The sequence below is a fragment of the Lissotriton vulgaris genome, chromosome 1_1 (assembly GCF_964263255.1).
Source record: "Lissotriton vulgaris chromosome 1_1, aLisVul1.2, whole genome shotgun sequence".
Taxonomy (NCBI): domain Eukaryota; kingdom Metazoa; phylum Chordata; class Amphibia; order Caudata; family Salamandridae; genus Lissotriton; species Lissotriton vulgaris.
In genome coordinates this window covers 1,933,630,758-1,933,702,846 of record NC_141685.1, presented here as the reverse complement: position 1 = coordinate 1,933,702,846, position 72,089 = coordinate 1,933,630,758, and the positions used below count along the sequence as shown (strand labels likewise).

The following is a 72,089-nucleotide window of genomic DNA, read 5'->3' as shown; positions in this document are numbered from 1 at the left end:
TCCGTGACCAACGTCATCATCACGCAAGCCCTTGCATCCACAAACTACATCCACCTCGGAGATCTGAGCTTCCACCTCGAGAACGCCAACGACAGCAACTCCACCACCCTCATCAACCTTGCCAACCTCATACTCAAACTGCACATCACAACACCCACCCACTCCACCAGACACACACTCGACCACATCTTTTCCGCCAGCAACCACGTCACCTTCAGCCACACCACCGAACTCCACTGGACCGACCACCGCTACATTCAATTCACCTTCGAGAAACTCACCACGCACCACCATCCCCAACGGATCCCCCACCGCAACTGGAACAAGGTCACGAAGACCAGCTATTCACCACCCACGCCCGAGACCAAGTAAGCGACCCCACCAACACCGACACAGCCGCCCGCAACCTCAGGCAATGGATCGACGACTGCGCCAACACTCTTGCATAGATCAAGAAACCCTCAAACAGACAGCAAGTAGCTCTTCAACATTGTGAAGGTACTCTCCAACCCTAGCTCTCATGACATCCCGCCATCACAATACCTCTGCGACTTCATAGCCTCCTTCTTTCACAGCAAGATCGCAGACATCCATGACAGCTTCAACACCCAGAACCCCCCCAACATCGGCTGACACCTCAGACCCACCATCCCTCAGCCACACCAACCTCCTGCTCTCCTGGACCCTCATCAATGACGAGGACACTATCTAAATCATGAACACCATCCACTCCGGCTCACCATCCGACCCCTGCCCTCACCACATCTTCAACAAAGCGAGCTCCATCATCGCACCCCAACTCCGGAAAATCCTCAACAGCTCCTTCGAGACCGCCATCTTCCAGGAGAGCTGGAAGCACGCCGAAATCAATGCCCTATTCAAGAAACCCAAGGCGGACCCAAAGGACCTCAAGAACTTCTGACCCATTTCACTGCTCCTGTTCCTGGTGAAAGTCATAGAGAAGATTGGCAACAGGTAACTGACCCGCTTCCTCGAGGAGAACATCATCCTGGAATCGTCCCCATCCAGATTAAGCAGCAATCCCAGCACCAAAACCGCCCTCATCGCCACCACCGATGACATCAGTACCCTGCTGGACAACGGCAAAACCACAGCCCTCATCCTCCTGGACCTCTCGGCCGCCTTCGACACCGTCTGCCACCACACCCTATGCACACCCCTCCATGATGCAGGGATCCGGGAGAAAGCCCTGGACTGGATCACATAGGTCCTCACCGGCAGAACCCAGAGATTCCGCTTCCCTCCATTCCAATCCGAAGCCACCAAGATCATCTGCGGCATACCCCAAGGATCATACCTCGACACGACTCTTTTTAACGTCTACATGGCACTGCTCGCCAACATTGTCTGATCACACGACCTCAACAACGTCTCATACACCGATGACACCCAGCTCATCCTCTCCCTCACCAATGACCCTGCCACTGCAAAAACCAACCTCCACAAAGGAATGAAGGCCGCCGCCGAATGGATGAAGAACAGTCGCCTGAAACTGAACTCTGACAAGATGGAGGTCCTCATCCATGGGCTCCACCACCTCCCCCTGGGACGACTCCTGGTGGCCGGCCATGCTGGGAACTGCACTGACACGCACAGATCACACACACACAACCTGTAGTTCATCCTGGACTCATCACTATCAATGACCCAGCAAGTCAACGCCGTCTCCTCCTCCTGCTTCAACACCCTCTGCATGCTTCACAGGATCTACAGATGGATCCCCACCAGAACCAGGATGGTCACCCATGCCCTCGTCAGCAGCAGACTGGACTCCAGCAACGCCCTCTACGCGGGAACCACTGCCAAACTCCAGAAAAGACTACAAGGCATACAGAACGCCTCCGCACGCCTCATCCTTGACATCCCCCGCCACATCGCAGCCCACATGAGAGGCCTGCACTGCCTCCCCGTCAACAAGAGGATCACCTTCAAGCTCCTCACCCACGCTCACAAAGCACTTCACAACGTCCCACCAGTATACCTCAACAAACGACTCACCTTCTACACCCCAAACTGCCTGCTTCACTCCGCTGACCTCTCCCTCTCCACCGTTCCACGCATCCACAAAATGACCACCGGCAGCAGATCATTCTCCCACCTTGCCACCAAGACATGGAACACCCTCCCCATCCACCTGCGACAGACCCAAGACCTGTTGACCTTCAGGGGACTTCTCAAGACCTGGCTGTTCGAGTAGCATCACCCCCCCCCCCCCCCCCCCCCCAGCGCCTTGAGACCTTCACGGGTGAGTAGTACGCTCTACAAATGAATGATTGATTGATCCCGATTGAGGTCCTGAACGGTGAAACACTTGATCTGACTGTTTGGTCCGAAGAGTCAGCAGTGAAGAACATGTTTATTTGTATCTCTGATATCAGGTGAGTCTGTTTCGGGTCTATTTGAATGCGGTACCACTGCGATTTGATTTTGTCTCAAGGGGCGTTTTGATGAAAGGGAAAATAACGATTTTGTTTTCTTTTCCTTTGTGATGCCTGGTTTTAGTAAGATTTGGAGTTTGTGTTGTCGTTGTTGTTCTACAGATGCACAGTTGGAAGGATCGCAGCCTGCATCTCCTGAGGGCAGTCCTAATTTTGATATGTATGTAAAACATAGCCTGGGCCCTATTATGTTTAGTACATTATGGCACAAATATACAAGGGACAATGCGGAGTTAGAGTGGCCTTTGATGGCTCTTTTGAAGAATAGAAGATCGAATTTCTTCAGGAACAGTTGTTTAAAAGACATAGTAGACAACCTATATTTGACTCCCTTCTGACTTGACAGTAAGAGGCCAAAGGCGGATAAAAATGGGGAGAGCTGCTAGAAAAGAAAAGATGTAAACGCTTAAACAAAAAGCTGTGCCTTATGATAAAGATAAGCAAGAGACAGGAATAGAACATGAAGCTAGGAGATTTCAGTTGCAAATGGATAAATCTTATACGGGTCAGGAAGATGGTGACACTTTTATGGAGGCCTTGTTAGATACCCGACCCCCGCCATCATATGTCCCAGAGAGGATATATTCCATTGTACCTCATCCGTCACAACAACCTGCCCAGGGTGCCCCTGTCTCTAGGGCTGTAACAGCTACTGCACCAGTTAATGTACCCCCTACTCTTTCTCCTCCGCTACAATCTCAGACTACAGTAAAATCTGATACTCCCGCTCCAGTTATTCATCCTTCATTGTTAACGATTACTGACACACCAGTATTGTGGTTCAGAAGATAGAGATTTGAGTCAATTTAGGGAACGATTAGGTCCTTTAATGCGATCTGGGGTGGGTGAGGAAGAGATGAAAGTAATAGCGGATCAGGTAATACGGTGGGCTCGTAATATAATATATAGTCTTGAGGATATATTGCAGATCATGCGAGATTTTAGACATTTCATACAACAGCATCCCCTTAAGTATATGTCTGCTGCACTGATTGACCTTTGACATACACACATCGAAATGGGGGCCCCCAAATATTATTTGATATTAGAGACTGCCTTTATGTAACAGACATTGCGCCGGACTAAGTGTTCAGCAATATCTCCACTTTGCTTTCTTCCGGAGGTAGACTACATGATAGGAGTCTCACTCAAATAACTCAGTTCCCAATGCGTGAAGTTTACCCAATTTACCACCCGGAAATTCTTGCAGTGACGGACCAGCACAGAGTGGGTACCAGACCAGCCGTGGCTGCCCATTTTCAGGAACAATGGGGTTATACTCTGTGGAAAAGGAGTGAAGTATTGGCCCTTAAGGCTACTTTGCCTGATCCTAGGAAAATCCTACAGCTGACTATAAAGTGTTGACAGAGGCTGCCTCTTAAACTGTAATGACTCTTGCTGATATTGAAATGTTTTTTGGGCTGTTAGTTCTGGTTGATATTTGACGGCAAGTGCATACCCAAGACCGTGCCGCTGAGTTGGGCGGTGCCTGAGATGCAATTAAGGGTTGGGATCGGGATACGAAGCCGGGAGATAAACCACTTGCTGAGTTACTTGCCTTGCCTGGTTGTATAACAAGCATACATGCGTACCCTTATCCCACCTAAGAAAGTTAGTTGGGATAGATGGACTACCTGTCATGTCACCAGAAGAAAGATGAAAGTGTGTCTGATTTCTTCACCAGGTTTGAAGAAACGTTTCTGGATTACAGTGGACAAGATATGTCTACAGAAGGGGGAGTTTGTTTGTTGACAGGTTTGTCACTTATCTTCTTTCCGAAGTAATGTAAAAACTTCAGGCATCTGAAAGCACGTGGTCCAAGTCGTCTCCCTCTGTTATCTTAAATATGGCCCAATATTATGAGCATCGAGAAAATAAAGAAAAAGATAAGAACGACAAAAAACCATAAGGATTTGAAGACAAAGGTATTACTGCAACAGGCATATGGAGGTAACATTAGAGGACGGAGACCCCAACGTCAACTTCCTCGTACTAGACAACCCCCAACTACACCATCGGGCCAGAATCAGTGTGCTTATTGTAAGGAAGAATGTCACTGACGTAGTCAGTGCCATGTAGTTTTGCAAAACGTTTCATCCACTCGAGGAAGAGGTTCTGGATATAGGGGTCGTGAGACCGATAGACAGCAAAATAATACGACCTCTGTGGGCCGTTCTGATAATTATTTTGAGGATACTAGGGACGGACAGTATTATAATGATGATTATGATTTTGATGATGCAACAGGCATGTCTCATAGGTAGGACAGGCAGAGACAGGGTAAGGGACCATTTGACATACCTGTAGATCAGCGCAGTCCTTATGTCAGGGCAGATTTGCAAGGATCGACTGAGGAATTTTTGGTGGACACAGGTGCTACAAAGAGTTCGGTCTCCTGACATATGGTCCCTGCGGCGGCCCTGACTGGCCATAATAATGTTTTGTGGATTTTTCAGGAGTACCAGTTGTAAGCCCCATCTCGCACTCCCTTGCCTTTGCCATTGGTCCCTTAACTGTGGACTCTCCATTTCTTTTGACTTCTAATTGTAGTGAAAATTTTATGGACTGGGACATAAAGAAGTTGCACACTACTATTTACTGTTCCTCTGACGGTGTTTATATTACTATGGGCCGGATGAGAGTACTAGGCAGTGTTTATCCCAAGATGTCCCCCTTCCACCTGAATTTGATGAAATACCGCTTATTTTATGGGCCACAGGTGACACCGATGTAGGCTTATTGCATATACCCCTTTCTATACAGGTCAAGGATAATAATGTATTGCCCCACATTCCTAAGTATAAAATGCTAAAGGGCTGGTGAATGAGCCTTAGAATCTAATATGAAAGGGAGTTTTCGAAGAAACTACATGCAACGTGTGTAATAGTCCTATTCTTCCAGTTCTAAAAGGGCACCCTCGGATTCTTTTGATAAAGCGGATGATGTATATCGTTTTGTAATGATTTACGAGAGGTTAATAAAATAGTAGTTCTGCAATTCCCGTGGTTCCTGATATCACTACACTTTTAACTATGATTCCATTTACCGCTACGTTTTTCTGCCTTTGATTTGAAAAATGCTTTCTTCAGTATTCCTATACATCCATATAGTAGGTATTTGTTTGGATTTACACTAGGCGGCAGAAGTTTCCGATTCTGTCGCGCTCCTCAAGGCTATACTGAAAGTCCTAGTATTTATAATCAAGTATTAAAAGGTCAGTTGGATTCACTTTCGCTTTCTCCAGGTAATGTATTGACACAGTATGTTCATGATTTGTTAATTCCTTCTGATACGGGACAAGGTTGTAGGGATAGTACGGTGAAATTCTTGTTACATTTGGCACATCATTGACATAAGGTCTCCCTTTCGAAATTCCAGTACTGTGGACAGGAGGTTACCTATTTAGGTCACCTACTGTCGAAGAGGAGTAGAAGGTTAACACCAGAGCGCATTAGCACGAATAATAAATGCCCCTTCTCCAAACATAAAAGGATGTGCATGCTTTATAGGCATTACTTCCTAATGTCAACAGTGAATTCCTAATTATTCCCTACAATTTAAACCTGTGCTTGCTTTAACAACGAAAGCAGTGCATGAGCCTTTGCCTTGGAAGCCAGATTGTCAACAATCTTTTGAACAATTAAAAGCTGGGCTTTGCTCTGCTCCAGTCCTAGGCACACCTAATGATAGGAAACCGTTTGTGCTATACATCCACGAGATGTCTGGTTGTGCGCTTTCTGTCAACTCAAATATTTGGTGATAGACAACGACCTTGTGCTTATTTTGTGTGCCTGCTGTGCTCGATCCTGTTGCAAGGGCCCTCACAAGCTGTATGTGAGCGGTGGCGGCTGTGGCCACTTCAGTCAGACAATCTTTTGGACTCATACTCAATACTACTCTCACAATCATGGTACCCCCATGCTGTGGACACACTTTTGAATAAGACAAGGACACAATACCTCACCAGTGCACGTCTTACCAGCTATGAATTGACATTTTTTGCTAAGAATATTACAATCAAAAGATGTGCCTCTCTGAATCCAGCCACATTACTACCCCTCCCTTCTGTGAGTGATGCAGACGACAAACATGACTGGATTTTCCGAACAGAGGAGATGAAAGGACGGGTAGACTTCACTGATGTTTCCTTATATGACTGGGCAGAGTGAACGCATTCGCAGTTCAGACAGCTAAGGAAACTGCTCAGAGCAAGATGAACAGAATGTTTGTTGCAGGTCCAGTCAGATGGGTCTCCGAGAACGGCATGTTTGAAAATACGGTTGAGCGTGTGAAAGAAATACAAAGTGAGGCCGCAATGGAAGAATTAGCACTATGGCAGGAAAGTCCAGCACAGTTAAACGAAGGATGGTGGATTGATATGTCTGGAGAGCAGAAATGGATGTTACCTGATGCGTATGTGCTTCCTGTGGTTACTATGGCTCATGGTCTGGCTCAAAATAATGCAAAAGGCATTTGTAAACTATTGGCCCCGGTTTGGTGTAAAGATAACATTTCCAAAACTGCTGCGGATTTTGTGAAAAATTATATGATTTACGTGAAGCACAATCCAGGAAAGGGTACCCCTACACCATCCGGTAACTTTGCACTACCTACCTTCCCATTCAAAGTCCTTCAAATGGACTTTATTGAGCTGGAATGTTGTAACAATCTCAAGTATGTCTTAGAGGCTATATGCACGTTCAGTAAATGGGTTGAGGCTTACCCCACTAAAGACAATATGGCCACCACAACTGCGAAAGTACTCCTTAAAAAGTAGTTTCCTCGCTTCAGAATGCCTCTAATCATCTGGAGTGACAACAGATGTCATTTTAATGGGAAAGTAATTAGGTTAATCTGTGAAGGTTTACACATTAAACAGAAATTTCATGCTGCCAATCACTCACAGTCAGCGGGTCTCGTTAGGAAGTACAATGGTATGCTCAAATTGAAATTAGCAAACATTCAGGAAACAGGGTTAAAATGGCCAGATATTCTTCCATTAGCTCTTTTGTCAACTAGAACCAATGCTCATTCTAGAACTGGGTTATCCCCATTTGAGGTTGTTTTTGGAAGCCCAGCGAATGTCCGGGGTGTCCAGAGGCCTAAGAAATTTTCAGATATTGAATATCCTGTATTGCTTGATTACCTTGGACAGTTAACAGAAAGTTTGCATTCTATTCACCAACAGGTGTGAGACTCCTTACCAATTAAACCAGAGGGGCCTGGCCACAATATCCAGCCTGGGGATTATGGGCTAGTGAAAAACTTCCAGAGGAAGAAACGTTTGGAGTCCAGATGGAACGGTCCTGAGCAGGTTTTGTTACACAGACGCCTGTAAAGGTTGCTGGTCAGAAGAACTGGGTTCATGCAACACACTGCAAAAGAATACCTTTGCCGTTGCCTTATGACCAGTGGGTCAAGGAGGGAATAGGAGAAGTTGAATGTGAGCAAGTGCCCAGATTTGTGCCTTTTAGCGATGGACAACTAATCTGGACGCAAACAGACAAGGAGAACGAAGATGTTCTGAACGAGGCTGTACCACCAGAAATACGAGCTATCCACCAGCCTCTGTTCAGTGATCACGCAGTGTCTGGGGCTGCCAGGTACAATTTATGTCCTCAGACGAGGACCACTGAGCCCAAGGAAAAAAAAAAGTTAGGGATGGACTGTACAAGGTAGGAAAGTACTGAGTAGCAGTACCAACGAGGGATCGAAACAAGTGAAAATACTGCATCTGCTTTTGTTATTTGAACATTAGTTAGGGAAGTATACTCTGAGAGTATACCACCTTAATCAGCATGAGATAGATCAGGACAGAGCAAACTCCACTGCATCAAGAGCGCCAACTAATCGATGGACACTGTGAACATTCACATTTCCTTTGTCAGGAAAGTTAATGAGGAGGAACAGCCAATTGTCACTATACAACGCAGCAGGACTTGGTCAATTTGGAACAAAATTGCATGTGTCGTTTTTTTGATAATAGTATGTGGGGTATCGTGGTTTTTGGAAAATACGCATATTTTACCTACACGTTCTGCGGGTGAAGGCACATCTCCTAGGTGCAATAAAAGGTCTGTCCAAAGTAATGTGTCTGTGGAAACCTATTAAATAATTTTTGGGAAAGGGGCTGCTTGCTACCCCACTCGATCTGTTACTAGTCTTTGGACTGCATACCCACTATCACTTGTGAATTACACATACACTCTGCCACTTCAGTTTGCAAAAGTAAAGGGAATATTTGGATTTGGTTATTTGGCCAGGTCTGTATTATAAAAAGCCCCAGGGAGAGGGTTATCTGGGTTGTGACAACAATACATATTGTGGTAATTTCTATATGGAAGCACAGAATGTAATGCTGGTGAGTTGGCATTACAAGGAATTGATTGTACCTCGAGAGGCTGGTTACTATCCTGTTTGTTGTCCCATAGTGAACAGTTCTGATATCTTTTTTGTATATTAATTTTTCAGGGACGATACTACATAAATAAATCTTTCCTCTAGTCAATAAAAAGAATCCACCCTTTAGGAATGAATTCCAAATATGCTGCAGTGAATTATGAGGGGCCAATATATGCACAACCAGGGTTTTTCTTTCTGTCTAATTGGACTTATTCCAACATCCATAATGGTACTGATGACCTGGCTCTTGGGATGGTACTGCCTTTGGGTGTGCCATGTAAATATGCTCGACCCAAAACAAAAGGGGTAGAAATGACATTAACGAAAGAATTCTGTAAAGGAGTAACAGATTTGGAAGTAATTCGCTATGGTAATGGGATTACATTTGGATACATCCTCTCCACTATTCTCACAGTGGGTGGTACTGCCATGGTCAGGGGTGAGAAAGCTAGAGAATATTTTGGATGTAATCTGCTAATTCTCTCCAATACCACAGTGATGGTTTGCTCGACATAACTACTCAGAAAGCATGCGAGTGTATTCGGAACAGACTAGATGTGCAGTGGATTTTGGCAAAGAGTAGTGGTATATGCACAGTGGTTGGTGACCAGTGTGTGGTTGGTATTAAAAATCTGGAAAAGAATACAACGCAACACATTATGGATATCATTGACAATGTTAAAGGGTTGGAAAGCGGGAATTGGTATTGGCCCCTTTTTCGGCAGCTGGGGCTGGATTCTCAAGGAAATTATTTATCTTATAGTGGTGTTTGGTGCTCTGTTGCATCCTCATTCTATGTCTTTCTCTCTGTTGTTCCTATTTGGCCTCTGTTTTTACACCCATACAGAAAATATCAGCCCAGGTTACAAATGCCGCTATGAGGCTCCAGGAGGATATTGATGATCTTATGAATATTGATGAGGGAATTTGAGGATTCCTCCCTCCTTGCTGTTCCCCTTTCTAAAACTGATTGTAAGGAGTGCTCATAGTTTCACACTAACACTTCTCGATTGTAATGCTTTGTTAACTTCTGATTTATTGATGCTGTTATACGACCTATGTATCACTCTTTTCCAGTTCATATTAGAAAATGTTTTTTGTTCATGCTAAAAGGTGGGGCTGTTAGATTAGACCGGTTGATGCTCATGCAGTGCCATGTTTTAGTTAGCATTCGCTGCAACATTTTCTTCTCAGACTCCTTTTTGTGTGCTGATCGAAACTAATTTCTTTTAGTTCTGAAAAATGCCCTTTGCTAAGTTTTGTTTCTGCAATAAAGAACTGTTAGTGCCAGCGCATAGCTTTCTCACTAGATACAGCCCTCTCCCACCTGTCTGGTAGGGTGAAACGTCCTTGGACTGTACCGAGTTGTGCAAGATATAAGAGCAAAAACCTTTTTTTGTGTTTTTCACTGTCCAGTTACATCTGCCTGGAAAATTCCACTGTGGGTGTGTTCTTACCGAACCATGAAATGTACATAATGTATCTCTACGCTTGCTGTTGTTAGTTCCCTCTGTAGCACTCTATTGAGACTGTGCAGACAGGGCCTCAATCTGAGCGTATATGAATAAACAGTTATTGATCTATATATTCTCCACGGTCTCCTCGACTCCTCATTTGGGACGGAAGGCTGAGAGGTGGTCAGTGGTGACCCGAGTAGCCCTTTGCGGGTCACTTCCTTCACGAAGTTGTTGCCAAAAATTGGCCTGCACCAATGTATGTAAATTAAATGATTTTATACATTTTACATCAATACACGTCTATGGAGTGTAAACATGGGACAAAAACTTTCAGGGAAACGTATTTAATGAACAGGTGACAGGAGATCTCTGGAAGAAAATGTGAGATGTCCTTAAAACTAACATATAATACGTGACACATTGCTCACTTCATTAATTTCTTAAAATCACGCTTCAGGTTGTCAATATCGAAAGCAACCCTTTCCTAGGAGATGCAGGAAATGATCAAATGTACAACCACAAATAAAATGTTTTTCAAGCCAACTAGAGTAATGACAATAAGCAAGCTTATTGAGGCTAAAGGATACTTCAAATAAGAAAATATCCAAATACAATATATCCGCATGTGTACTACAGAGTACAGGGAAACATTAACATTAAAGCAATAGGAATACAAGACTATATTTTCACACAACATGCAACAGTATGAAACTATAACTGATAGGAACATGATCAATTTATGACAGGATTAAGGGCCATATGCATGAACACATTTTCCCATAGACACAGAATGGGCAAAACCCTTTGATGCATCTGGCCCTATGTTCTGAATTTTAACCGTCTCTTCAACTTGCCAAAAGAAAAAAAGTGTTTCCTTTTCCTGATTTCATTTCGTAGGTATGCCACAAATTCAAAAGAAATGACCTTTCAAGCCACAATATATGTACAAGCCCATCTTTCTTTGATCTCTTTTTTCTTCAGACAAGAACCTCAGGTTATGCCAAGTTTCATTGGTTCTGCATCAGATGGTTTTACAGATGTAAAGGCGTTTTAGTGAGGATTTGAGTTTTTCTCTATTCCAGTGTTTTTCCTTGAATTCGACTGCTGATCTTGGATCTGGAAACTCGTGCTAATATTTATCTTAATTAATATTTTAATCCTTTTAAAAGAAAGGTAAATCATGTAGAATCGTTTTACTTGTCTAAGGACTTGATCTTGGTGATACAGGACTTTATAAATCTAATAAGCTCTGATGCAACCCAAGTACATTTTATTGCAGCATATATTTTTGGTCTTTTCCCTTAAACATCTTCTTAAAACCCTCAGGAAATAAATAGTAATCAGCCAGTAAAGGAATTGCATCTGTCACCAGAGGACAAAAACTATTTTCCCCAAGTAATCGAAAATGACACCAAAGATTAAAAAAGAAGTAATAAGAAAATATTATTTCCCAAAGTAATTCCTGGCAGGGGATGGCTTTCTACATCCGTTCAGGATTCAAAGTTATCTGCTAGAGTAGACTAAGACCACAGGAAACAGTTAGGCAGGCCACCAAGCAATGTTTCCATGGAGCTAATACAGGACTCTTAATTACTCCAGCCAGCACCCAGTTGCGTCCAGTAAAACAAAGAGCAGATCCTTGGCACCTCAGACTGCAAAGTCTGCAACTCTCCAGGGCTGACCAAGCCTGTGGACTCACCTGCACCAGCATCTATGGACATCATGCCAAGTATTCTGGGAGACTGCGGCGTCCTAGACCAATGATCCAAGTGACTAGTCAGACCACCACACCATCACAAAATTCAAAATTTCTAATTTATTTTATTATGATAACGGAACTCAAAAGAGATCCACATAAGAATTCATGAAGTCATACAACAATTTCCATAAAAAATACAAAAGAAATATACATAGTATTAAGTAATCAATATAATGTTAAAAAGCATTTGAAGAAATAAAATAATTTAAAACAAAACATTTCATCAGGGGGGTTAAGCATTGCTTCAATGAAATCAAAGGCAGTAAGAATACCCAGTTGGAGGCACATAGGTCTTAGCCATTTACGTCTAAATGCCATAAGGGCCGGACAAACGAAGACAACATGGTACATATCCTGGGTATTAAGATTGCAATGATTACAGATATCTGAACTACCAAACCATTTGGACAAAAGGCAATTTAACGGGAGCAAATTATACCTTAACAGCAGCATAAATCGCCTAATTCCATGAGGAAGATTCCAGCATATGTATGGTTGGGGAGTTTTTATTTTACAAAATTTGCCAATGGGGAACATTCCTCTCACCGCTTTACTTGTCCCACTATCAACTCTAAAGCTCAGCTCCCAAGAAGCAGATTTTAAAGATAACTTCAGTTGGGTGTCAGATAATGTAAAGAGACTTTGTTCGTCTAGCTGTAGTAGCGTAACAGCCTGTCGGAAATTCCTCACAATGGAGGAATGAGCATTAAAGGAACCCAACAGCTCACTTTTTATTAGATATCTCAATGTGCCAGGCATTCCTCTTGCAATGTTATAAACCCAACGCACCACACTCGCAGATGCCTGAGCCCGAGAGCTACGCAATCCAAATTCTCGTCTTAAAGAGGACGTAGAATTTGCGGTATTGACAGAGGCTAAATTGCGTAATATTTTTCCTTCAGTAGAATCCAAAAAATTCCAGCATGCCATATCCACTATTTCTAATCCGTAGATTAGGGATGCAGGGATTTTTGCTCGGAAAACCTCGAGCAATATGGAAAAATGCCTTCTGCCAGTCGCTTTGTAAAGGGAAATAAGACTCTTCCCTTGAACGAAGGCTTTTCTGCTGTTATTCTCAGTGTGGGCTTTTTCACTAAGATTGCTCATGACAATCTTTCCAAGGAAGGGATAAGATTTCACTACTTCTAATCTTTAACCAATGGACCAATAATAATTTTCATATTTGGGATTTCTCTTTCTCTGAAAGCACATTATTTTACTCTTTGAGATATTTATTTTTTAAAAGTGAGCCTTAGCGTAGGAGGACAGGGCTTGTAAGCGGTTATTCAAACCTTTTGGGGTGAGGTCCAAGATTAAAATATCATCTGCGTACATTAAGCACGCTATTGGAGCTCTCCCCAAAAGTGGAGCAATACCATTACTGGTTGATAGGATAGCTTTAGGGAGGTCGGCGATATATAGGGAAAACAACAGGGGGGCCAATAGACAGCCCTGTTTCAGACCATTATCTGTGGGTATAACCCTAGATAGTCCTCGCTCGCCACCCATTAAAACTCTGCACCAAGTATCTGTGTGTAGTGCGATAACTAATTTTAATAAACTAGACGGTATCTCTAATTTGATTAACTTACTCCACAGCAGGGGCATGTCCACTTTATCAAAAGCCGTAGAGAAGTCGATGAAAGCCCCAAATACACCCCCTCTACGAACTGTAACATATTTTTTCACCAGGATTTGAAGAGCAGTAAGATTATCCAAAGTACCATGCTGTTTCCTAAATCCAGTCTGTTCCAACGGGAGTATTACAGATTTCGTTACCCAGTCATTTAAACTATTCAATAAACATTTGGCAAAAACTTTGCCTATGGCATCTAAGAGGGCTATTTGTCTATAGTTTTGAGGTAAGTCTCTAGCCCCCTTTTTGTAGAGCGGGATTAGTAAACTCCCCTTCCAAGAATGAGGAACAGTGCCATTAATAAAACAGAATTTAACCACTTCAGTGCTAAGGCACCTTTAAGATTTACATTAGTTTTCCATTTAAATGAATGGAAAGTTCATGACGAGTTACCCTTGTCATTAGCAGCCAAGAGGTTTTAAAGACTGGGTATAAAATGTTTCCCCATAACGTGCTATAGGATTTTAGCACGGAAATTGGGATTTCATCTGGGCCTAATGCGCCAGATGAGCGTAAAGCTTTGATTGCTGCAACTATTTCTAATTCAGATGGAGGGTCATATGGAAATGAATCCTCCTGCAGTTTATCAGAACAGAACTTCTCACCATTGCTGTTATATAGTTGTTGTATAAAATCAACCCATATCTGCTCATTAATGGATATCTGAGAGGGTCTGGATCGCACCCCACATCCTTTTCCAATTAATGACCAGAAGGACTTTACCTGCACATTCTTAGATGCCTCATAAAGTTTAATCCAGAGAGCATCTTCTTTCTCCCGTTTTAATCTAACCTTTAACCTGTTTCTTCTTCTTCTCAGGAGAGAAATTCTCTGCCTACGTTCAGGAATAAAGGAAAGATATTGGGCCCTGACTAATTTATTTATTTCTTTATTTAGGTAACGAAGGTCAGAAGGGATTTTAGGAATTGGCTTTCTTGATTGTGGCTTTCGAACTTTAGCTTTTAAAGTTTGTAAAAAAGACACAAAATAGAGTAGCTCTCTACCTTCCCATAAAATTAAATTCTCAGCTGTGTGTTCCAATATATTAGACAAACTTCTAATGGACCCTAAATTCCAATAACATTTCCCTTTATTATTAATGTTCAATAGATCATTTCCAATTTTCCATGAATCCCTTTGAGATGATGTTGTATTTAGTGTTAAAAGTAAAACATTATGATCACTAAGATCAGTAACTAGAACAGAAAAATCCTCTAAGGAACAAAAGAAGGTACTATCAACTATCATATAGTCGAGAATAGAACCACCATTTCCTAGTTTATGAGTGAAATGGGCGGGAATATCCGAAGGGAACCTTCCATTAATTATAATGCAGTCTACTTCGGATAAACTCTCTAATATTAGTTTCCCTCTTTTATTTATTTTAATGCTCTCCGGGAAGATAGCTTTAGGTATCATAAATGTTTCCTCTCTTATCTTATTCCTAAATATCTCAAGGGCATAATTAGATATTTTACCATTTAGATCTCCTAGTAGTAAAATGTGGGGGGGGGGAAAGGGGATTCCTGTAAATTTAATATAAAAGAACTAATCATCTTAATACTGGAATTATACTTTACTTCTGGAGGCAAGTAAGCATTTATTATTACAAATGATTTCTGAGAGGCATCCTTGGCGGAATTTATTATAGTTATTGCCTGAAATAATTTATTTGGATCCAGGTAGTGAGTATAATTCCACTTAACCTTGTTGGACAAAAGACAGGCTAACCCTCCCTTTGCTCGGCCTCTCATAGAGGGAATTGCACTACTCTCCAAAACGTAATAATCTTTTACAACCGGAAAATTCCCTGCCAACCACGTTTCCTGCAAACAGATAATATCTGCGTCAAGAGACTGCAAAAATAACAACTTTTCTGAACTCTGGTTTAATCCAGCAATGTTCCACGATATTATTTTTAAGTTATCGTTAAAACTCTGAATTCATTCTGGATGCAAAACCCGATTTATCTGATAGGACACACCATCACCTTTCCAATACCTGACTGCCGCATGAAAAGACCTGGGCAAACGGTGACACCGAAACATTGGCTCAGAGATACTAAGAACCTTCACCTCAAGAAGCGGACTGCTCGCTGCGAGAAGAACCTACACCCCCCCAATCTATCTAAGGTCAACGACCTCACAGAGCACTACAACTCTACTATGATCTGACCCTGCTAAAGCTCAAAAGCTTCAAAGGCAGAATCCCCGGTTCAGCGGACCCCTCAATAGCGAAAGGAGAGTTCTCCGGCTCAAAGAAAGAAACTGGAGATAGCACCCCTCAGCCCCCAACTCAAACTTCTACGCCAGGTCATCTAATGACATTTTAATCAAGGATAGACTTTGATTTGCATCAATTCCTTTTCTTGGGTTGGTCTTTTCGACTTTACGATGAATCTAAGCTCTAACGGGGATGAGTTCTGGAATCTGGATTTCTTGTTTTGAATACTTCCTTGCTGGTGTAGGGAACTGTAGTTTACAGGGTATTTGTTATTGCCTTTGGCCCTTCTAGTTCATATTCTCATTTCACCTTTTAGGAGTCATGTATTACTGTGATCTTCTGACACAGTGTTATTCAGCTGCCCTTTGGGCATTGTTTCTTACGTGCCAGTAAGGTTGTTTTAATTCATATTGCCTGTGGTCCGTGACAGTTTTTATAAGGAGCTCATGCTTTTTTTCATCTAATTCCAACGTATGTCTGGTCTATTGTTAACTTCGACCAGCTGGTCCTCTCTCAGAACGTTTGCCAGAATAGTTCCTAGTGAACAAGTTACTTACCTTCAACAACGCATTATCGGTTAGAGACATAGGTGTCCATTAGGATGACGGGCGCCATCCTGTCGTAGTACGGGACCGCCCGCCCTAAGGGCAGGGGTTCCGTGGGCAGCATTAGGATGCGCCCGCCACAGTGGCTGGCGCATCCTGCATTCATACCATTGTGGTGGGCGGTGCACTCAGCACCACCCACCAAAATTGCAGGAAGGCATGCTGTGCACTTCCATGCACAGCATGTCAGGCACCACACGGTGCTTGCCATGCTGTGCATGGAACTGCTGGGGGTAGGTACCCCCCCATGTGCACCCCCTACCGCCCCCCCTGCCCAGAGACCCTAGGGGTCCGCAACAGCCCCCGCAGGGATTCTCTGCATGCCTTTCCGTAGCGGCCGGAAAGGCATTCAGAGAAGCCCATCATAATATGGCTGGCAGTGTCTGATAAGACACCACCACCATATTATACCTTTTCTGTTCCGGTCGCAAGGCGACCAGGGCGGAAAAGCGTCAGACGGTCTTGCCGTCCGCCACGGTCCCCCCGCCATCCTAATTTGGCAGGGGGTCGTTTAGGCGTGGATGGCGGGCGGCTTGGCCCCGCCAGGCCGGCGGTGGTTACCACCAGCCTGGCAGGGGCAATCCGCCCGCCATCCTAATGGGCCCCATAGTCTAGTCACAGATTCCTTAATGGACTACCCATCCTCCCCACTCTGCGAACGATTTGTACCCTGGTTTATACACCGGTGATCAATGTTTCAAGAGGCTATGTGCTTCGTCAAACCATTTGTTCTTTCATTATGGACGTTGTCTAGGTGTAAGGGTTTTACCCTTTTTCAGCACTGGCTTTATACAGCAGTGATCACTGGTCTAGTTGTGTGATTCAACAAACTATTTGGTCTTGCCCTGTCGATCTTGACTTGGCATTCCCATACCATTCATTTCTGTTTTCTAGTTACTATTTCAAAGATACATTGATCTTTTTGGCACACTGTTTCCACAGACAGTTTCTGCAGTAGCTCCGCCTTGTTGCGCAGAAGGTTTCACAAAAGAAACTTGTGTCCACACACCAGAGGGGACTTTTATGACTCCACTGACAACACAACCGGAGTCCACATCATCATGGAGCCGTACAACACAGTCCCCCGGTGTACAGAGGTACTGATGAAAAATTTAAAGATCTAGTTTGACGCCTGGGGAGAATTCAATAGTTAAGGAATCTGCCCCTAGACTGTCACTACCAGATAATGCATTACCGAAGGCAAGTAACTTGTTCTTCTAAGGCTTAGATAGGAGCCTTTGAAAGGCACCACCGTGGGATTACCACTGCAAGACCGCCTGACCTGTAACCCAATCGGAATACAGGGGGCGGCCAGGCTGCAGGTTTGGCGGTCTTGGAGCAGCCTGCTCAAAGACTGCCAAACTTATAACCAGGCCCATAGTCTTTTGCCATCAAGTGCCACTTCTTGTGAAAAGGGAAAAAACAAGAAAGAGAATTATTATACAGAGGCAGGTGAATGGTTGATACTGACAGAAAGTCAAAACACAAGTAAGGAAGTACAATGTGGGTGCTGAAAGTAGTGTGTGAATAACGTGTGTGTGATCAATCTTACCGAGGGATGTTGGATTATGGAGGATTAACATTGGTATGGTTTCTTTACAAAGACCACCAGTAGTGATCGCCCTAATTCCAATAGCCAATGAGTTAATTTCCAATCACCTCCTGTCGCTGCTCAACACAGATTCAACTGATTGTAATTGTAAGAACTTCACAAGTGGAAAGAAGCCTCAGTGACCAAATCATTTTTTTTCATAGGTTCTATTCCCCGGCATCCCGAACCCCTTTCCACTTTACTTGTCAGTTCTCTGCTAATCCATTTGTGTCTGCAAGAAACAAGTTGTGAGTGGGGAGGGGTTACATTCTGCTTCTGAGTAAGTATCTGGGTTTGACAAACTGGCTAGCCCACATCTCTTTGTATGCCTGAACAGAATAGAGGCACTTCTGGAATCCATGACTTCTACTGGAAAAACATTAGAAAATGTTCAGGAGGAATTAGCTGCATCAGGTGGGTGGTTGGATTAAAAGAATCCTTACGGTTTCACATTTACTTCTTGCAAAGCACTAGTATTACGTAACTCACAGAACCGAAAAAGGGTCATTCAGCAGCTAGGAGGAGAAATGCATCAGTCTTTTAACCCACGAGTGCATTTCTTGTGAAAAGGAAGAAAACAAGAAAGAGAACTGTTAGAGACAAGCGATTGATTCAGGCTGATGCAAAGTGAAACAGCAAGTAGGGAAGTTAAATTTGGATGCTGACCGTAATCAGCAAATAATGTGTGTCTGCTTGCTGTTGCCTTTGTAACTTGATTTATAAAGGAGTAACATTGGTGGGGTTTCTTGAATTTGTCTCCAGTAGTGGCACTCCCAATGCCAATATTCAGGTGATCCCATTTCCAGCCACTTTCTGACACTGCTCAATATAGATCACATCTAACGTAGTATGAACGTTTATAAGAACATGTGGAAATAATCTACAGTGAGCAAAAAATCTTTGAGGATCTATTCCCGGTTTCCTCCAACCCTAAACCCCCCTCATCTAGTTGCCATAGTTCGCCACTGATTCCTTGCAGCTGCTAGACCAAGTTGTGGATCGGAGACTGACAAGTAAGGCCACAGTAATATGGTGCAAAAGGCACCAGTGTCAGAAAGGTCAGGGACAGCAGTGTGCTTTTACATCACCCAGATCCGAGTTTAAAAGCTTCAATTCACGACTGCCAGTGCAAGCCTGAAAAGCTGCAGGCGGCACACAACAAAGTAAACTGTATTTAATATATGGAAAGGATACTCTTGACATAAATAAACCACAGTGTGCAAAGTGAGGCAATCAAACCATGGAATGTGCGTGCCTCTTCAGTTACTAGAATCAAAGGGCTATCTTACTGTGTATGCTTTAATAGCCCTTCAAGATTGTAATACCTATTTAAGATTCAAAGTCATATTTTCCATACCATGGCTTACTGACGTGCATCAGTGTAACATTTATCAAAAATCCAATGCCTTAACCAACATAAATATGCCACAAAGACCGATTATAAAAATGCTGTTCAGGTTTGCCCTTGCATGGGCACACCAAACTGGTTCACACAAGTTCCCTCCCTTCTAGTGGAAGTCAATAACTTCCAATCTCAGTTTCCATTAAAACACTTAGTTAAGCATTGAAATAACATTTCCACCCTATCCTTCACCGAGAAAGGACTAACACAAACAAAAACCTTAACTTTCACAATGCTCTCATCTTCAGACTTATTGTGGGATTATACTAAATTAATCATAACATGCATAACATTCATTTCAGATACAGGAACATCACCTAAAAACCTTAAAATTAAATTTGATACTTATTTTTGAAAAGTCTGCGCAGTCGTTAAGACATTCACTATGCTAAAGATGTAAAAAGGAAAGTCTTGCTACCAGTGCAGAGCTCTTCTTAAGACCTTGAAATAATGGTCATATACTTCCAGAGCAGAACAGACAAAAGTGGCATGAGAAAGAACCAAAATGCCCTTACTTTTCCTCCATTTCTACTTGCGGTAGCATACTATTTCCTCTCCTTTCTCTTGTGTTTGCTCTTATCGGTGTACCGAGGCCTAAGTACTGTTTACATTTGCGGATTTTTTAAAAATATTTAGCAGAGTTCCACTCTTCCTTGTTCTTATTCACTTTTACTTTGGCCAGTGTCCCTAGTGCAGCAGAGCTATATCGCTCACCAATTGCTTTCTGTGCAGTATGTTAAACGGGACATTATTGTATCCTGCCCACCCCTGACTAAAACTTCTGTCAGCCCCTGGCTGCACGTGTTTGAAGCGTGCTTGTCAGCAATCGATGCCTAACTTTCTTAATTCTAGCAACAACTGTTTTCCTAAGCTACGCCACCTTGCAACAGTAGGTATGGAATGGGCTCTGAATGAGGCAGAGTGCTGCGGAAATGTTGGGTTGCTCACCATAGCTTACATTCTTCTCCCCGAATATAAAGGGTAGAATATTTATAGACCTTTACATGATATAAGAGTGTTGAGCCAGAGAGCCAATCATACATAAAGGCAGTGGAGCCTGGAAAGGGAGACTACAATTCCATAACAAATGCTTGTTTATTTAAAAATTTAAATCAGTCTACTGCCTACATGGTCACATTATGCAATGCCCGGAGATTTCTGGTGGTGGAGAGCAGGTAAGACAACGTGAACTTTGGCAACTTAAACGCAGAACCTGCAAGTTAAAGTCACTTTTAAAGCACACTCTGCAGGTACTCCTCAACCATCATCCTCTTGCTTTGGGCTTTTGTAAGCCAATTAAAAATGATGATGCTCCCTAAACCCATGCACACCACACTCAGAACTTTGTCGAATAAATACTGAGACTGCACCCCACCTGCTTGCCAGCATGCCTAGGATGTCCAGGCATGATGCAAAAGAGCACTGTTAACAGATCGTGACTTTTGGTAGAAGGAGCCATGTACCTCTACAGATTAAGCATGCTCAATCCTGCTCCTCTTACACATGGCCTGCTTGTGGCGCAGTGTTCGGTTGCTCCTCTCGCGGAGTTTGCTTCCCTTTCTTTTGGAATACGCATGGTTTAAATAATGTTAAGATGTCCTTAAAATGCTGGGTTAAATCTGCGTTATTTTTGAAGGTTGAAGAAATATTGGGATTTAATGAAAGGTTTACACGCCCGCATATCACGGAGTTTGCTTATACTTTATTTGCAATGTTTTTTACATTCAAAGAGCATTCTTTATCTGCATTAGGTTTGCAGGCTCTCTTTGGGGAGGCTTTATTCAATCACACATTTTAACAGTGAGCCTTTTTACTGCAGTTTTTCAAAACAAAATAAATTACATTTGTAGTCAATTTTTTTCTAAATATACTGAAAAAGCTATTAATTCTCTTCCTGTCGGTTCTTCGCCTTGGGGGTTTTCAACTTGCATGGCACTTAAATTAGAAAGAGTGGAAACTGAGAAAAGTTGATTGTGGGAGGTGTTTTTAATTGGCTATTATAGTTTATGCCATACTGCAGTTAATTGTGCAAGCTCAGTTTTCTTCCAAATAACTTCACTTGCACTGAAGGAGTCAGTGCAAAATTATGTATTTTAACCAGGATTTCGAAAAAGTTTCTGCATTGGTGAAAAATGTTATCATGGCAGTTTTCCTACAGATCCAGTTATGAGTCTTACCCAACAATAGCTATGCAAAATGGTCAATGTAGGTGCATGCTTGTTATGAGAGATGCAAGACAGTGCGTTAGTGGATAAGAGAAGCACTCCTGTTTTTGCAACTATGTAACTATAAATATTATTTACTATAATTATTAAACTAAGCGTGCTACAGAGGTGGCACGTTTATCCTCACTATGCCTTAACGTTAGACACCTATCTTAAGTGTGTGACTCACTTAACCTCTGAGCACTGTTGCTAATGTGTTTCTGACTAAAGAACACAACGTTTTTCAAATTTTTTCTATATAACAAGATAACCAATACACTTCAATTCAACAGATTTCATTCATATTTACTCAATGAACTTCACAATATTATCTCATGTGTAGAATTATCATCAAAAACAATTCAAACCATTATTGTATTCAATCACAATAAATCTGGTACATATTAACGTAATCCAAATTAAATTCAAATCATCCGAGACGACTCTTCTTTGTGCCCAATGCATTTCAAGCTCAACGAGCTCTTCATCAGGGGCCTGTGGACTGAATATAATGTTCAATTACTCAACTTTTCAATTAACTGGATATCAAAGATTCACAAGGTACAAGGCAAATAGTGCGAAGAACAAAAGGTTTAGAGAAAGAAAGAACCCTATTGCCCACCACTGTGTGCTAAAAGTAAATGGCTTTACTCACTGATCTTGTATTCGTGGACTTTCAACAATCCTAAATCATGAAAACGAAAAATCAGAATAACGAAAGCGTGAACCACCTTCACCTCCTTACAAAAATCCGAGCCTAGGCGGCCGTCTTACCTTGACAAACGTGTTCTCTAAAAGGAATCTTCTCTCGAGTGTCACCCAGCTATCAACAACACTGGCTGTTCAGTTATCTGAAAACATGGGAATAACATACTCATTACGAATTTGGGTAATCTCTCACAAGTTCAATGCAACCATTGGTTAATGATTTGTTACTAAACCCTTACCTCCATGATAAACAGCCTCTAATTAAACAACTCGCCCTCGCGTTTCAAAAAAGCTCCACTGTTCGGCACCATGCCTCGTTCAATAACTGTCCGTGATTCCTCTCATTATCAACGATGATCCACAACTGAAAAGGGACTACTCAAAGCTGCAGGGTGATCGCAAGCGCCATTATAGAATGGGTTCTTTATGATCTTACCTCCGTTTTAAACGATCTCAGTGAAACAACTCTACTTGGCATTTCAAAAAACTCCTCTATTCGACTGCCTAATCACAATTCAATATCCGTACATGACTTCGCTCGATGTAAACATAGTTCAAACACTGAAAAAGGACTACTCAAGACTGAAAAATGGTCGCGGGCGCCATCTTTGAAAGGTATATCGATGTCTGATGCAAGCACTAGGTCTAATGAAGGAAAAAGTGAAAGAAAGGGAATGAAAGAAAAGCTCAATTCATGTGAACGAGTTTAACACTGTATACAACATACAAACAATTGTAATACCAGTTTACAAAATACAGGCATCAACCTTTAGCAGTTTGAGTGAAATATTCATAAAAAACACATTAGGTTAGATCAACCCCCTCGTGTGTTTTCACTATCTCCAGTATGGAAAACCTGATCTGGGATATGTTATGGTTGTTGTCATTCCAATGTTTTGCCAAATTACTTTTGAAATTTTTGTTCCTTATGGTACTTTTATGTTCAGATATTCTAGTTTTCAATTTCCTCTCGGTTTTCCCTGCGTATATTTTTCCACAGGGACACTATGTAATAGATTACATTTTTTGAATTACAATCATAGTGTAAAGTCATTTCTTTTCCTGTTCGTGGATGGTGCAGCAATTTGCCTTCTATTACATTGGAACAGTGCACGCAATTATGGCATTTCTTCATTCCTTTGTGACTCACTTCTGCTTGTCTTATGGGTGTCATCAATAGCTCTTTCACATTTTTGGATCTCGTGAAAGCAAAGATGGGCTTGCTGGTGACAATACCATTAAAGTCAGTTTCATTTTGCAATAGTTCCCAATGTCTATTGATGATCTTCAATTTTTGTGATGAAGTAGAAAATTTTGAAACAAAAACATCTTTTACTCAATTTCTTGGGATTCCGCTTCAGAACGCTTTCTCTGCTGTAAGTCTGAATCCTCATCCTGGCTTTCTCCAGCACATCATCCAGATATCCTCTTTTCTTATATCTTTGGTGTTGTAATGTCAAATTGTTCTCTAAATCCTCATTTTTCGAACAAATTCTCTTAAATCTCATGTACTGCGACACAGGTAAGTTGTGCTTCAGATTTTGAGGATGGTTATAACTAAATGTTAGCTACTTCCATTTCTTTTTGTCATCAATGTATGCATGTGTATAGGATACAGTAAAGTTCTGAGGTGTACGGAGACAGCTTTGAAACAGTAGGGCCAACCCGTGTAATTGCCAGTAACCTTACTACGGAAGCCCTGTAAACATGCATAAAGATAACTTGTAATTGTTTGCAAAAAAAAGATTTAAAATATCTTCTGGCACTAAGAAGATACTGCTGGTCATTTTGAGTGGGTTAAAATTTCAATGAATAGACATTCATGACTTTTGTTGCTGAAATCATAACTGTACTCCACTCTACACCACTCCAATCTGCTCTACACCACTAACTTTTAGCCATGCTGCTGTACAAGGCTACAAAAGTAGAGAAACGTGGGGTTGTTATGGCATTGTATTTCATTATAAACCACCAACTTTTAATATTGGCTTACACTTTTTTGCTGCAGGGTGTGGCTGCCCAAATCTCTTGTATGTTGCTTGTTTACTACCTCCAATTCACAATTTGCCCCAGGTCAATGACTGTTGTATAGGACGCCTACACTCCCCCAAATCACCTCCACATTCAAACCTCTTTCACAGTTTTATTTTGGGGTCAGTTTTATATAGCACCATCACCCAAAGGTACAGGAGCGCTTTATACTGCCACAACTTACTACACAATATATTGCCTCTTGATAAACAAGTCATGACACTTTTACAGAGTTTCTTTAACTCATATTGCCCAACTGCTATCCAAGCAAAAACCTAAAAGGTATTAATCACATAGGTAAAACAATGTATTTGCCAAAGCTGGTTATATAATGGGCGTAATTGATCATCGTCATCCTGCCCATATGACAAAGGACCTCTTCCTGATTTTAAGTGCAAATAAGAGGTCTAACATTTGCCTCTAAATTAGATTTCAGATAACACTGAAGATAGACTAACAGCAGCCTGCCAAATGGGTGATAGTTTTAATCCCCATACCAGACTGAAAGCTCTGCTCTAATGCAGCTGCTTTCAAATGTTTCAAGAAGCCAGGCGACCTGTGACTCGTAACTCAATAGCTCCTTACCTTCCTAAGTCTATCTTCAGTGAAATAGAAAACAAATCCTGCTGATCCCCTTCATGCTCCCAAGAATATAAAAGGACGTCAGCCGAGGTCTTGGACAGCTGATAAAGGGATTTCAGGATATGTATATGCACTGCGAGATACTCTTAACTAGTTCAACTCAGATGGCCGTACAGTTGGTCATTCCAAATCTATACTCAACACGTGCATTCTCATTTGGTCTTCATGTCTCTGTGGCTTTGGATATCTTTATAAGTTGTCACACTTGCTTGTCTGAAGGGTGTTCTAGAATAAATTGACACTTTTGACCTACACTACATCCTTATTTTTTCCCTTTGCCACCAATGCCCGAAAAAAAGTGTCCTGACAAAGAGCTAGAAGCACTATTTCCATTTCTTGAATTGTTCGCTTTATACATTCCTTTGAAGCCTGCTCTATTCGATAACAAAGTCTTCATCTCAACATACCTCTTCTTAGTAGTGGCTGAATGACCTTCGAGCTGCATTCCAGTCATCCTGATGGCGGGCATTCACTTGGACCCTACGTTCCTACAGTCATATGGGCTAATGCTGTGGAGCTGCCTCGACTGAATTTGGGAGCCACCAGGCCCCGGGAGACGTACTTTTCTTGGTGCCCCATGCTGTACACTGTACAACACTGCACTTACTATGGCAGCCTTGCACCTACACTGAGTGACGCCATAAAATAGACAGGGTTATTGGTGACAGACAGGCACACATCAAAAGAACAAAGAAGTGTAGAAGTTGGCAGCGTGTTGGCAAATTCAAAGTATGAAAAATAATTTGTTTAGGTGCCAATCAGGATAACAAACAACCCACTACCTTGGGGTATGATGCAAGGTTCTCCGAAAAGATTGCAGTGCTAAACGATAGACAGATGTACCCTGGCAGTCAATATCACTACAAATTTTCATTTTTTTTTTAATTGAAACACGATCTGTGTATTCTATTGATCGCTCAAATCACAGGATATGAGAATATTTGGATTTGTACTGGGGTTTTCTCCTTGAAAGTGTGGCTACAGCAGGGACATTCTAGAATTAGCCACATCTCTATCGCTCCTCCGAATATCCTCATAATTAGGCCACCAGTGCGTCTAGACATGATAATAAACATCTGCTAGCCGACTGACTGGGCCAACCATGGGCTATCCCTGTACATTAAAAGATTCCAGCAGTCGATCATTGCCAGCTATAGCTCCAGTTTACTTTCTGGGTCAAAACAAGTTTCCTCCTGCTAGCAAAAACAAACATTTAGCAGCAGTCTACCCAATGTTTTCTTTTAATTCAGGTCATGTGTTTGAGTTAAGTTCCTTCATTTTAGGTCGGGGAAAGTTGGTCTCTGTTCCACGTGTTGAGGTAAGGTTCTTCAAGGGGTGGCACTCTTTGGTCTCACGGATGTGTTCATTCGCAGGATGGAGACTCTGGAAGGGTTCTTACAGTCTCGTCAGGACACAGGATGAGGATACACACTTTAAATTTGGAATGTCCAAGGGATGTCCACAATATTCAAATATTATGACAATCTCACTATTCTCCTGGCTAGTTGGGAGGATCTAGGCATTGCTAACACCGCTTTGAATGGCTGTCCTACTTACAGGAGCGAACTTTTCAGGTCTTCTCAGCAAACACCACCTCTACTATTCTAACATCACCCTCACGAGTTCCGCAGGGGTCCATTCTGAGCCCCCTATTTAACATTTACTTATGCCCCTTGATGGATATGCGGTACAAAAGGGGGTGGTGATGGACGGAGCATCTGAACCAATCAAACACTCACACCCAGTCAACAGATCTGGGTTCAATCCATCACCGTTCTTTAGCCCACTCTGCCACCCCAGTTCAGATATGGCCAAATGCTAATCAGTCTGACCCTGTGCCTCATGGGAACAGTCCAGCCCGAACTGCCAAGCCATGCCTTCCCTGGACCGGAAACAAGCTTGCTAGGACGGGTTTTTGGCATTTCAGTAGTCTTCAGCCAGGCTTGCTTGAATCCAGTGGCAAAGTGAGCAAGGGACTCACGTCTGAGCATACCCAGCCCACTCTGCCAACCCCGTTCAGACATGGCCATAAGCAAATCAGTCTGACCCTGTGCCTCATGGGAACAGTCCATCACCACCCCCCTTTGTTCGCCATAAGTTGGCATGGGTATGCTCAGACGCGAGTCCCTTGCTCACTTTGCCACTGGATTCAAGCAAGCCGGGCTGAAAACGGCTGTAATGTCAGAAACCGGTCCTAGGAAGCTTGAATCCGGTCCAGGGAAGGCATGGCTTGGCAGTTCGGGCTGGACTGTTCCATGAGGCACAGGGTCAGGCTGATTTGCATATGGCCATGTCTGAAATGGGGTGGCAAAGTGGGCTAAAGTGCAGTGATGGATTATACCCAGATCTGTTGACTGGGTGTGAGTGTTTGATTGGTTCAGATGCTCCGTCCATCACCACCCCATTTTGTACCGCCTTAATGGATATGATCAGTCTGGTCTCACCCCCTTCTCCTATGCAGAGGATTCTCACGATTGTTTTCTCACTATCCAAGGTTCGTAGCAAAGACCCCTCCCCCCTCAGGCAAGGTTTGGCTATGGCCACACTCAAACAAAAACACCCTCAAACTCCATGGCGATGAAACCGAAGTTCTGATCCTGGGAAATAACCCTGGTCTTTGGGGAGTCAACCACTGGTCCGCCATACTGGGGCCTCTGCCCGTGCTGGTAATGTAAAGAATCTCGGTTTCATTATTGACAAAAAAACTCGACAGCAGAGGTCTCCAAGCTCACTGCCACCTGCATATTTGATATCTCCCCCCCCGACCCCCCTAGGTGCTCAGAGAACAGTGATGCAAGCCTTGGTCACATCCAGATTGGATTATGGGAATGTCCTCTATATGGCTGCTGACAAAGCTGCGATTAGTCACCTGCAGATCATCCAAAATGTGGCTGCCCCCCTTCACTTTCAGCTGTCGAGATTCTCATCCATCTCTCCCGTTGCAGAGACTGTACTGGCTAAGAGTTGACATACGGATCAAGTACAAGGCTCTGTGCTACATGTTTTGCACTAAACACGGTCTCGCTCCCTCCTACATCCAAGCTCTGGGGTCTCCATATAGCCCCACTAGTTAGTTGAGATCAGCCAACCTCACTCAGTTGCTGTGCCTAGGTTCCTCAAAGCTAGTCTTAAGGGTCGCTCCTTTTCTGTGCTGGGCCCAAAACTCTGGAACGCTCTGCTGCTTTCTCTTACTCACTGCTTCAGTTCCGTAAAAACTGAGAAACTTTACTTTAGTAGCCCTGAATAAATCCTTCCTGTTAGACCTGACGTCCTGCTAATGTCCCCAAGGAGACCCTTCGGGGTAGCTGTGCACTATCAGGCTCTTTAAAATAAAGAAATATGGAGCATATCTATTTGTGACAGAGGAAGACATGCAGCTATGCCTCTGGTGACTCACCCGGGTGACAAAGGACAGATTTCACACCAGATGGGAAGGTCATGTAATCTCTACAGGGTATTCTTCATATGGGTGAGGGAAACTTATTCGAATATGTCCCAGCGTCCCATTTGAAACCTTTAATAAATTTACAAACTCATATGGCAGATGTGTATTTGTGCATGGTAGTCTTGGAGGTTGGTGTTTAAGCTCCAACCATACAGCAGGTGGGATTTTACACCTTTTTTCCCCATTGAGCAACTTGGCCTGATGAGACTTCATTTACAGGGGAATATTTCAGTGGGGTCTTAGATGTGCTTTTAAGACTGCTCCCATCAACCTGCCCAATTCACCCGCAAATTCAACAGCCAGGGCTTTTAGGAACTGGCTGGCACATTGATCCTATTGCGGTCACTAACGCACGACACTACAAGACCATTCATATTATCAGTTAAGATGTCAGTGTTCGCCTGGATTGCATGGTGTGCCATTATAACCTAGTCCTGGTGCTTGGAATGGCAGAATATATAGGCTACACCATCTAGGGCCACATCCATTACTTCCTCACATTTCCAAGGACAGGTAAGGAACACAAACGTAGCAGACGGCAACAGAATGCCTTGAAAACCCCAGGTTTTTGCAACTCCACGAGGGGAATTCAAAGGGCACTGCTTTGAAGAAAACAAGGACTCAACCAACTCCTGCCCGTTTCAGAGGCCTTTAAAGTGACACTGCATGGCCACTATATACAGACCTCAGTAGGGATTAAGAAAAGACTTGAGCAACATCCTAAAGCACTTGGACAGCCATACGTCCTTGGGGCGTAAGACTGAGACTATCCCCGAAAACATAGTTCCCTTAAATGACACCAAAAAGCAGCATGTGGGTTTGGTCGATAAACAATGTTGTGTCCACCCAGCATGTTGATGGAGACACATACAGTCTACTTCTGGCCTAAATGGATAACATGGATAGGCGAGGGTCTATCCTGACTAGTCAGGGACTTCACTTGGACTCTTCAACTATCACAAGAAAGATGTTCTTTAAATAATATAAGCACTTATACAGTAATTGGGAGGAGATTGCAGAATCTGGAATTTTTCAAAACCTAGGCTGTCACCCCCTGCAGGATGATGAGTTGGGGCTATCTACTTCTTTACAGCAATTTAAAGACACCACATCTACTTTGATACGGTGTAGATTTTCGGGCGTGGAAGGCCTTACTCTCAAATTGAAGCCTCTTTCATGGATCAGTGGCACCTGCGCTGGTGACGCTTTAAAATCAAGCACTGGAGCGCATGATTCTTTCACACCCACAAGACCGAGAGTTGCTGATCACCACCTTTGAGGCAGGGAAATTACCAGAAAAGCTATCTGCATATTGCCTCACTATGTTGATTATAAAATACTTGGGAAAGGGAACATACTGAACAGCTTAAACTAGGTAAGCATAATGCCTTGATCAAAAAATATAAAACAATTGATTTATGAAGGCTTCCTGAGAAAAATGCACGCCATACCCCTTCACCAATGCACCCTTCTCAAAAACATGACTCGTGTTAGAATACATCAAAAACAATTAACCAACCCAAAGAGTAGACTCTCATATGTCATCACATATGGTGCATGCACTATTTGAATGCACGCAGATAAAAGAAAAGAATTCCAGTATAATGGGTCAACTCGTACTGAAATAGAATGGTTTTATGGCCCTACCATACAAAACTAAGGGACATCTTTAAGAACAAAGACAAATTATATACAAATTTAACACAAATTTCCACAGGTGCCTGCTTTGCACAATTTACGTACTCTTCTTCGAAAGGAGCTTGGAATAACAAACATCTCAGCCTCTATCAAAGCCGTTACCCATCTGTAATTAAAGGAGTTACCAACAGCTTCCCCAACCTCAAAATCACTACTGCATAACATGAATTACTGACCAGTCACAAATCAAATGTTTTAATCACCCTGTGTGTGGTGGGCGGGGAGAGTTAGGACAGCAAAAAGTCAAAAGACAACCCATAGTTTCCACTTCAGATTTATTGGAAGAAATGCAACAAATTTATCGGTAGGATTTCTGGTAGCGAGCACGAGCTCCGGGTCCACCAAATTTCTTAGACTCGCAACGACGAGGATCTGCTACCAGTAGGGTCCTGTCATACTGGATCAATATATCCTTGATTTCCTTCTTGGAAGCTTCATCAACATCTGAAACAGGAAGAGTATATAAAGACCACCAAAAAACAGTTATATCAAATCGACTGGGGGATCCCCTTAACACAAAGATAAGCATATGGGGGGGTCCTCTTTTTACAAGACCTATCCTTCATCCCTAGCCATTTTTCCCCCTTGTACTCTTTCTGCCTACTTGCACCACTCCTCTCCTACCCTCGCCCTTCACTTAAACCCACTCTACAACAGTAACAAACTGCCTTTAACTGCAGCTTGGTCCAACAAACTTAATTTAATTACACCACAATTCCCACTTACTACATACTGTCTCAGTACACTAACTTGCAAAAACCTACCCTTTACACCTTCCAGGATATCTGAAAGGTTGCAAAATAACAAATCCCCACTATTGCTTACCTTTCAACACTAGCTTTATTTTCACCACTATCTCTTCACTAATAAAAAGCAAAGGGACCAACAGCCAGAAATCAGGTTTAAGAAGAAATGCGTTTGGGGTAAGCAAAAAGACATCAATATTAAGAATAGAATTATGGAAGCAGGTGGAACTCGTGCATAAAATAAGCCACAGGCAAGAGCAATCCCAAACCATCACGTGGGGCAGTGAAATGTTCAGAAGCACCTGCATCCATTGGTGTCACCCACAAACAGCTGCCATGAGCTCACAGGCAAGACTACATGCTCAGGCTGCACTCCCACCCCCAAAATACAACACACATAGTGTACACTGGTATAGAGACCAGAGGGAATGACTCATAACTGGAGATACTCAGAAATTCAGTTTATTAATGCAAGTCTGCCACCCACAGCCTCCCACTTTATAATTACAATCAAACTTGCAGTAAGGTAACTAAAAGCCCCAGTGCATGCACTATACTATAACAAATAAGTTTAAATGGTTAACACAAGACAAACAAAAACAGTTAACTCAAAGACTTACATTTCTGGTAGTAAGCCACAAGTGCCTTTGAAATAGACTGGCGAATAGCTGAATGGCAAAATATAAAAAGAAAGTGTTAGATTACATAATAGCATAAGACGTGCCAAAAAGTCAAAGTAGCATGCTTAACCATAAAATATCAACAAATCAGTTAAAACTGCAAAAGGAGTCCCCACCACCACTGGTAAAGACAGTCAAATGAGTCGAATGAGTGGGACGTGTCTACACCTCTTTGCTCCTTACCCACGATAAACTTTTAAGGACAGTTACTAGACAATCCAATTATTAAAATCATTTTTCAGTGTTAACACGTTGGGTTTCAACCAATTCTGCTGAGCATTCTCCAGTTAAGAAAACAAGTTACTTACCTGCAACTTTGGTTCCCCAGTATTGGTAACTTTCATAGATTCCCATGCTTTGTATCATTCCCCGTCGTCGGAATGGGAGCCTCGGTAAATAGAAAAAACCATAGTAGTAAGCACAAAGTGAAAAAATAGGCCTAGGCCTCATCTCATTTTGTAGCTTATCCACCTCTTTTTGTAAAAGAGACCAAACTTCTGCAGTAGCCAATCAGAGCAGCCTCACCCCATAGAACCTTCCTGAGAGAAGCTCAGAGCCTCAGATTTTCGTAGCCGTTGTAAACAGCTATCCACCAAGACCAGAAGACTGAGCTTTCCCAGGGGAGGCGGGTGGGCGCATGGGAATCTATGAAAGTTACCAATACTGGGGAACCAAAGTTACAGGTAAGTAACTTCTTTTCTTGCCCCAGTATTGGAACTTTCAGATTCCCATGCTTTGTATCAGAGTAACCAACAGTAAACAGAAAAGCATATTTTGCCATACATGAACCTGAAAATGTTACACATCTCTGAAAAGAACAGCAGAACACATAGGATCATAAAATATGACAATAATACAGTCACACAAAATATGCAACAGGAAGGCGGGATAGAAAGGAAAGCTCACCGACTTATTGGAAAAGATTCCTCAGGACTGCTTGGCCCACTGCTGCATCCTCCTTCACAGAAGAATCCAAACAGTAGTGGCGGGTGAAGGTGTGGACACTGCTCCACGTTGCCGCCCTGCAAATGTCCTTGATAGGGACTCCTGCGAATAACGCCGCAGATGAAGCCATGGATCTGGTAGAGTGAGCACGAACTGCTCGCTGCAGAGGTTTCCCAGCCGCCTGGTGACAAAATTGTATAGCACTGGAAATCCAACGGGAAATACAAGCTTTAGAAACTGGACAACCTTTGCGTGGAGCACTGAAGGAAACAAAGAGCTGTGAAGATTTTCTGAAATGCTTCGTTCGCTCCAGGTAGAATTTCAGGCATCTGTGAATGTCCAGAGAGTGCAAAGTTCTTTCCGCAGGTGAAGAAGGCTTTGGAAAGAATGGTTTCAAGACTACGGGCTCATTTAGGTGGAATTCCGAAGGCACCTTCGGGATAAACTTAGGATTCGTCCGTAGAATCAGCACATTATTCTTAAACTGGAGAAATGGTTCCTCAATCGTGAAAGCTTGGAGCTCACTTACTCTGCGAGCCGATGTCAGGGCCAAGAGAAGAGCCTGTTTCCAGGAAAGAAACTTAAGGTCAGACTTATGAACAGGTTCAAAGGGGGCTTTCATGAGAGATGACAAAACCAGATTCAAATGCCAGGCCGGAGGTGGGGGCCGGACTGGAGGAAAGACCCTGAATAAACCCTTCAGGAATTGCTTGACAATCCTCGCTGACCATAGGGAAGGACCTGAAGATGAATCTAGAGATGGCTGCCAGATGGACTTTTACCGAAGATGGCGCCAATCCAGATTTCGCCAGTGAAAGTATGTAAGGCAAGAGTTTGTGCGGAGAAGAAGTATATGGGTGTAAACCTTCCTTCTGGCACCAAACACAGAATCTCTTCCATTTAGCACGGTAGGTCTTGTTGGTACTAGATGCTCGAGCCTGAGCCAGAGCCAGAATGTCTCTACATTCCCCTGAGAGATCTAAACCCTGGAACTCTCTGAACTCAGGAGCCACCCTGTCAATCGCAGTGACTTCAAGTCCGGATGTAGAACCTGACCGTGAGACATTGTTAGCAAAGTTGGAACAGGATGCAGGAGAACTGGCTGGTCCTGGGAGAGGAGAAGAAGTTCCGAGTACCAAACTTGTCTGGGCCATGCTGGAGCGACCAGAATCATCCTGCACGGTTCCACCTTGAGTTTGCTGATCAACTTCGGAATCAGTGGAATGGGAGGAAAGGCGTACACAAAGGCGCCTGACCAGGCAATCAAAAGCGCATTCCCCAAGGATTCCCGATGGTGAACCCTGCTTGCGAAGGACAGGCATTTGGCGTTCTGGGGAGTCGCAAAAAGGTCGATGGATGGTGTCCCCCATCGTGCAAAGAGTTCCTCCAGAACGGTTTGATCCAGTTCCCACTCGTGAGAGACTGTTCTCTGACGACTCAAAGCGTCCGCCCTGATATTGAGTGTCCCCGCTAGATGTTCCGCTGAGAGGGAGACATTGTTCTGTATTAACCAATTCCATAGCGTTTGGGCTTCCTTGGAGAGGGTGGAGGATCTTGTTCCACCCTGTTTGTTTATGTAGTGCATGGCTGTAGTGTTGTCCGTACGAACCAGCACTGCACTGTTCTGAATCCTCGGAAGAAAAGCTTGAAGAGCCAAACTGATAGCGAGAAGTTCCAGGAGGTTGATATGGAACTTGCTTTGCACTGGACTCCAGTGACCGCTGACCTTTAGCTCTTGGAGGACCGCTCCCCATCCTTCCATGGAAGCATCCATTGTTACAATCAGGGGAGATGGTGGAAGGAGGAACGATAAACCCTTGGAAAGATTGTCTTTCCGCAGCCACCAGCTGCCTGCTTTTCTCATCTCCTTGGTAACGACAACCTTGTCGAAGGATCCTGTGACTTGCCGCCACTGTCTGTCCAATTGCTCTTGTAGTGGACGCATCCTGAGCCTGCAGTGCGGAACGAAAGGAATGCAAGATGAAATCGATCCGAGAAGCGATTTGTACCTGCGAACTGTCAGTGTCCTTCGAGATTGGAGAAGACGAGCTGAACGCATTAGTTTGGTCTGGCGTTCCTCTGATGGAAGGGCTAAGCAACTGTCCGTGTTCAGGATGGCCCCTAGGAACCTTGCTGACTTGGATGGGCATAGAACCGATTTCTCCTTGTTGAGTCGAATACCTAGTCGCTCGAACAGATCCTTGCATGTCCGGACTGCATTGGACGCTTCTAGAACAGATGGAGCTTTTAGCAGCCAATCGTCCAGGTATGGAAACACTTGAATAGCTTGCTTCCTGAGAAAAGCTGCCACCGGAGCCAGAACCTTTGTGAAGATCCGCGGGGCGGACCGGAGACCAAATGGCAGTACTTTGAATTGAAAGTGGCTCTTGCCCACTGTAAATCGAAGATATTGCCTGTGAGCTGGATGAATTGGAACGTGGAAGTAGGCGTCCTCCAAATCTAGGGTCGCCAAATAATCCCCTGGATTGAGTAGACGCAGGATGTCCTGAAGAGTGACCATCCTGAAGGACAACTTCACGAGATAAGTGTTGAGCTGCCGTAGATCTAAAATTGGACGCCACTTGTCCTTTGTCTTCCGAACCAGGAAGAACCTGGAATAGAACCCTTTCCCCTTCTGCGAAAGGGGTACAGGCTCTACCGCCCCCTTGGTGAAAAGTTGGTGGGCTTCGAGATGAAGGAGCCTGAGATGTTTGGGAGGGAAGGCATCCGGCGCTCTCGTTGGAGGAAGGTCTTGAAACTCCAATGCGTGTCCTTCTCTGACAATCTGTAGGACCGACTGATCCGATGTAATAATCATCCAGTTGTTTAGGCAATGGGCAATCCTGCCCCCCACTGATGTGAATGAGGGAACAGGAACAGTGGAAAGAGCCACCTGGCCGCTATTGTTTCCTGGTGTTGTCTCTCCTTTGCTGCCCCGGACGTCCTTTAGGCTGCTGGCGAGAGAAAGAACCCCTTTGAGAGTATTGGGGCTGATACGTCTGGCTGGACTGAGATCCAGAAGAGTAGCGATTTTGATTTCCTCCACGATAAGAAGAAAAACCTACCTCTCGCTCCCCTGAAAGGCACTTTACGATACTGCAATGTACCCAAGGACTTAGCTGTATCCGTGTCCTTTTTGATGCCTTGCAGGGCCTCATCGACGTGCTTGCCAAACAGCATCTCACCGTCGTATGGTAGATCCAAGATCTTATTCTGCACCTCCTGCCTGAACCATGTGGCCTTTAACCACCCTTGGCGTCGCAGAACCGCTGAGCCGGCAAGTGCTCGGAATGCGGTGGTTGCTATATCCATTGCCACATCAATGACCTCCGAAGAGGCCCGTTCCCCTTCTAGCAAAATCTTCTTCACCTCATCTTTAGAAGAATCCTGCAGTTCTTCTACAAATGGAGCAAGGTCGCACCACATTTGCCGATCATAGCGTCCCAGAATCGCTAAAGCATTGGCTGCTCTAACCAGGAGACTGGCCATAGCTGAAAATCTTTTGCCTACATTGTCTAGGCGCCTGCCCTCCTTATCCGGCGGTGTAGTCATCGGCGTAGAAGGATTCTTGGATTTGCTCTGGGCAGCCTGCGAGATGACCGAATCCGGTTTCGGTTGGCCAAGCAAACATGCCGGACTGCCATCAGGTGCCTTGTACTTCTTTTCCAGTCTCTGAAGCACCGGGAGGACTGTGGCCGGATTATGCATAGCCTTCAAGCCCTCAGACCAGACATGCTCAATGATCGGGATGGATCTCACTGACTTTCTGAATGGTTCTTTAAAGTCATAAAAAACAATCCGATTGAACCGTGGTCACTGGGAGACCAAATCTTTTGGATGCCCTGTCCATCAGGTTGTGAAACCCTCCAACGTCCGCTGGAGGCGAAGTAATGTTATCCAGATCGGTGTTGTCCAGATCTATAGGGTCAGTAGTATTCCACGGCGCCTGTTGATCTTGATCAGGATCCGCTTGCTGGTCTGCATCTGAAGACGCAGCGTCATCATCAGTATCTTGCACCTGAACCACCTCTTGTGGGCGCACTTCCAGCGCAGTGGCACGCTCTTTTGGAGGCAAAGAATGGTCTGCCACAGGTCGTAATGTCTGAGGCGGAGGTGTCGGGGGACGCACTTGTTGGGTTTCAGGAGGCGCAGGGAAACGTTGCCGGTAGTCCTGCAACATAAGTTGTAAATCCGCCACTAAAGTGGATGGTATTGCCACCATCCCTTCAGGTACCTGACGCAGAGGCTGCTGCGGAGGCATGTGCCTGATAGTAGTGCGCTCCTCCTTATAATAATGCTCTGGAGCATAGTGCTGTCGTTCCATCTGCTCTTCCTCAGAGCCAACGTCCTGAACCTGAACCTGGAGGTCAGAAGGGCTATAGGCCTGCCCAAATTCACTGAAAGTCTCTTCATCAGAGTCCTCTTCTAATAGTAGGCTAGGTGGTAATTTCTGAACCTGGCGAGAAGACGTCATCTCTGGCGTTATTTGCCTCCTTTTCCTCGAAAAAACATGTTTTTCAGAAAATTCCGTCGTCGACTAGGTCGTCGTCGACGAGGTCGTCGTCGACGGGAAGCTCTTCTGGGTCTGTGTCGACAGTGGAAGTGCAGACGTAGATACTGTCTTCGTCGCCGAGGGTTGCGTCGTCGACGGGACCGTCGACGAGCTAGTCGTCAGCAACATGGTAACCGGCGTCGTCGACATCGTCGTCGAAGTCGTTCTCGTCGTCGACACCGCCGTCGACGCCAGCTTTGCAGACATTGTCGATGTGGAGATGGTCACTCTCGTCGACGACGAGCAGGATTCCGGAGCCTTGAAAACCGTCGACGGTGTAGGCGCCGTCGACGAGGCAACTTTGGCAGAGCTGTCCTTTTTAACACTCGTCGACGACGTACCTGAGAGTTTAGTCGTCGACGACTTCTGCCTCTTGTCTGAAGCGACCTCCTGAGCAGGGGTTGAAGGCTTTTTGACCCCTCGATCTTTCTCTGAGGGAGGCGAAGAGACTGTAGAAGTCTCACCTTTTTTGAGGCCCGTTGTTCCTCAGGCTTACCCTGCCTCTCCTTTTCACCTCGGTGAGGAGATTTTTGGGCAGCCGGCCTGTCAGACCTATCAGAGGTCCCTGGTAAGGCCTTGTGACGGGACTCGTCTGAAGTAGAAAGGGGGGACCTACCCCTTTTCCGAGACTTTCTGGATGACACCATCGACGAGGAGCCCTCACTGTCCGAAGAGATAATGTCCTTCCGGTCCTTCATCTTCTGAAGCCATGTGAGGAGACGTCCTTCCCTGTCCCTCAAGGTCTTAGCTGAGAAGGATCTGCAAATCGGACAGCCTGTTGGTTTATGGTCCGGATACAAACAGTAGATACAATCCTCGTGTTTGTCCTCGACAAACAACCTCTTTTTGGAGCAGGTGGCACAGGCTCTAAAGAGGGCTTTCTTCTCCGACATGATGAGAAAATATCCAAGAAGTTGAAGAAATAACAAGAAAAAACTGAAGAAAACTGAGCAGAGCTCAATGGAGACTCCCTTGCACAACGTGCGGTAGAAAATCTGAGGCTCTGAGCTTCTCTCAGGAAGGTTCTATGGGGTGAGGCTGCTCTGATTGGCTACTGCAGAAGTTTGGTCTCTTTTACAAAAAGAGGTGGATAAGTTACAAAAGGAGATGAGGCCTAGGCCTATTTTTTCACTTTGTGCTTACTACTATGGTTTTTTCTATTTACCGAGGCTCCCATTCCGACGACGGGGAATGATACAAAGCATGGGAATCTATGAAAGTTTCAATACTGGGGCAAATATGCAGTGCCAGAAATGCTCAGCATCTCAGGGTGCTTGTGGGGTTGGAGTTGGTTGAGTATTTAAGGAAAAGTATTCGAGCCAACTATTAAAACCCTATAAAAACGATCGGTTAAGAGCATAGTTTGAATTGAGAAGATGGATCCTTAAATTGCAGCAATCACTATACTACATTCTCTACGGTATCTCTGCAATATTCATTTATGTTCTAGATCAGATATCTCCAACAGATCAATCAAGAGCTACCTATATTCACGGTCTTTGAGCAACTGACTGCCTGCAACTTGAGTTTAAGTGTTCAGTTGTCTCCCTGTTAATGCGAAGCTGCAAATGTTCCTGTGCAGGAGCTGCATGCAGACAACCTTTTCTTAAGCAAGCGGCACTGCTGCCTGGTAAAAAGGCTTCAGATCAAAGCACTCCGAAATCTACGACCCGTAAAACAAAAAAGTCTTCATGTCAATTTCATTAAAGCCAGTGTAACAAGATAAATAATCCAGGAAATCAATTCAATTTCAAGTTGGAGTTTATTTGAATACAACTCCACCCATGCGCGAAGCGCCCCATCGATGGAAAGCCAAACGGTGAATGGAAAGCATCGTTGGAACAACCACAGAACGGACCCACCACGCACGCGTGAGTGTCCATTTAAAACATAAACATGAGAAAACACGCACGCCACATGCACGTGAATAATTCAAAGAATGGCATTGTGCAATGTATACAAACCACTACAGCCAGCCACAATAAATTTGGAGTTGGCAAGCAACATCCAAAGATGCATTTAGAACAGTCACATATTTAAGTCTTGATTTAAGTTTCTTATATGTCCTCATTTTGGTTCTCCTGCCTTCATTGTTCTCTTTTGATTTTTTTTTGCCTTTATTTTTTTATTTGCTCTTCTCGCCCTTTACCTATTCTCTGCTTCATTCCTTCTTTATAATTATCTTCTTTTATTCCTCATTGCCTTTTGCACGGTGTTCTTCATTTCCTGTCATTCGTTCCTTCTTTATTTGCTTTCCTTTCTCATCTTGCCATCTGTTTATTTTCTACTTGCTTTCTTTGCTCCATTCCTTTTTCATCCTTTTTCTCTTTTCACAACCTCCCTCCATACCACCATTTAATTCCATCCTCCCTCAGTTCAGGTTCCCTTTCTCTTCCAGCCAGCATTCTTCCCCTTTCCTCAAATGTGCATAACTTAAGAGCAACCTCTTAGTTTTGTATTATGCTCTTCACCTTTGTCTCAGAAGTAGTCATTCAAATGTACACAGAAACAAAGGGTTACTATGGCGGGGATAACCAGGTTTACAATCCTTTTTAGGTCGAAGCCTGCGTTGCAGCGCATGCGCTGCTGCAGGCAAGAGTTCTTGTAAACAAGAAGGGGCATGAAACCACGCCCCTTCTGCCATTGACCAGCCTCGCGAAACGAGTCCTGCCATTGGACAATGCCCCTGTTTGGTTGATTTGTCCGGCTGTGATCCCGCCTTTTGAGGACTCGGTGACGTGACTTACGGTGTCGCAAGCGTATTCTCTGAAATATCGCCATGGCAACTATGAGTCATTTCACCAGTCCGGGAGGGGCCGGATTAGTTCTTGCATTTCCGGCCAATTTTTTTTTTTCTTTCGCATTTTTGTAGACATTCCTGCACGTTCCTCGGCGGTGGAGGAGGTAGGGGAGAGGCGGTGCTGGTTTTTAAGGCACGAAGAGGCTTGTCGGAATGAAAAGCACCCTTAAGTCTGTATGGCGTGCGTACGGCACTACATGATCGTTCCTATCAATCCCACAAAACTGAGGCGCTCACATTGTTGCTGGGCAAAAAGGGCAAAACAGAAGACCCATCGCAGACAGGGTGTAAAGTAAATAAAAACATCAGTAGTCAATGGGAATTCCAGATACATAACGTCAGCAGGAAAACAATTCATTGTGATTTTGGGGGGGGGGTGCACCTCGGATGAAAATTTGTGGAACTCTTGTCAGTCTAGCTCATTTTAAAAGGGTCAAAGAACATACACTGCCACATGTAGTTAATATTGTGTGATTCTGTTTGCAAGTTGCAGCCCACGGTTTTGAGTCTTTCCAGGGCCATCTCAGCCTTTAATACTTCTACAGTCGATAATTAATCGCCAGCCATTTCCTGCCTGATCACGCTCCCTCTGTCACTGCTGGAGTCAGTGATCCCCTTCACCCCCACCCTCCAAGCACACCTTAAACTCCCTCCTCCAAGTAAGCCCAAGGTATTCCTAGAACGGCCGGTGCTGCCCCGGGGTAGAGCCGTATCCTGCTGTTTCCTCTATTCTGTCCCACTGAGTAACAACCCCAACTCTCCCTGTCGTCCCCGCCTCAGCCCTTGCTCCTCTAGCCCCCCACCCGACCCCCCTCCGGGTTTGTTTAATCTGCACCCCTTTGCTTGCACAGCAGGCTCTGTCTGTACTATTTGCTTGCAAAGGATACATCCCCTCTCATGTAGACCACAAGAGGGGGTAGAGATGGGGCCAGAGGGGGCACCCTGAAGGGGGTGGGAGGGGAGGGAGTGCAGCAAGGGAGCCCGAGAAAGTATTTATAGCGCCGACATCACCCAGAGGTGTCTGAGCGCTTTCCAAAAGAGCGGAGAGCATTCCATGAGAAATGAGTAACAGGGACAGCCTGTAAAGCTCCTACCGTTACTCAGGGTGAGAGCTACCTATGTTACATGTACCAATTGCATAATCATGAAAAATATTGAGGATGGAGTAAAAGCAGGCAAACCTGCATCTCTGCCACTAATCACACATTTATTCACAGCCCGAGGAATCGGGATTTCATTCTTTCCTAATGGAAAGAAGGACTTTAAGTGGGCCGGGTGCTGCCGGTCGGCACCAGCATCCTTCAAAAGCAGGCGCTGAGACGGGTCTCAGACTGGTTATAGTTGTTTTATGGTCTCATCATTTCAGAACTAACAACCATTGACAAAGCCAATAGTCCTGTTTTGTTACTTGTTGTATTATTTATCTAGAGCAATGACAGAAGCAGCAAAATACCAGTGGGGCAGCACACTACGGCGAAGCGCAGGTTTCTAGCCTACGTGTTTATAACCCATGCCCTTAATTACATTGGCCACGCCGCTTCAGAGACCCCCTCCAGTTTTTATCATCCCACTTAAAGCCCTGCTTGGAAGCCTGAGTGATAATAGAGGACGCGAGGACTACTCAACTGCATCGTTTTATTCTATTTTTTTTGCGGGGAGGGCGCAGGTGACCTACTGACCTCTACCGACCCCTCCACCTCACACACACACCCCTCCAGCCCCCTCTCCCAAGTAAGCCCAAGGTATTCCTAGAACGGCCAATGGTGCCCCGGGGTAGAGCCGTAGCCTGCTGTTCTCTCTATTCTGTCCCACTGAGTAACCACCCCCCCAACTCTCCCTGTCGTCCCCGCCTCACCCCTTGCTCCTCTACTCCTCCCCCCCGCGGGTTTGATTAATCTTCACCCCTTTGCTTGCACAGCAGGCTCTGTCTGCATTATTTGCTTGCAAAGGATACAACCCCTCTCTTGTAGACCACAAGCGGGGGTAGAGACGGGGAGGGAGTGGAACAAGGGAGCCTGAGAAAGTATTCATAGTGCCAACATCACCCAGAGAGGTGTCGGAGCGCTTTACAATAGAGCGGAGAGCGTTACATGAGAACTTTAGAGTAACGGGGACAGTCTGTAAAGCTCCTACGGTTACTCAGGGTGAGAGCTACTTATGTTACATGTACCAATTACATATTCATGAAAAATATGGAGGATGGAGTAAAGCGGGCAAACCTGCATCTCTGGTTTAAGCTGGACTGAGCTCTGAACTCCTGGCTTCAGGACCAAATGGCCCTCGGCCGCTGGCTATGGCAGAATCTGGCCCTCGCCCCCTGGCTGTGGCAGGGTCTGGCCCTGGGCCCCTGGCAGTGGTCGCATATAGGTCCTGCCTTTCATTAAGTTAAAGCCATTTGCTTTGCTATACAATACCATTAGCAAAGAAAATGGCTTCAATTTAATCAAATGAGACCTATTGCATTTTCAATGCTTGTTTTACGAGAGAACAGTCTGTTAACTGATAGATACACATGCAAACTGCTCCAATAGGTAGCTAAATAGGAGTGCCGGTGAGATTGATAAAATATATATTTTCTTGAAATAATCAGGGCCTTGAATATCCATTGCATTAAAGGTGTTTCTATAGTCCAAATTTGATTAAAGCTTAATAAAGTAAGTCGCCGCAAAGCAGCAGACTTAATTGGGCAAGAGGAAACCATGTACTCTGAATGCTAGGATTAGAGAAGAGCTTAGAAAAATAAAAATGATGTTCTAAATTAAAAAAAAAAAAAAACGGAGGGGTGAAGCAAATTTTTAAAAAGGGGACCGGACGTTGGTCTACTGAAACTGTCCTGTCAAAAAGGAACAACGCCATGTAAGACTACTTAGCCAGTCAGTATATAAAAATGTACCTTCAATCATTAACGCAGGGCCAGTTTCTGAAGCAAGTAGGCAGTCAATGGAAGACGTTTGGGCCCGGACACTCATAAGGTATGCAAGGTCATCCCATGTATTGCACGACGATAAGACCACAAACCCTAGTGAGACTTTGCTTCTCAGAAGCGGTTCAGAACCATTAGTTTACAGAGAAAACGTGCCCCACGAGACCCCACAGGCAAACCTTTACCGAAAAGTGCGTTTACATCAATGGAGGGAGGGGTGCTCTATGGGCAGCATAGTAGCTTAGTCTTTAAGTACAATTACCCAATCCATGTATGAGAAAGTAGACCACAATAGTGTTCACTGATCTGCAGCTCTACTGAAAAGATTGGCCACCTTCACTAGATTGATCATAGGTTTAGCCCTCTGCAGACTAAGGCTCCTAACTTTCAAAGGGCATCAATTAATGAGACTTGACTCGATCCCTCCTGCCAAGTGCTGGAGTCAGTCGATATGGTTATTATCCCATGTGTCCCTTTCGTACCATGTGAAGTTGAAGAGTTGAATTATTCACTTTTGAGTTTCCTGAATCAGAAGCGTTGCCCCAGATTATGTTGGAGCTAAAGGCATACCATTGCCATGGGCACTGAAGTCAAATAAGGCCTGCCATTATTAATGCCACTTGCATAGCAGTTTGATTTAGCAGATCAAATGACAAGATACATCAGTTTGTCCACAAACCTAGACCTCTGCTTCATTGGGCCTTTTGCATGGTGCACAGATTTAATATAATCCGGGTATCCAGTGGAAGAGAGTGTACGTCTTTTATGAAGGCCGAATGTGGTCTTCTGTGAGACCTTTGAGCGCATGTTAGAGGATACAATACTGCAATAGTCCAGACAATTTCTATTAAGACCACTTAGTGCAATGTTGAAAAAACGTTTGAGCACGAAGAGTTATTAAGATGTCCAAAACTGCACCCATCCATTTTGGTCTGTTGGGGAATAATGGCTCAACTTTGTCCCATCAAATTTGGGGACAGGATGCACACCTTATTTATACGTTTTTCCATATCTTTTTCACATTTCATTGCTTTGCGTGCAGACTGGTTTTTAAGTGCAATGCCCAAACAGCACTCTTTGATCAGAACTCCTTGACAGTGGGGCGACATCTCACCCCGACAGAAAATAAAACACTGCCCTAAATGAAGTATGCCTCACTCGTGTTCTTTCAAGGAGGTCCAACGGACACAGTGCGAACACTAGAAACCTGGGAAATAGCATTTTCACTCCACGTGTGGATTCTTAGCAATGTTGAGAGTAAGAAGAATGAAAATGAACAAGTATAAAGTTGGCGCAATGAAAAGAATAAATAAAGGAGTATGTTCATGAAGATGTCGCCTATGATGGCACAACTAAGCAGTGCGATTGGTCGGGGTGAGATGTCGCCCCCACTGTCAACTTTGTCCCACCCACAAACACAAAATCCTTTCGGATATAGTCAGAGGGAGTTTGAGACACTACATGATAGTCTTCCTTTAAGATGTGTTCTCCAAATACAGATGCCAACCAACAAGCGCTGCACAAAAGGGTCAGTTTTGGTAGGTTTTGGAAGAACGGCCGAGACCTTGCCAGGTCCCGACGACCTTTATTCTGGACCTCCTTGAAATTGCCATGAAGAAGAACTTCTACTTTGATGGTGACCACTATGTTCAAACCAAGGGTGTAGCCATGGGGGCAAGTTTTGCCCCTGATCTGGCTATAATCTTCATGAACTCATATGAGCACAAATTTGTACTTAATGAGACCAACCCTTACAGTGAAAACATCGTGCTATGGCGTCGTTACATAGACGATGTCTTAATGATATGGCAAGGTTGTGAGGAACTACTGAAAAACTTTCACATCTGGCCCAATAGTAAGTCAGACGACATTCAATTCTCCCTGGACTTTAGTGAAAAGAAGATTAATTTCCTTGACATTAGCATAGTAGAAGAAGAGGGACATCTACGGACCACACTATATAGAAAACCGAGAGAGAAACACCCTGCTTCGCTACTCGAGCCACCATCCTCGCAACCTCAGGGACAACCTACCTTACGGGCAGTTTGAGGTTGCGCCGGAATTTTAGCCGTAAGGTTGCTTTTATCAATGAATCGGCGCTACTGATTGAGCGCTTGGCCGACAGGGGCTATCCACGCAGGTTGCTCAAAAAGGCCCGTAAAAAAGCATGGTTCTGTCACAGGGAATTTCTCCTCGAACCCAAATCTAAAGAGAATGATAACAGCAAGAGAATGACCTGTGTCACTACCTTTAATACCAGGAGCAGTGACATTAAGAAAATCATCAATGGTCACTGGCACTTAGTGGCAGATGAAATTGGGATCCCTGACCCACCCATGCATGCGTTCAGAAAAGGGAGGAGTGTGAGGGACTATGTAGTCCAATCATTACTTCCCAGTAAACCCATCAATACGCAAACGACTCTCTGGAACACCTCACCAGTGGTCGGACACTACAAGTGTGGCACATGTAAAGCCTGCCCCATGACTCTGGAAATCAAGCAGTGTACGCATAATAACTACGCACACACCATGCGGCAACATACCAACTGCAATTCCGCTGGTGTTATTTATGCGATTACATGTCCATGCGGGTTCCTGTATGTAGGTCAGACCATACAGAAGGTAAAAACTCGTATTTTGCAACATGTAAGTAGGATACGCTGTAAGGTACAGGGTGCCCCCCTTGTGGAACATTTTCTGACCTTTGATCCCCCACCAGAGAGCATCAGATGGTGGGTATTGGAGAAAGTACAAGTAAATGTAAGGGGTGGGAATTTTGCCAGTACCCTAAGCATCAGAGAATGCAAGTGGATGCATATATTCGACACGGTTAACCGGGGCCTAAATGAATATGAGGAAACGAGGCAAATGGCTACCTTGTACAATGGTTGACTAGCAATCCTTTCATTTCCAGTTTATGATGCGGGTCATGTGATCAGTCGACACTCATGTAAAACTGTATGTAACTATTTGACCTGTATATGTAAATTTCATTTAACATCCTATATTAATGTACTATACAATATGTACCTTGTAAAATTCTAACTGCATACAGCTTTTTAACCTATGTCTACTCTGTCTCCCTAAACTTCATGGTCCGCCCGGAGTCTATCTTCACTCCAAACATTAGGTGTTGCTAGGCAACCACCCCGGCTCTAGGGTGACTCTTAGAGGCGTGCACGCTGCAGTCACGTCTACTATTTAGACGGCGCCGTCTGAGCATCTCTCAGCAGTCGTCAGGAGACAGAGCCCCACTGACAGCCCGTGCAGTCCGATATAGGAGGTATGTTTGTAAACACGCTCCCGTCAGTTTCAGACTAACCCTCTGGTTCGGACTCGTAACCAAGTTGGCTAACAATACACTCTTGCCCACAGACGCAGCGTGTAAACTGTTTGACAAACTAATCAATACCCACCCGCCGCCACTGACAGCGAGGGTGAGTGTAACCAGCGTTTCCAATCGCTTTTTGTGTAATGTCGCTTTGTTCAGTTAAGTCTTGATCCATCAATGTTTCATGTTTATTTGTAACTTTGGGAATACAGCATTGATGGCAATGTGTTCTCCTTTCTCTCCAGTACCTGAGAGCACGTTTGGACGGCTTTCAATAAACCCATTGATTTTTCGCACATGGCACACCATTAAAGGGTGAGTGCCTATGGAGTACTGTTATCTAGTTTTGACCTTCATGTTGTTGGTTTGAGATACTTAGCCCGAACATTTGTTGTTACTGGTGTCCGCCCACACCACTGGGGTTACCTGAATTCAATGTAACTTAGCTCCCTCCCTTCACCACCCCGTCCTGATGAAGACCCGTTCATGAGGATATCAACTGTCCTTCTTATCCTTGGGTCGAAACATCGACAATCCTTCCCCCTACATCTTCTGTGCCCCTGTCCTCCACCCCCTTGGAAAATAAGAGCAACGGATGAACTGTTCGCCGTAATATAGCGAGAAAGAATGAAATTTTTTGCGATATAATCATTGAGGGCAGGCTCCTCCAGAATCTTTCCAAGGATTATTTAACCTTGGACTCAAGAAATATTTGGAATTTACCGTCTTTTGACCATCTTGGTCCTTTTCTATCCCACACGAGCACCAATTTCTCACTCTATGCACTTTACCTTTTGGTAACCCCTTGTTTTTCCAAATTTGTATATTTGTATCATGATGAGGAATTTTACTTAGAATAAATAGTAGAGACTTTTAAGACATTTAAAACATCGTTTTGTGTGCGTTGGACATTTGTTTATCTTTGGGCTACTGTTTTTCTCCTTTTTGTCTCCAAAATTCTTCATTGCAGGATTCATTTCGCATGTGGAATAAGAATTGAATTAAGTTGTATAACATAGTATCAAGAATTGTGTGTAGAGTTAACGTCTAGGACCACCTTATCTGTAACGCTCAATACCCAGGTCCTAGGACTTTCTTTGGGTCACCCCGTATATAATAACGATATTAATAAATCTAAGCACACTTTAAAAACATAATGTGCTTCAGTGAATATAAATAGATCTACTTTCGCAGCACACTCAAGGTTCTTGCACCTCCGCAAAATCTCAATGGTCTTAAACAGCATTTCATGCTAGGGTTGGGTGAAGCTGATAAAAGGAAATTTAAGAATTGAAAGTCAATTCCAAAAAGAGGAAAAGAGCAATACGCAAATAAGTAATGACTTAACAGTTTTAAAAGCCTGCTGCAAAGTAAAAACACAAAAAGACTTTTCTGTATCAAATACACACAAGATCAATTCATGTGTGGTGATTCAGTGCATCATTGAACCCCTCGTGCATTGCAATCCAAGCACTTCTTTGGAGGCAGGAAAATACAAACAGTTTTAATCCCATGAGGTGAACATAACTTGTCTTCAGGGTGATTGTTCAGATTTTCTTATACAACAAAAACAATTTGATTAAAAATTTTAAATCTCAACTCAGGCAGGAGTAGAAAGTCAATATATGCCCCTCAGTTTGGGTCGATTAGAATAGTCTTGAATGGCTAATGGAAAAAAAATGTTTTTTAAAATGCGTGCGTGTACATGAAATTATTTCGTTTTGTGGTATAAAAGCAACAATTTACAAAGATTACTGCAGGCCAACAGCAAAGCAGAAAAAGTTTTGATTTCCACAAGAAACAAAAATTCAAACTGAGAAGGGCATCTAGACGTATCTTGTAATAGGCAGTAGGAGGAACAAGTCCTCCCACGTTCCCTTCCTGCAATCACAAAATTTGGACTACTAGGTTTGTCGCAGAAGGTATCGTGAAATATGCCAGTGATTAGCATGATTGTATAGAGAAGAGAAAAAACATTTTTGCACACACCTGAACCTGAATATTGCTCTAATGATTGTGGGATATCAATTAAAAAACAGATTTACTGGTGACAGTGTTTAAATTAAAAATGGCTCTGCGTTTGACCATTGGATCCATGGATTTTTTTTTTTTTAAAACAAGCCTCCATCACTGGCTGACCATGGAACAGTCGTAAGCGACAGAAGCATCATCATTAAACGCATGGTCAAGATTTCAAGCTAGCACAAAACGAAAACACGATTTTATCTGTTGAAATGATTCCCCAAATAGGGCCTTGGTAAATAAGGGCCCTAAAATAAAATACTTAACGGGTCACGTGGACATCTAAAATGTACGAGGGTCATTCTGGTCCTGCCACCTTTGCATGAATGTGAAAAAAGGGAGAACCTGCTAAATCGGCTAATCATTCTACGCATGGTAAAATGTATTGTTTGAGTATTAAAAGCAGTGGTCTCATTGCTAATCAAAATTAAAAACATGGTTATCAGGTTATCAGCTTGAATATGTCCACACTCTACAATTCCGGATGGGGGCACTGGAGTATAAGGCAGGTCAGAGATGACGCATCATTCATTTTCTTTGGTCTTTGTGATGCAGTGTACTATTAGTTTATTAAAGCCGGTTCAGAACGAGAACGAAATGATTTGGTGTGCCCCATTGTACAAAATGGGAAATGCAGTTGACAGGTAATTAGCTTTTTTTTTTTTTTTTACAAAAAGAGGTTTTGAACTGGATTGGTTCAAATTTTCACTTAGTGTGCTACACGCGCTTAGTTTTGCTAAATCTGGATATAATTTGAAGCATGCATCACTCCATCCAGCAAATAAGGACCGGACAGGAAGCAATACTAAAATTAAAAGTGAAACAGCTCTCCCTTGTTGCTAAACTTAATCAAAGGGCTCAAGGTTCGATGCTCCCACGAATAGTTTGAAAGCTCATGTGTAACAGCGCTATCAATCTGTAGAAGGAACTATTAAGCTTACCGTAGACTTGTGCAACATGACCGCCACCCTTCACACGGACTCTGATGTCAACACCAGCAAATCTCTCTTTGCCTAGGAGAAGAACCGGCTCAAGAAGCTAAAAAGGAAACCATTTAAAGCTTTTATTAATTTGCACATGAGATTAATGCGAAGTGTCCATATTATCAACATTACAAAGATGCTGCAGTTTTAATTGAACTGATTTAAAACACCAGGCCATTAGGAAATGCTATAAAATTAAAGAGGATACCTAAAGAATAGTATGAAGTAACTCAGAGTGTGCACCAAAGGAATGCCCAATTTTAGACACAAATCAGGTTAACTCGCATGCCTTGAAACTCCATACCCATGTAACTGCTTCACCAGATCAAGCTATAACCTCTAGAGAGGAATTCAACATTCCTAATTAAAACAACTTTAGAAACCAGTGTGGGGGGTCTCTGGGTGGGGGAGACATAGAATAATACTCATTTATATGATGCTAACAACTACCTCCCAAACGCTAGAAGCTTAACACAAATGAGTCGGCATAAACGAATTACACGAAAGAAGTTGCAATTTAGACAATATATGAACTACTGTAACAGAGATCCAACTAGTCCTAAAAATGTGGCACATTGAAAACTGGATTATGGATGCATTTTAGCAGAGGTACTAGTACTATTAATAAAACCAGCATTGGCATAGTCAATAGGTCTCGTCTTTGGGACCATAAGTGTTTAGCCACGAAGCACATTATCCATTATATTACAATAGCCATTAACGAAATTAAAGTTTGTGGTGTATCATGATAGAATGGGCCTCAAATTCTAGGCATTAAAAGTCCTTTGACAGTGTTCGCAATCTGATGACTAAGCAAATTTGAGAAGTCAACACCCCTACGACAAGCCCTGTGCTCACCCACTGATGGACCCAAGACCGGCACGGCGCGCACTCACCCACCGACAAGACAGGCATGGCGTGCACCCACCCACCGACAAAAGACAGGCACAGCACCACTGCCCAGCAGACTTTACTTAGCTGGTAGACCCCACATTTTCGCCCCAGTTTTATAAAGTGCAAAATCAAACTACAGATATTGTACAGGTTTACATATTCACCGGTTACATTACACAATGTGACATTTTATTTTTTATTCACAGTGCGGGCAATTACGTTATTTCTACAGAATCACTAAATGTTAGCCCGACACTTGAACATGGTTCCCCAGTTCCAAAGTCGGAAACTCAGGCTGTAATGCCACATCTTCTGTATGAGGCACGAGTTGCAGTAATGCGAGGGTGTTACATTTAAAATATATATATATATATATTTTGAGGACTTGACTAGTGTCTATTTTAATGGGCCTGAATGTTAATTATGGTAACGTGCATGCAGGAAGCAATGTGTTAGACACTATTTGTAAGAGTGCTCCCGCAGGAGCAGCCACTGATGTTGGATGCCGATTTCCAGCCCTTTACATCAAACAAATTATGGTGCACTAGTAGGCAGAGGCCATCTTAAACTTCTTCAGACGAACAATTTGGGTATGGCGGCATAGTAGCCAATATATGCAACGACTGCTTAAAAACACTCAATATGGAATGCAGATTAATTTACAAACTAAGGCACTATTAAGAGGAGAGAAAAAAATTTGAGGTGCTCAAAAAAGTGCCATACTTTAGGTTTGATAAGAGCGTTGTGGCAAAAAAAATAAGGTTTCCAGTCAGAAGCATGTAAAAGAGGTGCTTGGATTTCTCCCACTTTGAAATATTTAATGTTTCAAACCACTTTAAACATTTTCTGTGTGTAAACATGCAGTTGCAGGACTAAATTTCTAAAATGAACTAAATAATGTTAAACAGTAAATAAGTATGCAGAAACAGTATTGTCTGCATCTGTAAACTGAGGATCAGTTTAACGAGAAATTAATTTTCATACTCCGTGAGGTCGAGATGCCCCAAAGATCCCCATACTTTAATTTTAAAAAGGCAGAGATAAGGGAAATAAAAACAGGAATGTTACTAAATGATGGTAGTAGTCGCTGGCTCAGGCCGATGTTTTTACAAAATGGTGTCAAGGATGTAGCTTCAACCGGTGACTCTTTTGTCCAAAAAAATGAAGCAGTCTGTGTAAAATGATTCAACTTTTTTTTTAAAGGAGTTTATGTACATATTTTAATCTTTTATATAAATTCTCTTAAATGGGCTGTTATGCCTGAGCCTGTCGTCCTATTATGTAGTCTTAATTTTTCACTCCTTTTCCTTAATGTATTTTGTACATGTTTTGGCTACTACCCAATTGCTCTCTGCACAACTGGGATCGGTTTTATTTTTCGCCCATGGTCTTGTTGCAATTTTTAAAACTATTTTCTATTGAAGTTTGATTTCGGACTGTATTCTGCACATGACTGCCGTAACAACTGTTTTTCCAAGTTAATTTTCTGCTGAAGCTAGAATTTAAAAAAATTGTATTTTGCACATGAACTGGCTGTTACCTGAATGCTCTTTGCACAATTTAGGATATACTCCGATTACCTCAATCCTATTGCTGATAATCCAAAACTTTATTTGCTTAAATTGCTATGCGTTGAAAAATCTGTACTCTGTTTTGAGGTCATTAAGGTGCTTTCGCATGTTTTATTATATTTTATACATGTTTTATTATATTTTATGCATTCATCTGTATGTTTCCTTTCAAGTGGACCTCGTTACAGTTCCAAATCTTCAATAAAATAGAATCCACTAAATGATGGCCAAGCTACCATATCGACCGGCAAAATACACAGCCAACGTACTATGAACTACCATGTTAGTGGATAGAAGAGGCACAGATTGAACATGCAGTTGCACAGAATGCATTTTGAAAAGTGCTTCAAAACATAGAATAAGCCTGAAGCTGCATGATCAGCGGTAAATAGAACTGCTTCGAATTAGGTTAAACATCTGTTAATGTAATGCTGCTTTAAAGGGTAAGGGAATATATATTTTTTTGTATATTTTTCAAAAAGGGTATAAATATTTCGAGGTTGCAAAATCAAACAAGTGCACTTGCGTAACCTCAAAAGTAAAAAAAAAAAAAGTGTGGTGCAAAATAAAAACGTACTTTGCACAAGGCCTCCGTTGGCCTGAAAGCGACAGGGAACAGGCATGTCCGGGTTTCAACTGTATTCGAAAAAAAGAGTCCGCAGAGAAGCTAAAAGACATCCTCACCATATCCAGACCATGGGAAATGAAGCCCTGGAAAGCATATTAGCAAATTCCAGATGACAAGCCACTTAAAATACATTTTCCACAAGCATTTACAATGCAAAAGCTCTCAACTACGAGTTTTGGAGCTATTGGCATTCTAAATGGCAATGTATTTTGCCATTGTTATTTAGAATACCAAAAGCAACACCTATTGCTTTGCATAGCATGTTGTCCGTGAAAACGGCACCGCGCTCATTAAGGTTTAAAAAAAAAAAAGTATTGCTTGATGCAAAGCTATTTACTGTAACACTTTATTTAAGAGCAACTCCTTAACTTGCAAAGCTATTCGCTGCAACATGGTTTACGGCTTGGCCAAAAGTGGCCTTTCAGTACTTTATTACACAGCTGCACCGGCTCCGCATTTACTGCGGGAGTATTTTTGAGACCACAGTGATAGTCCAGCCCCCTCCTACAGAAGGCTACCTGCTAAAAAGGTGGGTTTTAAGCTTCTTCCTGAACAGGACTTCAGATGGTTCTAGTCGCAGTTCTAAAGGAAGGGCATTCCAGCATCTGGGAGAGAGGTGTCTAAAAGATCTTCCGCCCATACGTGCCTTTCTTACTCTGGGAACTTTTAGCAGCCCAGTCTGCGAGGACCGTAGCTTGCGTGTGGGCTCATAGTATGTCACCAAACTCTGGAGCGGAACAGGGGCTTTACCGCTCAGAATGCGGTGACATGTGGAGAGGGCTTTGAACTCTACCCTCTTCTCCACGGGGAGCCAGTGGAGGGCGAGTAGAGCTGGTTTGGAGGGTGACCTCCCAGGGAGCCTGAGTACAAGCCGCGCCGCGGCATTTTGAAGCACTTGCAGGCGGCCCAGGACCTTGCTCGTGGCCCCCAGATATAGCAGGTTCCCGTAGTCAAGGCGCGAGGTGACCAGGGCGTGCACCAGCGTCCTCCGAGCAGAAATGGGAAGAAGATCTAAAACTTTCCTTAAGGCTCTCAGAACACCGAAACACACCCCGGCCACCCGGCTGATCTGGGGACCGAAGGCAAGGTCCTTGTCCAGCCACACGCCGAAGTTCCTGGCCTCACGGCAGGGAATAGGGACCTCACCCGGGCAGGGCGGCCACCAGGCCGACGACCAAGCAGATGGCCCTCTCCCCACCACGAGCACCTCAGTCTTGCTACCGTTCAGCTTTAAACAGTTTGCGGACATCCAGGTTGCCAGGTCTTGCATGCAGTTCCTGAAGATGTCCGCTGCAAGGCCGGGTGCACGCGATAGGGAGAGGACCAGCTGCGTGTCATCGGCGAATGACACCAGGCGAAGACTGTGTCCCTCCACGATGGCTGCAAGGGGGGAGACAGATATTAAATAGGGTTGGGCTCAGGGACGAGCCCTGAGGCACGCCCTGGCCCAACTTAATCTCCTTCGAATAACATTTAGCCGTGTCGGACCTGAAAACACCTGTCAGACAGGAAGGATTCGATCCAGCCAAGCGCTTCGCCTGTGACCCCACCTTCATTCAGACACTGTAGCAAGGTGGAATGTGCTACAGTGTCGAATGCCGCGCTTAGATCAAGTAAGATCAAAGCCATGGTTTGGCCCTCATCTACGCCCTGTCGTAGCGCTTCAACTGCCACGAGAAGCGCCGATTCCGTCGAGTGACGGGGGCGGAAGCCAAATTGCGAGTCATGGAGTAGCGAAGCCTCTTCCACGAACTGCATAAGTTGTAGGTTGGTTATTTTTTCCGCCACTTTAGCCATATAGGGCAAGAGGGAAATTGGGCGAAGATTGTCAAGTTTCTCAAAACTGACATTGGCTTTCTTCTGCAGAGGGAGTACAACTGCTTGCTTCCAAGCAATGGGGACACTCTGGGACTTGAAGGAGGCATCTAGCAGGTGGCGAACATAGGGTTCAAGTACTTGCAGGCTGCCCTTCAACCGACTGGGAGTGGTCGGGTCTCTTGGGGAGCCGGATTTTATCGATCCGCAGATGCGGAGAAGTACCTCCGTAGGAGGGGTGACGAAGGTGACTAATCGTTGTTCCCCTTTGATTTTAATGGCCTCCGGGTGTAAAGGGCTATGGTCTGCCTTCTGAGGGAAGGAATTGTAGATGTTAGTGACCTTATTTGCAAAGAACTCTGCAATACGGTCACAACCCTCCGTTGTGCAAAGTTTCTTGGGGTCCACAGCGGGCTTCCCTACCGCAATAGATTTATAGATTGAGAAGAGTTCCTTAGTGGACTGTTCAGCTTCTTCAATCTTATTGCAGTAGTACAGTGATTTGCCCTTTATCAGTTTGTGATAGTTGCGACTGCATTCTATATACTCTGCTTTGGCGTGGGCCGAGTAGGCAGTTCTCCATTGCCTTTCAGCACGTTTACACGCTGCTTTGGCTGCCCGCATGTCCTCGTTGTACCAAGGAGCCGATCTCTGAGCTCGGCCCCCCATTTTTGCCGCACCGAGTGGAGCCACCAGGTCCAGGGCCTCCGTGATTCGTTGGGCTAGATTGAGATTAATTTCTTCTACCCCCTCACCCCCAGGGTGACCCTTCACAGTTAACGCCTGGTTAAATTTAGCTTGGGAGAACGCCGCCCATCTCCGCCTAGGGTGTTTATCGGCAGGAGGTTCGGTCGGGTGCGCTCCCTGCATCTCAATAGTGAATGGGATGAGATGGTGGTCGGACCAGGGCGCAGTTGCAGGTCCTTACACAGAACGTGGCTAGGGTGTTTCGGGGTCCAGAGGAGGACCGGGATCGGGGGATACAACGCCACGTACTGTCCTATATTATCATGCAACAGAGGCTTGAGTTGCGGGGCCTCACTATGGAGGAACGGACACTCCGGCTGTGCTGGCAGAGGAGCCTTAGGAGAGCGAAGGCCTCGCGGCCTTATGCACCGGAGATCCCGATCGGCAAGCTGACGGCCTTGCCGCACGGGGGAGATTGGTCCCCATTGCTGGATTGGGAAGAGGCGGGACTACAGGTAATAGGCGACCTATACATAGACGGGGCTTTGGCACCGTTCGAAGCGCTCCGGGACCAGTTTGGGCTGCCCGACGGGGGGTTCCCCCTGCACGCGGGGGTGGTGGCTGCCATACAGAAGCACTGGAAAGGGGGACTCATGGAACCGACAACGACTATGGCGTGCCAGTATGTGGTAATGGCGGCAGGTACGTTCAAAGCTGTGACGTGCCTCCATAATAGGATGCTGAATGAGGGACTGGAACCGCTCCAGGGGCTCAAGACTAAATGGGAGGAGAGTGTGGGTCGGCCCATACCGGACACGGCATGGGGCCATATCCTCCGGCGCACGTGGAAGGGCACGAGAAATGCGCGCTTTCAGCAAGTACATTTCTATGTGCTTCATAGGGCCTACTTAACCCCTGAGAAATTACAGCGGTACTTTCAGGTACCGGATGCCCGATGCCCACGGTGTTAGTCTCTGGGAGCGGACATGGACCATTTGTTCTGGGGGTGCTCGCACTTGGAGGCCTACTGGGCGGAGGTAGGGGACCTCCTGAACGAAGTGACTGATAGGGAGGTGGAATTCGATATGGCGGCATGCCTGCTGCTCTGGTTCCCGCACACCAAACACACCAAGGTGACGAGCAAATTCATTGATCTGGGCCTGATATTGGCGCAAAGGGAAATATCGTGGCACTGGAAGTCCAGGGGGGACCCTCACTGCGTAGATGGAAGAATGAATTGCTGCGGTGGTCTGACTGCGAGAGTGTGCTCCGGATGAAGCAGGCCGTCAAGATGGGGAATGAGAAGGCACTGGATGCGGCGCGTGCATGGGAGTTAGTGGTGCAGGCCTTGCGTGATTCTATGGTGGAAGATGAGGACGGTGAGACTTAGGCCGGTGGACACCGCGGGGCGAACACAAACAGTATCATAACCTGCACTGTAGTGGACCCATCCAACTTGTCGGGACGAGGCATACACCTTAGCAGTTGCCAGGGGGGGAGGTTTTGGGGGGTTGGTTAATGGAAGTTTGGGGTGGGTCGGAAGCCACATAGATGGTGGCCCGCTAGGGCGCCTTGGAATTAGTAGGATGGTGGGGTACTGTGTGGAGTGAGGAATGGATGGGGGGAGCGGCCAGGCAGGGTAGACACACAGCACCTGGGGCAGGTCCCGACATGGGCGGTACCACTGATTACCACTGGGATGGCGGACGGGAGCAATGTTGAGGGTGGGGGGTAAAAGCAGATACGTAAAACGACATATCAACCATGGTCCCTATGGGACGTGCACCGTGATGTTTTCCTCTTGAGTGGAGTATTATGCCGCCCGGCCTCCGGGATGCGGGCTGAATGGCTGTGTACGATCTGTGTTTTATTACTGAACGGGGGGATGTCACGAGTGAACTGGCTGACTAATTGTATCCTGTGGGTTATAACTCTGCAATAAAAATATATTTAAAAAAAAAAAAAAAAATGGTGGTCGGACCATGGAATGGGGACCGGGATCTGAGCTTCCACTTGGTTCCAGTTTGCGAAAACCGGGTCAAGAAGGTGACCCATCTTGTGGGTGGAGTGCTGTACCTTCTGCTCAAACTGCAAACCTGCCATTGTTTGACAGAGATCACTCGCCGCCTTGTCCGTAGGGGTGTCTAGGTGTAGATTTATGTCACCCAAGACTAGATATTTATCAGTACTTAATGCGGCCTCTGTGACTCCTACTAGCTTCTCAATGAAAGCTGAAGTAGAGCCAGGCGGGCGATAAATCAGAAGGCCTTTCAGAGTAAAGTTGCCGCTTATCGAGATAGTCAAAGCACCGGCTTCACTGTCCTCAATAGTAGTCCGTTCTAACTGACATTGATAAGCCTGTTTAGCAACTATAACTATGCCACCCCCTCTCCCTGATATTCTATCTAATCTTTGTAGGCAATAGCCCTCTGGGATGGCTTCAATGATCTCCGGCATGGAGTCTTGGTCTAACCAAGTTTCCGTAAGGAAGAGCAAATCCCATTGCTTTCCGCTAAGGTCATGGATGTCAAGACAGTGTTTACGTAGGGAGCGTACGTTCAGCAGGCCACAGACCAGGGTGTGTTGGTCTCTGAATTTAACCTCCCCTATATGGAAAGCGAAGTTACAGTGGCTGCAGCCAGCGTTGTTTTCTACGTCCATACTGTGTGAGCAAGGTCCAGAATGCTCACTGCGGAGGAGAAGAAGATCCTCTCGACTCCAACAGACATGGTCTACAGGAGGGGCAGGGGGTATGGCCCTGGGCCGCGGATGGGCTTAACTCAGGCGCAACTCCGGCGCGCTCGTCCGCTGCGCTGCCTACAACACATCCGCCTTATATCCCCCCCCAGAGTCCCAACAACTAGAGCGCTGCAGGTATCTGGCGGAAGTGTCTGGCTCGGACCCTCCACGCCCTCTGCTCGAACGGTGCTAGTCACCGGCGTCAGAACGAGGCGGGAGGGAGGGGCGAGTCCAGCACTCCGTTGCTAGGTAGCAGCAACTGCTTGTCAGCTTTGAGGAGCTCGGTCGAGCGAAATGCAGAAAGCAAAACAACACACAGTGCAAAGTAGCTTGCACGCGCTGGCTCACCACAGTGCCAGGTGAGGAAAGTAAAGTTTTAAAATTTTAAAATAGCTCACGCGCTAAGTCAGCATACGAGTCTTATTCACTAATACTCTGAAAGCTCAAAACTCGGGATAGGCATTTTCCTTATCGCCATTAAGTTTTTTCGCAATGCTGTTCTAAAAGCAGCAGATATTTCATAACTGTTTTAACATGCCTCTTGCCAGACCGAATGGTCTATCCAAAAACTAGTCCGTTTGCTACCTCTAAAAGGCTGGGCCAGTGTTTAACCTTAAGTATCGCCTAACAAAATACAAGCAGCTCTGGTCCAGCCGTTCTAGCCTTTCAGAGATTACGACTGAATATCCCAGCGTTCCTAATATGCCCGTTTGCCGTACTCACGCAGGAGGCTGGGTATTTGTCACACACACAGTGATGATGGCGAGCTAGAAGAGGGTATACAGGAAGGGAGGTGAAAACGTGCGAGGGTTTGGTGCAACGAAAGCAGGTGCTGTCACGGAGCTTTGGTGCCAGCCAGCCCTGCTGGTGTGGGGCAAGGACACAGGCCTTGAAACGCTGCTCCCACACACCAGGCACCAGCGTACGGCCCGCAGGAGGCATTAAGACAAAACTACCTCCAAACGCCCAGAAGTAGAACATCTGGGGGTATGAAGCGCTATACAAACAGTCTCATACAATACCAGGCTTCCATAAATAGATAAGCGACGCCGACAGGGCTGGTGTACTGACAGTCAAGAATCAGGGACCCTTATGACTGACTCGCTCAACACTGCCAGCTTTTCAGACAGCCTGGCCTCGTGATTTGTAACACATGCCCAATCACAGAGCCGGACTGGCGCGTGCTGGCAGTGTGACGGAGAGCTGCGGTGAAGACTTTTATCGGTTTGTTCACGACAGCCACAAAGCAGGCAATGGTGTCTGGAGGGGCCGTCCAAAAAACGGACAGGAGACAACCAAAAACACTCCGCTCCAATGAGAAGCCAGCGTTTACCATAAACGTTGACGCTACCCAATGAAATGAGGGGCGGGCTTAGAGTCCCTTTTAGAATTCTTGTATATACACAATATCTCTCGCAGGCGAGGAGCGCATGCGCGCTCCAACTCCAGGAGAGACCTTAATAAAAAAAAAAGAGCAAGCAACAAAAAGGGGGTGGATTTTAATTGGAGGAAGCGGCTGCATTGTTTTCATCAACACTGCACCCACTCCATGAAACAAAGCAGCCGTTAAGCAGAGGTCGAGTTGACAGTGAATAAAACTCCATAAAGGCACGTAGCTGCCGGCGGAGATCGCTTTTCAATGCCGATGTTTTGTAAACAACAGAGAGGAGAGTGAGTGCCTGTAAACCATAAGGAGCAGCATCCACACCAGGAAAACCTGTACACTGCAACAAAACTAAAAGGGTGCACTAACAAATGTTAAATGTTAAAAATGTGTTAAAGCGCAAAACAGCTGCCCCAGCAACGGGGCGTCCCGGCGCTGAACCTGAGGGGAGGGGTGATACCGTAGGAAGTTTAGATTAGAGAGAACAGATGAGTTTTAATTTCCTTGCGAAAGGTGGTCAGGTAGGTCAGGGAACGGGTATGCAATGGCAGGGAGTTCCAAAGTTTTACCCCTAAGACTTTGAAAGAACGGCCGCCCATTCTGCTGAGCCTGGTTCGAGGGACCGCCACAAGGTGCTGTTCTAAAGAGCGCAGGGTGCGCTGGGGAGTGTAGGGTACCAGAAGCGGACGCAAGAGTTCAGGACAGTCTGATTTAAGAATTTTAAAGGCAGTGGCGAGAGTCTTGAATTGAATTCGAGACTCAATCGGCAGCCAATGAAGCTTCCGGATGGTGGCTCTAGCAGAGGACCTGCGTGGAAGGCCCACCACGGCCCTGGCGGCTGAGTTTTGTACCCGTTGCAGCCGTGCTACTTCAGTTTTATTGGCCCCTAAGAATAAAACATTGGCAAAGTCCAACCAGGCAAGGATGATAGATTGGACGATAAGTTGGCGAGTTCTGGAGTCGAAGAAGCTAAGTATCGGACTGAGACTCCTCAACAGACCCACACACGTAGCTGCCACTTTCTTTGTGTGGGAGGAGTCCAGCCAGACACACAAATTCTTCACTACAGTTTTTGGCATGGAGTGGGGCCAAGCAAAGAGGGCCACCAGTGTTCGCTCCAATGGCCGGGGTTTTTTCCAAGGAGCAGCACCTCAGTTTTCCCAGCATTCAGTTGAAGGCAGTTGCGCGTCATCCATTGCGCAACTGCAGCTAGTCCATCCCTAAATTTCGCAGCCGATGTTGAGGGGCCCTCAGTAAGAGTGATGACCAGCTGCATGTCGTCGGCGTACGACACCAGCGTAAGGTCCCACTCTTTTGCCACTACTGAGAGAGGCTGAACGTAGAGGTTAAAAAGGGATGGACTTAGCGCCGAACCCTGGGGAACTCCTTGTCCGATGGAATGGGGTTGGGAGACAAATGGGGGGGCTGAAACCCGGAAGGACCTGTCCTTCAAGAACAAGAAGGGAAAAGCCCTTTTGTCGAAGGATACCCATAATAGGCAAATACTCCAGGGGAGGAGCAAGACAGGGGGAAAAAGAATGCAAATAAACCGTTGAGAAACAAGCTTTTCGTACACAGACTAACAAATTATCAGCAAGGGGCGGAATGAAAGCCCATGTACCGAACACAGCAAGTCTCGAAGAGACTTGCACATGTGTTGCTAGGAGAGATGTAAACAGCTGTAGAAACAAAACACAGAACACTTTCTGCAGACTTAAATAATAAAAAATATCCTTACCTTGTACTGAAGTGTTCTAGGCTCAATCATTTCCAGGGGCCTGCCGTTAACTTTTATCAAGCCATTTCCCCTTTTACAGTGAGCAACAGCAGTTGCAGTTTTCTGTAAAAATATACAACATAATGAACGTTTATAAAACCAAATAATTGTTAGGAAACATACTAAGCTTAACCCCATGCACGAAAAAACAAGCATTGAAAAAGCAAAGAGGTCTTGCCTGTGAGGGCTATTGGCTTTTGCTAAGTGTTGGAGCCACGCTGTACAGCAGTATGAAGAATGTGGCTAACTAACTAATCAGTGCTATTACGCAGTCAAAGACAGTGTACTTTAGCCGTGGATGCACTGTAGTCTTTTTAATTGATTTTAACCATACCACACAGAAACGACACTGCTATTTTGCATGGCTACAAATTATCACTGAAGCCAAGAAAGCCCATGCTGTACAGTAGGAACAAAAGGCAATGGCAGAACCAATAGACTCAAATGTGAGACCCACTGGCTATCATAATGAAAGTAGCTGCGCCCAGGTCTTAGTGAAAATACATTTGGATAGTGGAAGTATTCAAACATCTTTCACGTTAAAGACAAAAAGGGCTTCTTTGAAGTGTGTGGCAGAGTACACATGGCAAGAGGTTTAATAAGGACGACAGGGAAGAAGCAAAAATAATAGGAGTACCTCAAGCCTAACAAGGCCAGTTAAAGAGCAATGAAGCTGAAGCAATCTGTACTTGGTTCATGCGCCAGCCGAAAAAAGGAGGTAGTGAAGCCAATACGCACTGGCTAATTAAAAGGCCAACAATGTTAATCAATGGAGCAGGCTACAAACCCCTTTTTTGTATACAATATCACTCATAAGTGGAAATGCATGTACTGTCGCAGGCGAGACCTAGCGATGTAATCTAGTTTTTTGTCTTTAAGGTAGAGAAAGATTGAATAGAACATACACCACTGAAATTGACTATGACTAATCTTGTTTTGTTTCTGTGTACAAGTTACTAAAGCAGAGAAACTTTTTAAAGTTTACTTTTAGCAAAATAGAAATAAAAATGAACTTCATCATACAATTTAAATGTAAAAAAAGCAATTCTGAGGTCGAGACTACTAGACTGCACCTGCGCTGTCTGTTGCAAAGCATATTTGGGCTTACAAAGAAGACGGAGGAGGGCTTGGAGCAGGCACGTTACTTACAATTGGTTGGCTTTGTCACCGGTATACAACTTCTTATTGGTGTCTCAGCTGATCAATCTTTGGTCAACCCTCCCAGGGAGCATTCCCCATTTACAATCTCTCTTTGATTTGCTGACATGCGTTCCACTGCTTTAATTTTAAAGCAAGTTTTCTTTAGTGATAAGTACGCGTATTATCGAGTCGTAACCTCCTGTACAATTTTTACCCCGCACAGGACCTAAAGCACTATCACAGTACCCTCACCATTAATTACCGATATTCTTATTTGTAACTGAGCAATATCTTTATGTGCACTTCTCTGTATGCACCTTATGCCCAACGATGCCTCCCTCACTAGAGAGATATGATACACTAAAGCAAAGAACAAAGTTGCACCACATGGGACACAAGAAAATGTGTTACAATTGAATATTTCACAAATTAGGAATCACAAATCATGGCACGATCAATTGCGTTTCTTCTTTTATTGGTGTGTTGACTGATATTCTTAAAAACATCAGTCAGCTGGTTTCGACCAGTGAAAGCAGAGAGTTCTTCAGGGCAAAAATAGTAGGATACGTCGATGTCGAGACATCCAACGGTCAAAAGACATTCCAATCATGAATGAACCAAAGAGCAAATCTGTTGATATCACAATAAGTAGACACTATTCTGGCGGTGTATCGATCAAGCAGATGTCTCAATTTGTCATATTAAAGCCACAAGCCATGTAGTTTAAAGATCCAGAACTTTTCAAGTACCTGGTGTATGTTACAACGTGTAAACTACACTCAACAATTTCTTATAGAGGAAATATGCTAAGAATACAACATAAATATGGAACTGTCAACCGAGAAGGGATCTGAACAGACTGCAATACTGCGAAAATATGTCACAAAGGCATGCGAAAAACTCATGGTAGACAAGCGATCTTATTATGTGTATACTTGTGTACACTCGGCTATGGAACTTCGCAACAAAAGTGGTGCGGGAAGGAAGAGCGCGCGCACGTGCCGCACTAACCTTGCGCCCGAAGACCTGGACGGACTGCAGTGGTCCTTTGGCCGGCATGGTTCCTGAAGAAAAGGCACAAAGAATCCGGTCAGGAAAAGCTGCCACTGGTTACGACTAAAAGGCTTTAACAATTGCACTGAAGGAGCTCAAAAATATTCTTACCTCTCCGGATCGGCTAAAGCAGGAAAAGAGAGAACGGGGTTTCCGAGATCGCTCGCCAGGGGCAGCGTGCGGTAAGACGTGCACCGGAAACCCACGAGCATTGAACGTAGTAAGAAGACCTGTAAAAAACAATCACAAACGTGGCGGCCATGATGGAATTTCTTTTGAGATTATCCGGCCATAAACATCAATTGACAGGAACTCATAAAAAATTGTTTCGTTTTTAGTTAAGCTCTTCAAAGCAAGCTGCCTTGCTTTGGATTTGGGGGGGAAAAGTTTTATTTCTTAAACGGACTTTTTTGAAACACATTTTAAAATGTTTTCTTGTCATAATGATGTGTATGGCGATAAACTATGGTGTTTTATTACGACATTCTGTTTATTGTGTTTCTGAGTGACCTTATCTTTGGTGCCTTTAAAAGTCCGTATTCGTGCTTGTTGAACTCGCAGCCATGACAGACTCTTTTAAGACTCTCTGTAGTTCGATAGTATAAAGGATGAGTGCGTGTGTCCCTCTTTTACTTCCGCAGCTACAGCCTACAACTGTATTCCGTTTACATGAAACAATCAGCTTCTAACATAGAAGTATGGCGTTACCCAGACAGGTTTAGATCATCTTAAATCTGCTTTCTACTCCGCGGTGTACGGAGAACGACTTTCTTTTTTCTTGAACAATGTTATTCTTTCACTGACGGCAATCCATAATCCGCTACTGAACACCAACAAAAACGCCCCCCTCACAAATCAATTTTTGCGGTAGTATACATTTTTAAACCTTTTAACTTTTTTCCCACAAAACGTACTCACGCCAAATTTGTTTTTTTCAATATCCTGGGTACTCTGCACAGAACCAAAAGCTTAGTCAACATATGGATATATTTTGAGTTTTTTGGGGGGACAATAATGCTGTGCACGAAAACATGTTTCTTTTCTAAAAAACGATATCAACTAAAGGCGTGGTGTGGTAAGCTAAAACATTTTCTACCATTTGCAACAAGAATGTTCTATTCTATTATGGACATGAAGGCGACGATTACAAATCTCTTTACTCCTTATTTTCAGCAGATAATCAGATGAAACTTTTTTAAAACGTCACATTACCCATGAACCCATCATAGTCACACGTCGAACCATAGAGGCACAGCCCTACATAACCTTCCATCTTTCTTTGCTCCATTCCATGAAAAACAGTCTTAGATTCTAAAATGACAAAATCAGTAACCATGCAACTGGAAGCATAACCAGCCTCGACGGAGGCCGAGTTTGACGATTCTGGTCCAAGAATCTGAAGGCCTTCGTCAGCAACAGCAGGGAAACCATCCTTCCATGATGAACCAAAATATGAACGAGGAATATGCCCATACATATGGAGCAACAGAAATGTCAGGAAAGTGGTTTTTTTTAAACAAATTTTTTAGGTTTGCAGGGGATTCTGGGTAATGGAACTTGGTGAGAGTCAATCAAGTCACCCCATCCTGGATTACCCTGGGTGTCTAGCTTTCAAAAATGTATAGGTTTGCTAAGTTTCCCTAGGTGCCGGCTAGGGTTCAAAATCTACAGCTAGGCACTTAAAAAAAAAAGGGTCCGTTTTCACTGTAAAAATAAAGTGTGTCCATGTTGCGTTTTGAGCCGTTTCCTGTCGCGGGCACTAGGCCTACCCACATAAGTGAGGTGCCATTTTTATCGGGAGACATAGGGTAACACATAATTGTAGAGCAACTGTTATTACCTAATGATTGTCGATGCATTTCTGCCTTACAAATGAAAGACAATGTATACAAAAGAAGTAATTTTGAAAAATGACCTATAATTCTCATGCTAGCATGGGTACTCACAGTTTCGGAAATGTGCAAAAATCTACTGTTTCTAAACTCTATGTTTTGTTTCAATTTCAGAAATACATAGATGTCTTTCATACCGATTTTTCCATGTATATATTTTCCCAAATTAATTGCTATGTACCCGATACATAATAAAAAGCCATTGCAAGACGCTGCTCAGTTATTGGCTCTGGGTTTGCCGGGTTCTAGGTGAACCTACAAGTCCTATATATCTCCACAACCAGAAAGGTCCAGCGGATATAACAGTATATTGCTTTCAAACAGCTGTCATAATTATAAGAAGTTACAGGTGAAAACGTTGACAGAATGGCTGTTTTTTTCAACTAATTTTCAGTTTTTCCTATATTGTAAATGTAAATGTATTGGCATTTATATAGCGCACTACTTACCCGTAGGGTCCCAAGGCGCTTCGACCACTGCGAAACCCTTCCTGGCTTCCCTGAGAGATGGTCCCTTAATGGGTATCTCCAGGGTGAGACCAGGCATCCCCGGCGGTCTGGTGGGGCCGTTAGCGAAGATGAGGCAAGCTAATGCCCAGAGTTGCCGAGTGTGATCGCTGATCAGAGTGGGCACCGAGGCGAGAGAATTATCGAGTCCGCTGACCCTGGTCCAGAAACCTGCCGCGCCGGGAATCGAACCCTGGTCCCGGGCCGTCCTCTGCTCTCGGGTCTGCCGCCTCTAACCAGTGAGCCACACTACTTCACATTCAATGGTTAGTTTCTATAAAGAAACCTTTTTTTTTTTTTTTAATATATTTTATTTTACATATCAATAAGCACACATTTCAAAAAAAGAATACAAACTTTTTCTCCTACATTTGTTCGTCTCACAATATAACCAAGCAAATTTTAAATCAAAAACTGTTTAACCACCGAAAGGGGGGGCCAAGACAACATATATCATATTATACAAAAAAAAACACAATCATAGATGAACAACCAAATGAATCATCCTATTCCAGTTCTCCATTTCTCCAAAGGTCCCCATATCTTAATACCTCGGGCTCTTCCTATCCTACCCTTCCTAGCATATATGTATTTCTCTAGATTATGTATAGCAATGAGATTAGATAGCCATATTTGCAAGGTCGGGGGAGTCTTATCTAACCATACTCTGGCTAGCATTAATCTAAAGACAGCCGCTGCCATAAAGACAAACATTGCATCGCCTGGGTCTATTTGTACATTTCCTACGTCCACACCCAACATAATTATACCTACAGTGAAGGTTATCCTTATCTTTAATGAATTGATTAAAAAAATTTCAACATCCTTAATTAATGTATATAATTGTGGACATGTAGCGAACATGTGGACAATATCTGCCTCGGTAGAGTCACATCTGGGGCATGTAGTACCCTCAGTGCCCCCCCACTTCGCGATCCTGGCTGGAGTGTAATATAGCGAAAATAATGTTTTGTAGTGTTGGGATTGCAAAGGGGCAGAACATAGCATAGACCGGCCTAGTTCCAGTGATTCATTGAATGATTCAGGGGTAGCCTCTATCCTTTCCCCCCATTTAGCCCTGTGCTTATCTAGATCATCAGGTCTGTTTTTTGCCAGTGCAGCGTATATTAGCCTAATGGAGTATTCCTCTCCCGTAGTTAGCCCTTCCATCAGTTCGGTTGGGTGAAAGCCCAATGGCCCTCCTTGTTTATTCCTAAGAAAACTCCTAATCTGGAGATATTTAAAGAAGTCCCTTCTGTTTATGTTATGTTTTTTAATCAATTCCTCAAATTGTATGACACCCTCTGAATTTACTAAATCCCTGATTTGCTGTATCCCTTTGCCCTCCCAATCCGCCATTACTGAATCAGCAAAAATTTCTTCAGGGAAGGATTTATTTTTATAGACTTTGGTGTACCTATTAAATCTACCCATACCGGTCTTTTTCAAGAAAATACTCCAGATTTTAAGTGCCGCCCTAAGAGTCTTGTATGTCTGCCTTCTAAGATAACCCAGATCCGTAAAATACAGGAAACCATTAACAGTATTTTGTCCTAGTACCATTGTATAAGCTTCGTTTGACATATTTATAGTCTTTGATGACCCCCCACCTCCCCCAATTATTCCCTGCATATACTGGAGAGCAGCAGCCAGATAGTATAATCTAAAGTCTGGTGCACCCCACCCCCCTCTATCCCTTGGCAAGGTGATAAATTTATAAGCCCTACGAGTTTTTCCTCGTGCCCAGATAAATCTATTCGCCACACTCTCCAACCTGTTGAACCATTTGTTGTCGAAAATCAAGGGTATTGACCTGAATAAATACAAAAATTTGGGCAGGACCATCATTTTCAACACATTTGTGCATCCGACCAAAGAGAGATGGAGATTGTTTATCCTTTCCAGGTCCTTTTTAACCTTCGCAAGCAATGGTTCCATATTGCGCTCAACTAATTCCTCCAATTTTGCAGATATGTCAATCCCTAAGTATATTGCATTATTGACCACCCTGCTATCTAAGCTTGATGCAAACCTATTCACAATAATCTGGGTTTTAGTTTTATTTAGACTATATCCTGAGATCAGCCCAAACTCCTGCGCTTCTGCCTCTACTCCAACCATGGCTGTATCCGGATTTGGAGTCAATATAGCCACGTCGTCAGCATAGGCCAGAGTTTTCACAGTGCAACCATTTAATGACATAGGATGAATAATACGGTTTCCCTCTAGTTTACGTAATAATGGCTCTATGTACAGGGCGAACAACAGTGGAGAAGACGGGCAACCCTGGCGAGTCCCCCGCTGTATATGTACTAGATCCGAGTGCCCACCATTTACTCTGATTTTAACCACCGGGTCTCTGTATAGGGCTTGCATAGCTCGTATGTAACCTGGACCAATACCACACCACTTCATAACTTCCCATAGATATTCCCAGTCGACCCTATCAAAAGCCTTCTCGGCATCTAAAAACAGTGCTGAAATAGGATCACCTGTGACATCTGCCGCATCAAACATAGTGATCAGTGTCCTAATGTGCTGTGTAGTACCCTTCCCGGGTATAAAACCATGCTGTGATGGGCTCACCAAGTGTTCAATACAACCTGCTAATCTCTTTGCCAGCATCTTAGAATATACCTTACTGTCTGAGTTCATCAATGTGATGGGTCTATAGGATCCAGGAAGGGTTACGGGCTTCCCTTTTTTAGCAATAACAATTACGTCCGCCCCACGCCATGAGTCTGGTGATGGCCCTCCTTGCTGTACATATACCATAACCTCAAACACATAGATCAACAGAGAATCACGAAATACTTTATAAAATTCAACCAGAATTTGATCAGGTCCGGTTGCCTTTCCTGATGGTAAGCTGTTTAATGCATTGATAAATTCCTCCAGACCTAGGGTAGAATCTAACATTTCTCCTTCTTCTTTTGTGACAGAGGGTGAGCACACACCTCTAAGATAATTTCTAACTTCCACTATTCCCTCTGTATCGCCCTGTGTATATAGTTTTTCATAAAAGCCTCTAAAGACATCCCTTATCTCATCTGAGCCTGTGACAATGACACCCATTGGATCTAATATCTCCTTTATCTCTGCATCTACCCTCTGCTGTCTAACTTTAACCGCAAGTATGTGGCCCACCTTCTCGCTGCACTCATATAGCTCTTCTTTCTTAGCCAGATATTTTTCAGCAGACCTTTTCGAGAGACTTTCTATTGCATCTGCCTTCAGTGCTACTAATGTTAGTAATATATTTTCCAAGCTGGATTTAGATCTTACTGCATCAACTAGTTTTTCTTCTTCGATAATCAGCTTTTGACGAATAACTTCATTCCTTAACCTCTCTTTCTTACGTCTGGTCATCACATAACTCAGTGTTTCTCCTCTGACACCTGCTTTAAAACAATCCCAGGTTTGCCCTACTGCGGCAGTTCCATGATTAATCTCCCAGAAAAACCTAATCCAGCCTTCCATATGTTTCCTATACTCAAGGTCTTGGAGCAGACTCCTCTCAAACGTCCATGTGGACCTCTTGATCTGTGCATGCGGGACCTTAAGTGTCAGTATTAACGGACTGTGGTCAGAAATAGTTCTTGGTTGTTTCTCAATCTTCGTCTCCAATACCATGGACCTAGAAACTAAGAAATAATCTAATCTCACCAACACCTGGTGAGGCGCTGAAAAAAAAGTACTACCATCGACCAATGGGTGTTGCATTATCCAGGGATCTGCCAAAAGATTATTTCTAACCATATTGGTAATAGCCCTATTTACTTTTCTCTTTCTACCATTATAGGCTGCACCTATACTCATAAATGAACTTGTGGGGTCATGCATATTAAAATCACCACAACAGATTACTGGTTCGGGCCACTGTGCTAATTCTATATCTAAAAATTCCCATATCTCTGGATCATCTTCAGTGGAACCATATATATTTACTAATGTTACATTGAGCCCTTTAACACATAATTCCGCCATAACCCATCTCCCCCAACGGTCCTCTTTCTTTCTTTTAACTGCCACTTCTCTTCTTCTCCCCAGGATAGCAACTCCTCTTGTCCTAGATCCTTGCCTACTGGCTGCAAATACATCAAAACCCAGTTGATTCATTAGATAAATCTGCTTTTCCTCTATATGCGTTTCTTGAAAACATACAAGATCCACTTGTAAAGTTCTTAAATACGCTGCTACATTCGCCTTCTTCCTTGGATCATTCAGCCCACATACATTTAAGGAGACAATCTTACATGACATTTTGTATTGAAAAAAAGACCCTCTCTTCCTAGCCCAGCTGCCTCTTTCGACTGTCTCCCCCCCCTTCCATTCTTCCTCCTTCCCTCTGTACTCAAAACTATAAACAACAAACAAAATATGTAATCAATGTGTGCTAACTGCCATATCAAAACCATACATTTCAGCTGCTTTTTGCTTTCCCTTCCCCCCCCTCCCCTGAGTTACCCACCCTTCCCCCCCCCTACAGGCAAATAGGTCAATACTGACCTATATGTGGACGCTTCCTGGTTGTGTTAGTCGCACCCCTCCCCCATCTTCTCCAATGTGCCCCCCATTTTTTCAAGAAGGTACCTTTATACCTCAGTGACCCTCTTTCTTCGCCCTCTCCAAATCCTGAATAAACTCCTGTGCTTTCACTTCCGAAGTAAACATCCTGACCTTGCCCTTTGTGACCACTTTCAACCTGGCTGGGAATAACAAATACGCTTCTGATCCTAAAGCCTGAAACTCCGAGATCATTCTTCTGAGCCTCCACCTCCTCTCTACTGTCACGTGGCAGAAATCAGGTCTAGTAAAAAATGTAACACCCTCGACAGTTCTTTTACTGTCTGGCCTGACTTTCTGGATAAGTTCCTCCCGGAGTAAAAAGTTTCAAACGTACACTAATATTGCTCGGGGGAGTGTTTTTGACCCTCCTTCAGCTCCGTATGCCTTCCGCTGGACAAAGGGGAATCTATGCGCCCTCTGCACCTCTGCCTCCCACTGCCACTGGGACTCAGGGAGTGCCCCCTTTAGTAATTTGATCACAAACCCCCTGGGATCATGCCCCTCAAGCCCTTCCGCCACTCCCAAAATGCGAACATTATTGCGCCTTTGGCGATTTTCGAAATCCTCCATCTTCCAGAGGATATCATCCGCCTTCTTTTCTTGTTGTGATTTAAATTCGCTAAAACTGCGAAAGTCATCTTCCATCTTGCCAGTTCTCTCCTCAACCTCGGAAACTCTCCCCGCCAGACCTTCATAAAGTTTGTTTGTTTTTCTAAGCGTCGTTTGAATTTTCCTGAAGTCTTGCCTTGTTTTCCGACTTGTAGATCTCGCTTCTGAATGTATTTGCTTCAGCATATTAAATACTCTTCCTAGTGCATCATCCTGGTTCAGACCAGATTCCGTTTCTTCTTGGTATGTCTGCGATGTTGCCGAGTAATCCCAGTCCAGCTTCCTGTCAGCCCCCCTTGTGGGAGACCTTTCGTGCCTGTGTCGCCTTGTCTGCTTCTTCTTTAGTGTAGAATCCTTTTCAATATCAGTTTCCGAAGAGGTAGAAGCCACCCATGAATCATCCTCCTCCTCATCCTCCTCCTTTTCCGCCTCTTCCTCCTCTTCTAATTCTGAGATTTCTCCCTCCTGTTGAACGGAATCAGAATCCTCATCCACTGAAAAAAAGCGGTCCCCCTCCAATGAGCATACATCTTCCTTCTCTTTGGGGTGGCCGAGTACTGGCTTCTCTGCCAACAAGCTAACTGTGCTTCCCCATGTGGGATTAGGGGATTTAGCCATTAGTTCTGCCTCCACCTGCATAATCGCCTGCATCATTTCATCAGCATTCTCCTGCACCCTCTGGCCTCCTGCCCCTCCTGCTTCCTTTTGCACTTCCTTATCCCTTTCATTAGACTCATTATTCTTGACTTCTAGGAACCCCCTCTGAGGCATCTCCTTTGCCTGAACTTTTTCAATGCATGTCTCAGCCCTCTGTCCCGCATTCCCAGCTGTTACCTCCTGTTTGCTGGCGTCCTGCTCATGCTTCGAAGAAGGCAGTGCTGCTGGTTGCTTGACAACAGCTGACTCGGCGTCCCTCACGTTCCGTGCTCCAGTACCTGCCTCTGTCACTGCCGCTGCGTCCTCGAGGACGCTATTTTGACTACCTTCGTGATCCGGCTCTTGTCCTGTAACGCCGGGGATTCCTTGGCTCCTATTGAATGTCCCGCCGTCTGAGCTGTCTGGGCGGGTGAACGATTCAGGTAGGGTGGGCTGCCTGAGAGGGGTCCCTTTGTTTTTGCTTTTAATGATCGCTGCCTTTTCACTCGCTTTGATGCGCTCGTCGCCCAGTGGTTTCCCTTTTAAATCCGCTTTCTTTTTAGCGGGAGGCTCCGTCACCTTCTTTATCGCGCCTGGGTTCTTTGCTGGAAGCTGTGATTTCAGCATGACGGGTGTCTCTGGTGCAGCCAGCTTGCTCGCTTCAATATTTACTTTCTTTTTGTCGGTCTTTGTTGGTCTTGGTGGCATTTTGGCAGGAAACAAACCGCTCCAGTCCTTGAATCTTAACACTGCAATACTCGTCGCATGTTTGATTAGGTTGCTTGTAAATATTCTCAGTTTCCGCGTTAATCTTCTTGACAACCCGCCAAGTTCACCTGCCACTAGGTCTCCAAGGTCTCTGAAGTGGCTGATATTTGTCTGTGCCGTTCTTTGTAAAAAAATGTTCTCCAGCATCACATCTCGTGTAGATACGAGCAGAGTC

The 72,089-nt window shown here is 44.3% G+C and overlaps 1 protein-coding gene across 1 annotated transcript; it reads right to left on the bottom strand.

The window, feature by feature from the left end:
- Nucleotides 1-30,520: 30,520 nt before the first annotated feature.
- On the bottom strand, nt 30,521-63,185 carry RPS16 (ribosomal protein S16). The gene is made up of 6 exons (XM_086919592.1): nt 63,046-63,185; nt 62,893-62,945; nt 60,703-60,804; nt 49,205-49,301; nt 31,629-31,676; nt 30,521-30,706 (listed from the first exon to the last, which is right to left on the bottom strand). Exons 2-6 carry the CDS (start codon nt 62,938-62,940, stop codon nt 30,561-30,563), a joined length of 441 nt encoding a protein of 146 aa, XP_086775718.1. The 5' UTR covers nt 62,941-62,945; nt 63,046-63,185; the 3' UTR covers nt 30,521-30,560.
- Nucleotides 63,186-72,089: the final 8,904 nt, after the last annotated feature.

Excerpts from the sequence above, each read along its gene's own strand:
- RPS16 (XM_086919592.1), bottom strand. The coding sequence starts at position 62,940 with ATGCCGGCCAAAGGACCACTGCAGTCCGTCCAGGTCTTCGGGCGCAAG. Across the intron at positions 60,805-62,892 it reads TCCAGGTCTTCGGGCGCAAG|AAAACTGCAACTGCTGTTGC; the intron begins GTTAGTGCGGCA and ends ATATTTTTACAG. Across the intron at positions 31,677-49,204 it reads TCATGTTGCACAAGTCTACG|CTATTCGCCAGTCTATTTCA; the intron begins GTAAGCTTAATA and ends TTTGCCATTCAG.